The sequence below is a fragment of the Hibiscus syriacus genome, unplaced genomic scaffold, assembly GCF_006381635.1.
Source record: "Hibiscus syriacus cultivar Baekdansim isolate YM2019G1 unplaced genomic scaffold, ASM638163v2 tig00002655_pilon, whole genome shotgun sequence".
NCBI lineage: Eukaryota > Viridiplantae > Streptophyta > Magnoliopsida > Malvales > Malvaceae > Hibiscus > Hibiscus syriacus.
In genome coordinates, this window is record NW_024061938.1 from 423,711 (window position 1) to 495,799 (window position 72,089).

Sequence of the window (72,089 nt, forward strand, 5' to 3'; positions counted from 1 at the left end):
GTTCCAAGACGCCCTTTTCGGGTTTTCGTCTTGAACCCTCCTTTTATTTCTCTTTTTTTCATTTTTCTCTTTTTATTTTTCTTTCTTTTTTTCATTTTTATTTTTTCTCATTTTTTCTTTTCTTCTTTTCTTCTTTTTCTTTTTCTCATTTTTATTATTATTTTTTCATTTTTCGTTTTTTTTCTTTTATTTTTTCTTCAAGCGAAATATCTCTTAACAGCGTCGGAATTCACTGGATATGGTAATTCTGATCCGTCCATTTCAGTTATGACTAGAGCTCCCCCTGAAAAGGCCTTCTTGACAACATAAGGTCCTTCCCAATTGGGCATCCATTTTCCTATGAAATCCTTCTGAATAGGCAAAATCCTTTTAAGCACCAAATCTCCCTCATGGAATTCTCGAAGGCGAACTTTCTTACCATGTGCCCGTATCATACGTTTTTGGTACATCTGACCATGACAAATAGCTTTCAATCTCTTTTCTTCAATCAAAATTCAACTGGTCATACCTAGCTTGGACCCATTCTGCCTCATCAAGCTTTACCTCTGACAAAATCCGAAGTGAGGGAATTTCCACCTCAATAGGTAAGACAGCTTCCATCCCATAAACCAAAGAAAACGGAGTTGCCCCAGTTGAAGTCCGTACTGAAGTTCGATAAGCAAACAGAGCAAAGGGCAACTTCTCATGCCAATCCTTATAGGTCAGTCATTTTCTCTATGAGCCTTTTGATGTTCTTATTGGCCGCTTCTACTGCCCCATTCATCTTTGGGCGATAAGTGGTGGAATTATGATGCTTTATTTTGAACTGTTACAGACCGAGTCCATCATCTTATTATTTAAATTCAACGCATTATCGGAGATAATCCTCTCGGGCAAACCATATCTACAAATGATCTCCTTCTTCAAAAATTTGCATATTGTAGACTGGGTAACATTTGCGTAAGAAACCGCTTCTACCCACTTGGTGAAATAATCTATGGCTACCAGAATAAATCGATGACCATTTGAAGCTTTGGGCGAAATTTGTCCAATAACATCCATGCCCCACATTGAGAATGGCCACGGAGCTGTCATTACATGCAACGGATGAGGAGGAGTATGTATCCTATCTCCATAAATCTGACATTTGTGACATTTTCGGGCATAATTGATACAGTCTGTTTCCATAGTTGACCAATAATACCCAAATCTCATAATATGTCTAGCCATAGCATGCCCATTAGCATGGGTACCACATATTCCCTCATGCACTTCTTCAAGAATCAATTTGGCCTCTTTTGCGTCCACACATCTTAACAAGACCTGATCCAGACTTTTCTTGTATAGAGTCTCACCATCAAGCACATACCCTGATGTCATTCTTCTAATGGTTCTCTTATCATTCTCAGTGGCCTGTTCTGGATAACTCTGATATCTTATATATTGCAAGATATCATAATACCAAGGGTTTCCATCTTCTTCCTCTTCGATATTAAAACAATGGGCTGGATACTCATAAGCCTTCATTTCAATGGGCATCATATTTGAATGCTCGTTCATCTTAAACGCTGCTGCCAATGTGGCTAAGGCATCTGCCATCTGATTCTCTCTCTGGGGAGGTAATTGAAAGTTACTTCTTCAAATTCTTCAACAAGCTCCATAACCAACTTACGGTATTCTACAAGCTTGGGATCTTTTGTCTCCCATTCTCCCCTGAGTTGGTATATTACCAAAGCTGAATCACCATACACTTTAAGCATTTTTACTTTGTGTTCAACAGCAGCTCTAAGACCCAGAACACAAGCTTCATACTCGGCCATATTGTTTGTACAATCAAAATTAAGCCGACTGGTGAAAGGATAATGCTCTCCCTGGTGAGACCAAAATTGCCCCGATTCCATGTCCCAAGGCATTTGAAGCACCATCGAAGTTCAACTTCCAATATTGCTAGTGGATGCAACTGCTTCTTCTACCGAAATAGCCATTAAATCTTCATCTGGGAAATCAAAACTCAACGACTCATATTCTTCCGAAGCCCTGCTTGCAATGAATTCCGCTATAGCACTTCCTTTAATTGCCGTCTGGTTTACATACTGGATGTCAAACTCGGACAATAAGATCTGCCAACGAGCTAATTTTCCAGATAATGCAGGCACACCCATTAGATATTTCAAGGTATCAAGCTTGGATATAAGCCAAGTAATATGATACAACATATATTGCCTAAGCCTTCGGGTAGCCCATACTAAAGCAACACAACTTTTCAATGGGTGAGTATCTTGTCTCACATTCAGTGAACTTACTGAGATAATAGATAGCCCTTTCTTTCTTCTCAGTTTGGTCACGTTGCCCAGCACACATCCCATTGAATTTTCATAAACTGACAAATAAAGAATCAAGGGTTTGCCTGAGATGGGTGGCGCTAAAATTGGAGTGCTCGACAAATATCTCTTCACTGTTTCAAAAGCTCTTTGACAGTCTTCACTCCATTCTTCTGAGTTATTCTTACGAAGAAGGCGGAATATGGGATCACACTTTTTAGTCAGCTGTGAAATAAACCGAGCTATATAATTCAATCTCCCCAAAAATCCTCTTCTTTTGTGTTCGTGGGGCTGGCAAGTCTTGAATAGCTTTTACTTTATCTGGGTCTATTTCATTCCTTTTCGGCTTACTACGAAACCCAACAACTTTCCAGATGTACCCCAAAAGTACATTTATTTGGATTGAGTTTTAACTGGCATCTTCTTAGTCTTTTAAAAAGCTTTCTCAAATTCCCAATATGTTCTTCCTCTGTTAGCTTTGACAATCATATCATCGACATAAATTCTATCTCTTTATGCATCATGTCATGAAATAACGTCACATGGCCCTTTGATATGTTGCCCTGCATTCTTCAGTCCAAACGGCATACTTTATAACAAAACGTTCCCCACATGGTAACGAATGTCGTTTTTCCATATCCTCAGGGTTCATCTTAATTTGATTGTAGCCAGAGAAAACATCCATAAAGAGAACAAAGAATTTCCAGCAGTATTATCCACTAGAGTGTCTATATGTGGCAAAGGAAAATATCCTTTGGACTAGCTCGGTTGAGATCCCTGTAGTCAACACATTCGAACTTTCCCATCCTTCTTCGGTACTGGGACAATATTAGCCACCCATTCAGGATATTTGGCCACTTTAAGAAACCCGGCATCAATTGTTTCTTCACTTCCTCTTTAATCTTGAGCATCTCGGGTCTCATTCTTCTCAGTTTTTGTTGTACCGATTTACATTCAGGCTTTATTGCTAGTTTGTGAACAACCAACTCTGTATCTAAACCCGCATATCTTCGTATGACCAAGCAAACACATCTTGTATTCTGAAGCAATTCTATCAAATCATGTCGACCTCCAACTGACAGAGTGGTACCAATCTTTACTTCTCTCTTATTCTCATCCGTCCCCAAATTCAAAATCTCAGTAGGCTCTTTATGAGCGAATCTGCTTATCTTCATTCTCCACCATTTTCAGCAATTCAGAAGGTAGTTCAATCTCCCATCATCATCACAATCTTCGATCTCCCCTTGACATATAGGCTTCTCGAATCAATCTCCGGGTCAGAGTCATTGGCATTCATATTATTGATATCTGAGCTCCTGAAAAATAATGAAAGAGAAGATATATACATATACATATGGGAGGATCTTTTCCCATATAAATAAATAAAAAGAATAAATACATACATATATACAACAAAGAATGAATGAATGAAATGCATGGGAGAATGTTTGCCATTTGGAACTAACAGAATGCATCTTTTATTGAAAGCAAGAAAAACAAACAGCTTAACCCTTTACATAAAATCACCTATTGCCCCAGGGTATGAACAACAGGGAGAAATTCCAATGCATACTCTGTAACAGATTTGTAAACTACAGGCAGTTCTTCCGCGGTCTAAAATTGTTCAACACGAAGCCCGGTGGTGCAGGATAAATGCCCATAGCTCTCATTTCCTCGGATTCATCATCAGTTATAACATTAATGCCTAAATCTCCCAAGGCATTCTCAACCATCGTCTCAGTGTTCCTTGAATTCCCTTGAAACATATGCCCCCAGACATGAAAATGCTACTCAACGGCGGGAAGGTCATGGTTCCCAGCTAAGGTCTTCACCAGCCAATCTGGCCTTTCTGATTCTTGGCCCTTCTTAACTCCCCTCATCTTATCCCTCGAAGTTGGCTGATATCCCAAACTAAATCGATCTTTTTTAGTAATAGGGCATATGGGATTCACCGGTCCTTGCAACTGCGGCCTAAACCCTTTCCAACTTTTGCTCCTCTTCCAGAGTCAATTTAAGCCCCATCTTGGTACAGTTTGACAATCGAGGCTTTGGTATCTTCTTGCCTTCGGCCACAAACGTAGCATTGATAAACTCCACATCTGAAAGAACACTCGACGGCTTGCTCATCAACTTCAATACGGAGCATATAGAACAGAAGCAATAATGTCCTCTTCAGCATGAATACATACCAACCTTCCATCAATCACAAATTTCAGTCTCTGGTGTAATATGGACGGAACTGCACCGGCCTGATGAATCCAAGGCCTTCCAACAAACAATTGTACGTAGGTATAATGTCCATTACGAGAATTCCACTTCATAAGTTGCTGGACCAATATTCAGGAACATCAATCTTGCCCAACACTTCTCTTTTAGTCCCATCGAAAGCTCGAACCATACTTTGACAGGTTCTCATAAGTGTACTATCTAAGAGCTTCTTTAGAGTCACTAAAGGCATCACATTCAAAGCTGAACCATTATCAACCAAGACCCGGACAACACATGCCCTTTACATTTAACCGTAATGTGCAAAGCCTTCTGACTACCATCTCCCGAAGGATTCATCCTCAGAAAAAGATAAAAAATTATCAGCTTGTATATGGAAACTAACCGATCCAACTTTTCAATGGGCAACTCTTTCGGAACAAAGTCTGGTTCAAAACCTTAACAGAGCATTCCTATGGGCCTCTGAACTCAAAAGTAATGATAAAACAGAAATACGGGCATGCAACTTGTGTAACTGTTCCACAACACTGTATTCACTGTGTTTCAGAAACTTCAAAAGCTTCGCTCACTCGGTTACTGGTTCATTAATAACAGGCTTATCATCTTCTATCTGCACATCAACCTTTTTCCCCTTATCAACTGCAACCTTCTTCTCAGACTCTTTAGGTGGATTAAGAGAATAACACCTACCGCTTCTAGTAAAGCGTCCCACCTCATCTACTTCCTCATTCTCCTTTGTTACATCTCCCATCTGGCAATCATATCTCCAAGGCACTTGTTTATTATCCCGATATGGGAATGGATATGGAGGTGTAATAACCACTTTCGGGGCTACCTTCTCAGCAACTCGATTTTTGGGAGTAATAATTAGGGGGACAACTGGCATTGTATACCCCTTTAGACGATCCTTCTGAAGCGCAAACTTCCGCTTCCTCTTCTTCAGCAATCTCTCTAAAGAACTCAATTTCTTTACTGTCCATCATGTCTTGTACCAAAGATAAGAAATCAGGACATTGTTGAATACTGTGTCCTTCATTGTTATGATACTGACACACCTCTCCATTGTTAAACTGTTCACCCATCAAACTGGGCCTCAACAATCCTACCTTGACCATCTGGCACCACACCCAACTCATAGGTGATACCACCTCACTAAAATTCCTTACAATTCTCTTTCCCTTCTCTTCAGTAATCGCGTTAACTCCTGCCCCTGCATGGCTTGGCAACGGATTCTGAGCTATATTTGGCTGCTCACTGTCACCAAAGTTGATGACATTCCTCGTTCTCAAAGCTTGGACAACCTTCTTAAAAGCAGTACAATTCTCAATGGAATGCCCAGGGTTCCCTGCATGGTACTCACACTGAGCACTAGCATCATACCATTTGGGAAAATGAGGTTGCATTGGTGTCACGTGATACGGCGAAACCATATGTCGATCATACAAAATCTGAAATAATTCCTTATAAGTCATCGGGGATGGGGTCAAATTGAGGTCTCTCTCTCCTCTGGTCCCTCGCCCGTTGTCTATTGTCATTTTGTGTCGATGACCCTGCTGCTTGAGGACGGGAAACAGTGATGTTATTAGAATCGTACTGCCTCACATTACTGACTTCGCCTTCCTTTTTCCTCGTTGGTGGCCTCTTACTATACTCTCCTCCCCTCGAGCTTCCCACTCTTAACACCATTTCAATCATTTCTGCCGTCCTGCCGTAACTACATCAGCAAACTTCGATAAGGATTACCAAAAGAGAGAAAAAAGGAGCCTTTAAGGTGTTGACAAAAAGCATATTTGTTTCTTCCTCTTCCAATGGCGGGTGGACTTGCACTGCTACATCTCTCCATCTTTGAGCATATTGTCTAAAACTTTCGTTAGACTTCTTTTCCATTCCTTGCAACATCATCCTGTTGGGCCTAACATCCTTCACATGTTTGTATTGCTCAAGAAAGGTAGCCAAGTCTTTCCACGTTTAATATTAGCTTTACTCAGCTGGTTATACCACCGGGATTGCCGAGCCAGTTAAGCTTCCTGAAAGCAGTGTATCAACAATTGATTGTCCCCTATATATCTGGTCATCTTCCTACAAAACATGTGATATGTGCAGAGGGGCACCTGGTACCATCAAACTTTTCAAAGTCAGGAACTTAAACTTGGAGGCAAGACCAGATCGGAACTAGACTTAACTCCTTTGCGTCAAATCCATAGACACTGGTATCTTCCTTAATGCTCTGATCTCTTTCTAACCTGCTTCCATTTCTCTTCCAGCAGATTGTTTTGATCCTTCTTGGCTTCTTCATCAAGATCCGGAACTTGATGATATTGATGTTCTTCCTGATACGAACTAGATCAGGCTGTACGTTAACAGAAGCACCGACTGGATTAATGTGCACCTTCCCGACATGAACAGGGTCACTTGAACATTCTGAGATTGTTCTGGAGTTAACCCTGGATGATGAAGTGGGTCTTCAGTTACACCTTCTGGTATAGGGCTTTTCCCATGTTCTGGATTTCTTCCTTCCAACATACTCGCAACTTGGCAAACATCTCCTTTTGGGCATTCATCATATCTTCTTGCATTTTCTTGATATTATCTTGTAACTCCGACTGAGCCTTCTCAATTTGGGCAAGTTTGTCTTCCATAACTTTCCTGGTTCTGTAGATATACTTGGGATTTTCCAGTATTACTCTGTCACAGAGTCATTTTGTTATCGCTGATATTTATTAATGAATATGAAACATATGATTATGAATGATAAAATGTTATGCAAAAATTAAATGCATTAAAAATGCATATGCAAATGCAGGGTGTTGATCCTGGAACGACTCCTTAGACAACTCTTTATATTAGAACGACGTTCAATTACAAAGTTGAAACATATCACAAATAAATTTGCACCATCTCTCCTATTTCTTGTACGTGCTAGCAACTCCACGATCTTCTGGTTTTCTTCAGCCTCGGGATCCAGTTCTTCAGTCACATCAGCAGCTTCCTCAGATAGAATGACCAAATACTGAGCTATTCCCCGCGCGTGGTTTAGGTAACAAGCAATAAAATCCTCTTTGCTTAACTCTCGCCTGAGCTCGCTCCCACCGAAAACGCCACTGTATATCCCCCTCATAGGGAACTATCGATAACTCACTTGCTTGCCTCTGAAAATCTTGAACCATGGCTTCAGCTCACTCACTTGTTTTTTCAGACTTTCAACCTCTCCCTGGCTCGAGCTACCTTCCTTGTTTCGGTACCGTCGTAATGCAATCTCTAAACTTGGAATTTTCTCCTTCAACTTCTCATTCTGGCTTGACTCTCTTGTAACCGCTGCTCTAAAGAATCATTTTCCTTCGATAAAATCTTAACTCGGTGCTGCTTTGCTTGAGCTCTTCTTGACTCTCTCCGGCTACTCTTTTGAGGCTCGCCACCTCTTGCCTCAATTCGACAGACTTACTCGAGCTAGAACCTACTTGAGCTTTTACCATTCGCTGATAAGTTGACCGAAGATCGTCAAAGTCTAGCCGAAGTTGCTTCTCTACTTTTTCAATTCGATCTGCTCTACTCTTCTGAATGTCAATCTCCAATCCTTTTTGATACACTTCATCTTCTAGCTTCTGCAAAGTCATTCTCCATTGTCTTCGTTCTGCTTCGAAATCGCGCTTGGCTAACTCTAATGGAGATGGCACCACTCTCAACTGTTCCTCCACTGGCTGAATATTTTCAGGATTCACCATCGGGATTTGTCATTTACTCGACCGCTTCTCCACTGCTCGTACTTGAGATAACTCGAGATCATAAGTGAACAGATTCACACAACGAGTTTGCTTCCAAGCCTCAGCAACCCCTTTAACTTTAACCTTATACTGATCTCCTTTGATTGCAAAATCCGATCCTACCAAGTCCCACGTGGCTGGGATGAACTGCCTCGATCCATACTGTCTGGAAACTAGTAGCGGTGCATACCCAACAGAACCCCATATACCTGACAAAGGAACCCAATCTCGCTCTCCACATCGGTAAAGTATATCCGAAGAGGTATTCCACGAAGCTCGCCACAAAATATCTCCATCTCTGATATCCTTGAAGATGACCATCCATTTTTCTTCAGTAAAACCCCCAGGCCACTCCTTAGAAAGAAAATCTTTCAAAGGCGAAAACCCCTCTAGAAATACTCGTCCTGGTGCTCTTTCAACATGTTTGAAATGACTCAGAATCCACACTAGCAGCAAAGGCGCACATCCTATAAAGCGTCCTTCTCCCTCGCGCCTACAAGAACTCAAAGACCGGAACGTCTCAGCTAGAATAGCTGGAACAGGATCCACGCACTTGTCTAATCTTTCAAACAGGTCAACAACTGATACGTCTACATATCCTAACACTTTTGGAAAAATAACGCGCCCATAAATCCCTAAAGCAAACAAGTCAAGCTTCTTTCTCTTGTCAGGATGATGAGCAATTACTTCTTTCAGAGCAGCCCAAGAGATGCACTCACTCTCTCCCTTCTTCTTAATGTTTCTGATTACCCAATCTTCACTCATTCCGGTCATCAATAGTAATTTCTTCTTAAATGAAGGAGTGACTGGCAGCTTGGTATATACTCTATCCATCTGTGACCTCGAACAACGGACCAAAGCTTGATATTCCTCTATTTTTGGTGTCAGATCCACCCTACCAAATGTGAAACAGCTATAAGCCGGATTCCAGAACTGCGCCAACGCTCTAAACAGATTTCGGTCAATAGAAACATCCAGAAGATAAGGAATATCGCCGTACAACTGATAAAACATCTCCTTATCGGCTGCTTCCCATCTTCCCCATATCTCTCTTAGCTCACTCAGATCATTCTGGCGTACGTTGATGTGAGTGTAACCAAATAACTCTGACACATATCCAGGCATCACGCTGTCTCCATTGGTCAATTGGGACTGTTCCGACCACCTCAAAATATCTGCATTGTCCTCAACCTCTCTCTGAACCGTTCGTTCCATATTACTGGCCTTCTATATGGACATCGACCCCAAATCAACACCATGTAATGGATCGTGCAATGCAAAACATAAAAAAAACAAGGCAAAGATAACAAAAGATCGGTTAGTAAACATAAAGCAATTAAGTCGGGATAATAATTTATTCAAGAATCCTACCCACACATGCTGGCTACCCAATCATGCTTTTATCATATCGTACCCAACATGATATCTACCCCCATGCTTTGTTATTCACAAAAATAAATCCTAACCGCATGATATCTAATTCGCATGCTTGTTTAAAAAATAAACCTAACCGCATGATATCTAGTTCGCATGCATTTATTCGGAAAAAACGAAAATAAATGACTCAAAAAAGCTTTTCCTTGTGTACCCTCCTCACGGGATTCTTAAGGTTCGGGTTTGGTTCAACCTAAGTTCAGGCTCTACGTTCACTATATGCTGGGTTAGGTTCTAAAGTAATAGGTTCTCGAATTGTCCTTGTCGGTGCCCCCTTGGGCTGCCGAACCCTCAATCCTGGCCCATCACAGGCTTTAGGGGATCGAGTTCAATTTCGAGGGAACACACCTCCTTATGTCCATACGGAGGTGATTACCATCACGAGGACCATAAGGCGTGAGCTCCAGGAGCGATCCACTATCCCATGCGGAGGTGAAAACCACACGAGGGCATAGTCTCTCACTCCTACTTAAATAGGACGGAGCGGGGTTTTAGCTCATGTTATGACAATGCAGCTGTGCAATGTCTGAGGAAAAGCGAAAAAAAACAAACAATAAAAACACTCAAAATTTCCTAAATTCACACAATTAATCTGAAATCATTAACAAACAGATCAGTACAACTATTTAATTGTCAATCAAATTAAATTAAAGAAATCAAAATACAAACAAAACTTATTAAAAACCAAACAAGGGATCAAAAATCAAATTAAAACGAATTTGTAATTTTCAATTGCAAAGACAATTAATTAATCGACTATCGGCTTGACTCTCTAAAAAAAAGTCCCCAGCGGAGTCGCCAAGCTGTCGAAACGATTTTTTCTTAGGTGTGAGAAAAGGGTGAGATTTTAAAAAACCACATTAATTTTTAATTTATATTTTTCAATTGATTTTTAATTTAAAAACAAATGTGATTTAAAAAACCTTTCGTTTCGAAGAAATTCAAATTTCTTTTATGATCGAAAAAATACAATTCAAAGAGTCGCCACCAATATTTGATTAGGGTGTGATTGGGCACCCAAAAATGATGTCATTTTAAATAAAAATTTTAACTTTAATTAAAACAACAAATTGAGGTCTGCGTTACCAAAATCCGAGTTCGGGAGTCGGTTACGTGTGGGGAAGGATTAGCACCCCCACAACGCCCTAAATCGGTACCTAGTCGATTAATTAACGTCTTTGCAATGAACTTTACAAATTCGAGTTTATTTTGATTCTTGATCCCATAAAGTAAAAATGTAAATTTAAAACATTCAAAAACACTCAAACAAATTAAATTAAAATTACCAAGTCATTTTAGAAAGATAAAGGATGTTCGATTATTTACAAATATCGAGACCAGATCTTAAAGATATAACAACCTTTTCTCGATATATTTAAATAAATGAACATTTCTTTTTCTCTCGTTCCCAAATTTTAGGTGACGAATCAATTTTTTTGTTTCACTTTCGGGATACATTTTTACTTTAAAATCATTAAAAGCGGACCTCAAATCAGTTATGACGGCCCACTTCAACAACTTTAAATTAAAAGGGTATTACCCTTAGTCCGATTATGTAATAGGTCGAGTCATGCAAATAAGGCTATCATGCAAATTGTGAAAAAAAATATCAAGCTAAAATTAATTAAACAAAAAAAAACATACAATGTAGTATACAAAAAATTATAAATACGTAATACATATTTTAATTAAAAATCATAAACCATGCATATTAACGTATTATGTATACAAATGTGACCTAAATATAAAAACAAATCATAACATGCCAGACTATGAATTTCAAAAAAAACAATATACATATTAGAATTAGGACTACATTTAATAAATGTAAAATTCTACATACAAATTAAAACTAAGTAGGGATCTAAATGAAACATGCGTATAAATGAGGATCTACACCCGAATAATCTAACAAAATTATAACTAAAACTAAAAATCGGAAAATAACTAAATTAGGACAAACACAACAGGCCAAATTCAAAAATTAACCCTCAGGTGACTAATTTACAATAAGACACTTAAATGGGGGACTAGATCATAATTTAATCTTCATCTTCAGTGACTAAAAAATAATTTACCCAAAAGAATTAATATAAACCTAAATAAGCTAAAACCTAAATAAGCTAAAACCTAAACTATTTAACTTCACGCGGAACATGTTGCATAGCTCCCCTCTCTTCTCTCCTTCTTCGCACACTGCCCATCTATTTCTCGGCCACGCACAGCGCCGCTCTCCACAGGCCCCATGGCTGGTCATTTGGCCTCTCAATCCAACCGCTATAGAACTCTACCAGGTAAGACCCTAATCCTAACTCGAACTAAGCTAACATTTGATTTTCGTTTAACACCCATTTTCTTCCAAATTTCAGATCCGTAGCCTAAGAATGAAACTAAACCTTAAATGCTCTAAATCTAAGTTTGAATCCGGGATTCTCTCGACTCCAGCGACGTTACAACTCCAACGAAGGGACCTCAACGATTGTCTACTTCTCTACTTCGACAGTAAACTAGACTCACTCTATTTCCTTTGTTTTGAGTTTTGAATTTATATGGAAAGCTATTAAAACAAATATATAAAAAATTTGCAAATGAAAATAATCATAGAAATAAAATCTTACAGGAATTGAATTTTGAGTTTGCTTTGTATTGCTTTCGAAAAAGGTAAGGTACCCCTGTTATATTGCGTACTCTTTGAACAGCTCCGGCCAGGAATAATACTTACACACTCTTTTTATATTTGCTTTGTTATAGAAAAAAAATGAATGAAGGATTTTCTGGGCATTTGTTCTTGTGCTTTTCTGATTTTTTCCAGAAAATGGTCTCTGCCTTTTCTCTCGTTCTGGTTGCCTCTCTCTCCCTGGTGTGAAATCTTTTTCCTTTCACAAGTTGATGAGTGGTTAATGCCTCAAACAACCGACCCTCACCTCCACTTTGCTTTTTAACTCCCAATAACCATTTTTTTTAGTTTTTTAGGATTTCACGTGGACTGGGCTTGGTCATTGAATTGGGACTCCAACTACTTTGCTTCGGGTCTGCTCTGACTTAGGCCCGGATAAATTGAGCATCTACAGCATGAAATTGATCTATTCGGGTTTTGAATTGCCAGAGTCCCTCGGCATGCTCCCAACTCCCTTCGCACTCGGGTTGTCCCTTCCACAAAACGAAGTACTCATGCCTCGAGCGGTGTCCTAGTCGTCTAATAACTCTCTCCGCCTGTATATCTTGGATCTCCTTGTCATAGGAGACCGCTACTTCGACTGGCACTCGGTGTGACTTGCCTCAATCTGGATCCTCAGTATCTTGATGGTACAGTTTGAGCAGGCTAACATGGATGGCAGGATACGCTCGGATGGTTGGAGGCAACTCTAATTTGTAGGCCATGGTGCCTACCCGTTTCACGACTCGGAAAGGACCCTCGTATCTTCACACAAGCCCCTTGTGCACGTCCGCATGGCGCAAAACGTTGGCCAACTTTACAAGGACAAGGTCGCCAAGTTCAAAGTTCACGTCCCTCCGCTTTCGGTCAGCCCACTTCTTAGTCCGTTTTCCCGCCTTGTGCAAACAAGCTCGGGCTAAGTCGTGTTGCTCGTCCCACTCCTTGGCAATGTTGTGTGCTGATGGATTGGGCCCCTCATATTTGGTAACAACCGTGTTGGGTGTCAACGGTTGTTGCCCGGTCACGATCTCGAACGGACTTTGGTTTGTCGCCTCGCTCCGTTGCAAGTTGTAGGAAAATTGGGCCATATCCAACAGCTTTGGCCAGTCTCGTTGGTTGGCACTCACGTAGTGCCTCAAATAGATCTCTAACAGAGCATTCACTCGCTCAGTTTGCCCATCGGTTTGTGGATGAATTGCAGTGGAAAAGTTCAAGCTTGATCCCATCAGTTTGAACAACTCTATCCAGAATCTCCCTGTGAACCGCGTGTCACGGTCACTGATGATGGTTTTTATCATCCCCCAATACTTCACCACATGCTTGAGGAAAAGTCGAGCCGTCTCCACGGCTGGACAGACTTTAGATGCCAGTATGAACGTCGCATACTTTGAAAACCTGTCAACCACAACCATTATACTTGAAAGTCCATCAGTTTTGGGCAAACCAATTATAAAATCCATGGAAATACTTTCCCATGGGCGCTCCGGAATGGGCAATGGTTGTAGTAGTCACGCCGGTTTCTTTGCCTCGATTTTGTCTTGCTGGCACACAAGACAAGTCTTCACATAGGCCTGCATATCTTCAACCATGTGCGGCCAATAGTATTGCTCCGAAAGTAAAGCCAAAGTCCGATCAACTCCCGGATGTCCCGCCCACTTGGAATCATGGCATTCCTTCATGAGCTCCTTGCGTAACTTCCATATCGAGGCACAAAGAGACGATGGCCTCGATGGTAAAGTAATTCTCCTTCGAGCCAAAACTCCCGGGTTCGCCCCTCCTTGGCTCCCTCGATGATTCGTTCGGCCACAGGATCATGGGGTAATCCTTCTTTGATCCTCTCGAGGAGAGTACCTTCCACAGTTTCGGTGGCATACCTCCAGCTTAAGCCATCTGCAACACAGTTCACCTTCTCGGGCTTGTACTCTAAGGAAAAGTCAAACTCGGCAAGAAACTCTTGCCAACGTGCTTGCTTGGGAGAAAGCTTCTTTTGGGTGAGGAAGTAACTGTTGACAACATTGTCCGTGAACACCACAAATTTGGACCCGAGCAAGTAATGTCGCTATATGCGCAAGCAGTGTACAACTGTTGTCATCTCCTTTTCATGAACCGAGTACCTCCTCTCGGTCTCATTGAGCTTCCGGCTTTCGTATGCAACCGGATGTCCCTTTTGCATAAGGACTCCACCAATGGCAACATCGGATGTATCGGTGAAAACTACAAAAGGCTTGGTGTAGTCTGGCAGCACCAACACGGGTTCATTCACCATGGCCTCCTTGAGCTTTTCAAAAGCATCTTGGCATTTAGTGCTCCATTCCCACGCCTTGTCCTTTTTTAGTAGCTTGGTCAGAGGCGTGGCGATCTTGGAATAGCCCTTCACGAACGGTCGATAGTAGTTGGCTAATCCTAAGAATGCTCGCAATTCAGTTACCTTGGTGGGTGGCTTCCACTCATCTATTGCCCGGATCTTGTCTTTGTCCATCTGGAGCTTGCCTCCTCCAACGATATGGCCTAGGAAAGGCACTTCCTTTTGCGCAAACGAACATTTTTCCTCCTTGACATAAAGCTCGTTCTCTCGTAAGACTTGGAACACCCTTCTCAAGTGTTCAATGTGTTCTTCCAAGGTCTTACTATACACAACGATGTCATCAAGGTAAACTACAACAAAACGATCAATAAAGGGTTATAGTACCTTGTTCATTAACGTGCAAAAGGTTGCAGGAGCATTGGTGAGACCGAAGGGCATCACAAGGAACTCATATGAACCGTAGCGTATCACACAAGCAGTCTTTGGTTCATCACCTTCTGCTATCCGAACTTGGTAGTATCCGGACCGTAAATCTAACTTGGTGAACCACCTTGCACCACCAAGTTGATCGAACAAGTCGAATCAATGGGATCGGGTACTTGTTCTTTACGGTGAGCTTATTCAAAGCTCGATAGTCGATGCACATTCTAAGTGAGCCATCATGCTTCTTTTGGAATAGTACCGGTGCATCAAAGGGTGCCTTTGACGGTCGGATGTATCCAGCATCTAGGAGCTCTTTCAATTGTCTGCGAAGCTCCTCTAACTCTGGTGGGGCCATTCGGTATGGTGCTTTGGCGGGTGGCTCCGCGTTTGGCACAAGCTCGATCTTGTGGTCCACCTCTCTCTTCGGTGGCAAATGCTTTGGTAGCTCAGTTGGCATCACATCCCTAAATTCCGCCAATACTTGTCCCACTTCACTTGGGACTTCTTCAGTCATTGTGGGTTCAATTCCCACCAATGAAGCCACAAAGGTGGGTTCCTCCTTGCGCACCCCCCTTTGAGAATTGGATTGCGAACAACATCTTGGCCTCGATTCCGGGACCTCGGCTTACTAGAACAATGCATTGTTGCTTTGGATCCATGATGCACAAGCAATCGGCAAAAGGCACTGGGAAAGCATTTATTCGGTCCAAAACACTTAACCCAAGAACAAAGTCGAAGTCGTCGAGAGGGATTACCTTGATGGCTTCCTTTCCGGACCAACCTCCGACGGTTAGCTCGATTCCCTTTGCGACCCCCACAATTGGAACTTCTTCGGCATTCACGGTTTTGATGGATCCCATTGCCTTCTCCACATGAAGGCCAAGTCTCTTGGCAATTTGTTCAGACATGAACAACTCTGAGGCACCGGTGTCCACCAGTGCGCTCATCTTTTGGCCTGCGACGGTGATGTCTACGTACATCAATCCCTTCTTCTTGCGACCCTTCTTGACCTCCATGGTGCTAAGGATGAAGCCAAGCTTGAGAGTCTCACTCTCCACCCCATCATTCTCCTTGATGGCAGTAACTTTCACAAGTTGAGGACAATCTCTTTTTATATAATTTCCTCCACAACTAAAGCATGATAGTTCACCCTTCTTTTCTCAAGGATTGAAGAGCTTTTTGGGTCGATCATTCGGCTTCCTATGATTTCCAGTTGGCTTGTGAAAGCTTCCTTTGGCCTTCTCTCCCCCACTATTACCTTTGGGTTTTGGCTTGGATTGGAGAGAGTCGGTCTTCTTTACTTCAAACGGGGCAATGGCCTCGGCTGCATCTAACGTCTTGGAGAGTTCGGTCACTCCCCTCCTCTGGATCTCCATGTTGGCCTAACGCTGTAGTCCATCCATGAATGCAAAGTACCCTTCTGACTCGCCCAAGTCCGGGATTTGCATCTTGATCTCAGTGAAGATTTTGACATACTCCAAGATGGAACGGATCATGCTTTAATTGCTTCAATTTTGCTCGAGCCTCGAGCACATCATTCTTAGGATATAAATGCTCATTGAGTTCTCCCACGAACTCCTCCTACGTCCCGATTGGTTTCGCACTCTCGGAACACCTACGACGCCACCATAACATAGCAACATCGGTAAGATAATTGGAAGCAACATTTACCTTGGTGGTATCATCCTCGATACCCATGCCACGAAAGAATTGCTCCATGCCCCATATGAAATTCTCCACATCTTGGGCAGTCCGACTCCGCTTGAACTCCTTCAGCTTAGGGACATCGATCCTGGGTCTTGGTACTTGCGCCTCCCCAGTCACTCCATCCAACACCGCAGCCTTGTAGACAAGCAGCTCACTCTTGAGCTCCTTTACCTCCCGCATTATTTCGACCCTCATGGCCAAATACATGCTCTCGAGGCCTCGGGCACGCTCATCCGCTGTCTCTGCCATATTGTTGACGAGTGTCTGAGTTTCTGCACGAAGTACATCCTCCACAGTCTTTAGATTCTCCAAGCGAGATTCAACCGAGTCTTGAGTCTCTTGGACTTCATTATATCGATCTTCCAACCTGCTGACCCTTTGTTCGAACGAGGCCACCATATCCTTCGAGTTTGCTCGTTTCTTTGGTATGGCAACACAAGTAACTTCGCTTATTGGGGCCTCATTTGGGTTTTGTTGTGCCATTATCACGAAACTAGCTCTGATACCACTTGTCACGCCCTTAGAATTTTGACGCCTCCGAACGTGCGGCCTTAGTCGCCTTCTTAGTGATTGCGGCTAAGTAAGCCTGAAAATATCCCAAGCAAGGATGCTTAGAATCTCGACGGAAGCTAGACAAGAGAACTAGCACAAGAATGAAGATAAGAAAGCTTTGAGAAAATAATGCTCTTATGATTTCTCAAAGTGAATTGAGTGAGTACAAATGAGGGGAGGCCTCTATTTATAGCTAAAACTCCTCTCAATGAACGGCTAAGATCTAATTACATTGACGGTCGAGATTGACTCATACCTACCAAAAACAATGGGCATTATATACATATTTAAATGCCACCTAAGTCTTTGTGGCTTCTAGAAGGTCTAAAACACCACTTGGGCTGCTCTTCATGAGCTAACCTCGGTTGTGGGCTCGTGGTCCGTGACAATAAGCATCGATTACTGCCAAGGAACATTCACTTGATATCATCATACTCAAGGGTCTAGCCTTAAATGGCACGAAAGAACTTCATGAGCCAATCCTCTCATACTCAACAAATTGTATTTTTGTTCAACTTGATAATTAAAAGGTATAATACACAAATGGTTCCTCAACTATAGGACATTGTTTTGTTAAGTTCTCCAATTATTAAAAGTTACAAAATGGTTATTTGATTATTCATATGTTCCAAATTTCTTTTTTCGCAAAAAAAATGATATCAGTCTAAGCTAAACGTTAATATGTTAATTGAGATATGATAGTCGTTTGAGACTTTGTGATCAAATTTTATCATATCACAATCAACAGGTTAGCATTCAGCTCAGACTGCCCTCAATTTTTTTAGCAAAAATAGACGAATTTGGAACATATGAATAGTCAAGTGACTATTTTGTAATTTTTAATAGTTGGGGAACTCAACAAAGCAATGCCCTATAATCAAGGAACTATTTCATATCTTTTAATGGTCGAAGAACTCAACAAAGCAACGTCCTAAGTTCGACAGACCATTTGTGTACTTTACCCAAAATTAAAATATGTGATTATAGTGATATTTGTAATTTTGAAACATAATCAGACATTATGACCAAGTGCATAAGGAATATAGGTATTATGTCATTTGCAAAGTGTTATTCCAGGTAACGTCATTCGTAATTGAGAAACGACATTTGATGGAAACCAAACTCATCTCCTTATATCATATAAAGATAATTTCCGTTTCAGGTGGATAGCTAATTGTGCATGTATTTTACTCTTCAGATGCTACTAAATCTCCCCCCATCATTCACGAGATATCAAGTCCAACAACATCCTTCTCGATTCAAATCTCCAGCCAAAAATCGCAGAATTTGGTCCGGCAAGGACGACGATTCATAATAATGAAACCATTTCAATGGTAGTCGGATCATATGGCTCCTGATATGTTTATGATTTTGTACACAAGGAATATGTTTTCTTTGACAAGAAACCATTAACCAATGTTTTTCGTTGAAACCTGTTTTATGACCGAATATGGGTACACTCTGAAGGTAGTCGACATCTATAGCTTTGGTGTAGTTCTGTTAGAGCTTTTATCTGGGAAACTGACATTAGATCCTTCTTTCCAAGAATCAGTTGATATAGTCGAGTGGACTCGAACAAAGTTAAGAAAAATAGTTAGATGAAGTACTAGATCCGACCATAGCCAACCACAACAAGCATGTCCAAGAAGAGATGCAACTTGTCCCAAGGATTACACCAAGGGACTGAAAATTTCAAATTCTCATATAATAGGTATCTTCTTTATATTTTTTATTGATAATTTGTTTTCACCGCTTAAAATAAAATCCAGGATTGCACTTCTTTGTACTGCAAAGTTCCACAAAGATAGACCATTAGAGACATCATTACAATGCTTGGTGAAGCAAAAGCGTATGCCAAAATGGAGGTCACAATTCTAGCAAAGAGGGTCCCATCTTTAGCAACTGACATGTTATAGGGCTTCTGTAAATTTTTTAATTTCAGGCTAATATTTGGCATTATCTTTCTTTATGTAAGATTTTCTTGAAAAGCAGGCTCAGTTGCAACCACGCAGGCAACGAAGAGATAAATGTTCATATAAAATCAGAAATCCTATTGAATAAAAGTATTTTAATCTTTTACAAAATGCATAATAAACTTAAACTAGATAATATTTGATTACTCTGCCTCTATAACATCAAAGAGATTGCATATATAATAGTACGTATATGTGAATGTACTACATTATATGCATAAGTAATCTAAAGTTGGAACATTTGAGCACAAAATATTCCTCAAGACATGTTTCGTTTTGATAAGAATGTTGGGGAAACAATTACCTGAATTATTACCGAGCTTTTAATCCAGAACAGTTAAAAAAACCGGTTGAGAAGAAAAAATATGGCACCTCTTCTCAATCCGAAGAACGTTACCCCTCCGTACAACTACTTTTGTTTCCTAAGCTCAAAAGATGAAAATCGTTTTCACTTCTCGCCTTTGAGGTATGAATGTCAGAGCCGGATGTTCTCTTTCTCCTACGCCGCAATATCGAGAAAAGTAGTAGCTCCTGATGCACTCCCTTCATCAAGAAAACTGCTAGACAATGGCTGGAAAATAATAACAGATAAAAACACTCAGTGCTTTAGTTAACTTTGAAGTGTAAATTTTCATAGTCCTCATCAATATGGACTCCGATTCCATCACAAATTCTAAAAACTTTGTACGACTAAAATTAGTCCTTAACAATTAAATGTTCACAGTATACCTCGTTATAGTCGACGTGCGATAAGAAAAAAGGCTCCTTATCTCGGAGACCCCCATTTTCATTTAATATTCTTTCCAAGTCCTGCAAAAAAAAGGACCAGTGAAGTTAACAGAACTTGTGATTCCCGAAAAATGTTCGGACCAAACAAATTCAATCACAATGGCAAGCCAAACTCTCTAAGATATTCTACACTTCCCCTAAAGAGGTAAAAAAAGCACCAAACATTAAATATTTAAACATGGTTTCACAATGCAAGTCTAACAGTCTTTTGTCAATGCAATACCAGGGACAACAGAAGACCACGTTTTACTCCCACAGTTTTTTATTATAACTAACTGACTATTCCAAGTTTTCCAACCATAAAATTGCAACATAAGTAGATGACAACTTCAATAAAGCCTCAAGTCAGTTACGAGTTACGACAACACTCGTAAAGTTCAAATTTCCTTGTATAAGTTTATAAAATGAAAGTGGAGGCCATAAAAGAGAAAAGCCAAGTTCTGAAGAATTGTATTACAATTTAATTTAAACGATTTAAACCTAATCGCTTTACCTTTCCAGTCAATATTTCAAACTCAAGCAACTCTTCCACAATCTTTTCAAGAACTCGATGATTTTTCTTAAGCATATCCCTTGCCTTCTCATATGCTAAATCGTAAATCTGCAGGAATTATAAGCATCTTTTTATAGAGATTCAATAAAAAAACATCATTGCAAAATATATATTAAATCAACCTCAATTATTAGTAGCCATCTCGTCATGTACCTTTTCAACTTTAGTAGCCATCTCGAACTCATGATTGTTTCCCATGCTCAAAGCCGTAACCTAATACCAATGAAGGAAAGTCCAGTATAAAAAATCCATTCGGGCCAAAAGAAGAATTACATATTACTAAAGCAACAGCATCAGTAATCCCTTTATCACATTGATAATAATAGAGTGCACACTTGCCTTCAAAAGAATAATAAATAATAAAGTGCATGCTTAAGTATTAAAAGGGCCAACATACAGTAAGAATTAACTATATGGAAAAAAAAATTGTAATGCTATCAGAAAGGAAAACAGCAAATGTCCAAGTGTACATACACGACCACCAGAGTAGTTGCAGCATATATCAATACAACACATCATTCCAGAATTTAAAAATGAACCATGAGCAATTGTTTCAGTATTTGGATCTATAAGGAAATATAGTGTACCGCATTAGTACTGTAGTAGACTGCAGGACTATCATCAGGACCCCATCCATACTGAATCACCATCCTTGTTGCTATCTGTTGCAATTTTCATGGAAGTAACTCAAATGAAAATTGTTTCGAATTCTCCTAAGCCTTGACAAGGTTATTATACTTGCACATATGAAACAGTAAGAACAGGATTATATCAACCTCCTGAGCCTGCTTTAGTTCTGATGCAGAAAGTAAATTTTCTTCTCCAAAAGGCAGAAGCTGTTGGGCTGCAATATGTGACCCAAAGCAGAATACAAGCTTCTTTTCAAGGTAAGACCTTGACTCTGCATTGCCATACATAGACCCTTCATTTCTTGCTTTGGTAATCTTTGTACATCCAATTCCCTGAAAGATGAAGAGAGTTAATTAGTTCTCCTATATTCATCCTTCCCCAAGAACAGGTTGAATACTGACATCTTTAGGCCAGTAAATTATGCAAGAATTATAGATTCACATATTGCACATGCAAAAGCACTGCAAATTGATAAATATAAAAGTTTAAATAAAAGGATGAGCTGACAGACAATATAAAATAACTAGCCATGGCTCATATGTGATTCAGTAATTCCTTATCCATCCTTATTGAACTGAATCATCTTCATGCATGCATTTCATGCCAATAATACACACATTGCAAGTTCAAAATTTAGATTAGGATGTATACTCAGAATGTAATGCTGCTATTGATATTGTAAAAATGATAGGTAAGAACTATATTTTACTTCGGCTACAGTTAAATTCAACAGACTAAAAATCAAGCAAAAACTAACAGAAGTACCAGCAACTTTAGTTTACTCCTAATAAATAAATAAAGCGGTAACAGCCCACCTGCAGTTTTAAATTAAGCATTGAAGCACAATGGTAGCACCATAGTCATAGACTCCTTAAAGATAATAGCACTTACAAAAATACTTCAGAAATGCAATCTGGAGAATTTAGAAATGCTAACCTCCCAGGAACAAGGCTCAAGCCATAGATTATCCACAACATCAAAATTTGGTAGAAGTAGTGCTATGAGAGCACGGCCAGCAGCCCAGACAGCATGTGGGAACTTAGTCTCTCTTGTCCACTACAAACAACCACACTGACATTAAAAAACTTTCATGAAATAAGTAGGTCAATAATTACTGTATTATTGTGAGTGCACGAGTACAAAAGATTAATACAAAGATTTATAACCTCAAACAGTCAAACTACCAAAGAATGCCATTCGCCTAACACATCCACTGACCATTCATGAGAAACAAGTACTCATTTACAGTCTTGTGATTTAATTCATTGCCAAATTTCATCCAGCAAGCCCTTTATTGGCATTCTATAAAATTTAAGAATCTGAGACTAGCACCAGAAATTATTTTTCAATAAAAAAGAATCTAACAGAAAATTATTAATAGCAATGGACTTTAATACTTAAAATGATAAGAAAGTTAGTTACTGACATCAAGGGGAGGATTTAGATATTCTATTCCATTGCTTATCTGACCATATGGCTCCATTAAATCAACCACATTCTGCAGATCATCTTTGGTCAAATTTAGTCCAAGGTGATTCACCAGCATTTGGCTAATTTGCTTGACAATTTTGGTTTTCCGCATCCATTTTGGGATTATGCTGCTGAAAGTCTGCAAAAGTAGTACAAATTAAACTTAAATAATTTGGTTAAAATTATTTAATATAAAAAACATGAATTTACCACCAATTAATATGGATTAGTTCAACGTGAAATTCAAAGGAGAGATTAGTACGAGTAAACTGAACAAAAAACACTTAAGCGACTCTTCAAATATCAGGAAGAAGGAAACAGGTCCATTAATGAGATTACATTGACCTGGTATGGTATTAACACCCATAACATAAGGTCCTCGTAAGGGATTGTAAGATAACAAAAAAGGGCAACAGAAGTATTATAGATGCTTATGTACTAAAACATTTCAACTTCCTAGTTACCACAAAATAACAATAGAAGTCATTTCTTACCGCAAACCAACTACAGTAGGTCATAAGTTCATCTGTGTCAAGAAACTTGCTTCTAAATGCACTACCTTCCAAGGCAACAGGAACAAGTTTAAGTTCTATAGGCCGCAAAAGGGCAGTCTTCTCAGCAACCTAAAGAAATAGAAGGATCATGATTTAAAAGCATACTAGCAGTGTCATAGTTTAAATTTAAAAAAAACATTAACAACAATAATAAAAGCAGGAAGCAAATATATGTAGACAGGCAAAATAGAGAGATTAGCAATGATGGTTAAAAGATTCATATAATAAAAGTGGTACATAAATAAGAATAGCAATTGCTCATTTGGGTGGCAAAGGTTGAGAAGAAGTATGATAATGATATAACAGCTTAAAGCCACGCATAAACTTTTTTTTTGATAGGAATGTAGGCCTCGTTAAAAACCCCCTTCATGATTAATGGAACACTAAGTGTTTCTCAATCAGCGGAAGGAGGAAAAGAGTGCCTTAGGATTCATTAAAAACCACAATATACATAATGTTTAACAACAACACATAAACACTCCCTGTACATAATCCAACCCAAAGACTACAAAAGCAAATCACAAATGTAAAACTAGCCAATACCAGCTTTGGCTAAACTATCAGCCTCAACATTGGCTGACCTAGCAACCCATCTAATAATACCATTCAACTCCCTTAACTTAGTAACAATATCTTTTACTAAATTAGAGTATACACCGGGACAGAGCTCAAAATTCTTGACCCACTCTACTGCAAGCTTACTGTCAATTCAATCAATAAACGTTCCTTCATCTGCTGATGAAACGGCTCAAAAAAAATTAGGCCCCTCTTAACTGCCAACAACTCAATCAGCGCCGGAGGACCTGGACCAGAAGGCTCTTGAAAAGAGCCCATCACCGAGCCATCCTCATCTCTAAGAATTCCCCCAACACCACTCTTCCTCCAATCACCATTCACTGCTGCATCCACATTAAGTTTAATAAAACCCTTTGGAGGAGGAGACCAAGACACAATTTCAATGATCGAACACCTTGACTTAGAGCAATAATCCCCAATAGTAGGATCAGAGATGAGAGAGTCTTTTAGAATAGAGACATCCTTGGTATTCGTTATGAACCAGGTCGCCAGCCTACATCTTGCCATAAAAAACAGATCGATCTGATCGAGCCTACCCCCATCAAACACAATGTCATTCCTATATTTCCATATAGTCCATAGCACCACACCTGGAATATATGACCAAATTCTAGAATTAGGAACCAAATGCTCCCAAGCTATCAGAAAACTTTGAGCATTGGCCTGCAAAACCGAACTAACACCCCACAATTTCAAAAATTTCATCCACAATGCCCATGCCACAAGGCAAGTAAAAAATAAATGCAAAGAGGATTCAACCTCTTTTTTACAAAGGGGACATGACACATCTATAACAGCTGAAACTCCTCTCCTTTGTAGTTCCTGTTTTACTGGCAGTCTATGATGCACAACCTGCCACAAAAAGACCTCCACTCTGGGAGGCACCAAACCCCTCCAAATGAATTTCATCCAAAAAGAATCAGCTGACAAAACAGGACTGCAAGCTTTAACACTGGTCTTAACAGAATAGATCCCATCCCCGTTTCCTCTCCAAACCCACCCATCAGACAGATCCTTGGACAGAGGTATATTGTGAATTAAGGTCATCCCGATCGCAGAATTGAACCAGTTCCCAGTCACTCAAACTCCTTCTCAATTGAACATGCCAACACCAAACTGAGGACTTGAACTCACCAAACTCTTTTAACTTCCCATTTTTATTTACAGACAGAACAAATAATCTGGGGAAGACCTCTTTAAGAGGGGAAACAGTCGCCCAATTATCAGACCAGAAACTAATTTTGTCCCCACTGCCTACTCGAACATCTAATACACTTCGAAATTTAGCTCCGAACTGGTCATCTTTGAAATGATTATTGACTATCGATTTCCAAATCCAAGAAGAAAAAGCAGGTAGTTTTTCCTTGAACATCAACAAACTAGGGTCCAGATTATACTTACTACAAATAACCTTTTTCCACACTGACCCTCTATCATTCGCAAACCTCCAAGACCACTTTCCTAGGAGTGCTCTATTCATGTAATTAAGATCTAGAACTCCTAGACCACCCGCACTTTTTGCAGAGCATACTGTCGACCAGTTTATCCAATGGATTTTTTTAACCTCTGCCCCTCCTCCCCATAGAAAACTGGCCATAATGGAGTTTAGCTTAACAATCACGGAAGAGGGTATTTTAAACAGGGACATGAAATAGGTGGGTAATGAGCATAAAACAGCCTTTAATAACACTAATCTTCCTGCCACAGACAGAGTCCTCGCCTTCCAGCTGGCTAGCTTCTTGTTAAATTTCTGCACTATCGGATCCCACAACGCTATAGAATTTCTCTTAGCACCAAGCGGTAATCCCAAATATTCCGAAGGAAAATGTCCCACTACACAACCAATAGTATTAGCCCACTGCAACACCTCTTCCTCACTGATATTAATCCCAAATAATCTACACTTAGTGAGGTTTAATTGCAGTCCTGAAATGACTTCAAAGACCCGTAAGACCCTCTTGACATTTAGAATCTGTGTCTTCGAAGCCATACAGAAGATAATGAGATCATCTGCGAATTGCAAATGTGACAAATTAAGAGCTGTATCATCCTTGCCAACAATCAAACCACTGAACAGGCCCGAAGATACTGCTTTCCTAATCAGTAGATTAAGTAACTCACCAATGAAATTAAACAACAATGGTGACAAGGAGCACCCTTGTCTAAGACCTCTAGCCATAGGAAATTCATCCGTAGGAACCCCATTAACTAGCACTGAAACCGAGGCAGTTGACACACATTTCCGAATCCAGCCACACCATTTTAATCCGAATCCCATTCTAACCATAACTTTAAATAAAATATCCCAATCTACCGTATCGTAGGCCTTCTTGAAATCCACCTTCAACACACAACCCTTCAATCCTTTCTTCCTCCACAAATCAATACCTTCATTAGCGATGAAAGAACAATCCAAGATTTGTCTACCCTGAGTGAAGGCAAATTGTGAATCACTAACAACATCATCCATGCAACACCTCAACCTTCTCGAAAGGCACTTGGAAAGAATCTTGTACATCCCACCTACTAGGCTAATTGGTCTGAAATCATCTAAACCCCCAATATTAGAGCCCTTTGGAATTAGAGTTATGAACGAATGATTAATGTCATGCTCCCAATCCTTTCCCAAGTAAAAGTTATTGAAAAAATTCATAATATCACCTTTCAATGAAGACCAAAATTTTTTGAAAAAACCCATACTCAGCCCATCCGGACCCGGAGCTTTGTTACTATCACACGAATTCAAGGCTTCCAAAATTTCGCCTTCCGTAAACTCCTTTTCTAGCATAAGACTCTGCTCCATTGAAATTCTTGAGAAATTTAACTTAATATCCTCCACTTCCAAGGTAGTGCGGCTATTGAAAGCTTTGAAAAAATGCTCTTTGACAGCAGACTTTAACCGGACCGGGTCCCTGATAATAACCCCATCTACACAAATAGCATTTAGAGCGTTCCTCCGCCTCCTAATGGAAGCACAAGTGTGAAAAAATTTAGAATTCCGATCACCATCTTTAACCCACTTCTCTCTTGAATTTTGAAACCAGATTTGCTCCTCAATTCTGTAAAGTCTCCAAAGCTCATCCCTCAGTAACTTCAGCTCTGATGAACTATCAATAACTCCTGAAATTCGATTCTTCTGAAGAGAGTTCTCTAGGTGATGGATCTTGTCTTCAATAGCAGAAATCTGTTTACTAGGAAATTGATTCCTATTTCCAGACCAAGTCTTTATAGCAAACTTAGTGTCTCTAAGAATGCTCAGAATTCCTGCTTTTTTTCTGACCCTCTTGAACTCATTAATAGACTCTGCAACTTTCTCTTGGAAGCCGTCCTCAGTCATCAAATAACTAAACAGCCTAAACGGCCTCTTGCCCCAATTGTCTTCCCCACTCTCCAAAATAATAGCATTATGATCAGAAATGGACTTTGTCAACAGCGATTGGGTAATATCAGAAAACTTAGAAAGGAAGCTGACATTAACCAGAAACCTATCCAGCCTAATAACAGTGGGGCAATCCCGATTACTGCTCCATGTATAATTCCCCCCTATTAAAGGTAAGTCGATCATCCCCGTTTGCTGAATGAACAGAGTGAAAATATCCATTGAATTTCTATTTTGAGACCTGCCATCCTTCTCCTCCTCTGTTAAGTAAGCATTGAAATCCCCTCCCACATATAAAGGCAAACTGTACCCATTTAAAAACTGTCCCAATTATTCAAAGAAACTGGCCTTCTCTTCTTCCACAGACGAGCCATAAACATTAATGAACCCACACCTAAATTGATTGAATTTGAACTTCCCAAAAACAACAATAAACCTCCTATGGATAAACTGGTCTTCTAACTCAAAACAACTATCATCCCAACAACTAAATAAGCCTCCTGAAGAACCAACTGCTGGAGACACAACGAACCCCTGCAACTTATTCAACCCACTTCTTCTTAAAAATGAGCTTGGTAAAATCTCAAGTTTTGTCTCTTGGAGAAAAAGAAACATTGGTTTTTTCTCCGAGGATAACTTCTGAACAGCTCTCTGTTTTTCCTTTTTGCCCAGCCCCCTAACATTCCAGGACAAGATAATGAGTTTTGTCATCATATTCAATTATAAAAAATACCAAAGCAATCCCAGAATCCATCTTAGGACTTAGCTAGCCTGACTCAAACCTTTCTCCAAATCCATAATTTTTTGTAGAAAAGCATTCTTCCCTTCCTTGAAAGAAATGCCCAGCATCCTGCTTATCTCCCAAGTAGCAATCGCTTCCTCCAACAGCCCTGAGAATGTTTATGTGGATACTGTAGTCACACTAGCATGGTCTAGAGCATCCCTAGTGAGGGATCTTTTCATTCTCCTGTAAGAGCGCTTGCCTCTTTGATCAACACAAACCCCTTCAGCCAACCCAGCCGCCTCTGGACTTTTAGAATGAAAACCACTTGAGATAGGAAACCTACCCAACCTTAAACTAGAAACCCTTCCTGGCTCATCCAACCAAATTTTTCTTTCTCTGGACCTGCTATAAAATCTCTTATGACTCTTAATTAGCTTTCTCCCAACCGGGGCACTCTTCCAAGAAATATGACTAGCAGAACGAGTTGGCGAACCAGCTCTAAAACATGACAACTTTAAGCCTTCAGCAAACCCCACTTCACCATCCATACCTGTTGTATCCTTAAAACCGGCCTCAGACCATAAGCCTTGACTGCCTCTGTCTTTGTCTCCATCCCCAGAGCTGTTAGAAACATTATGAATTTGCTTTTGATTAGCATTTCCGGGCCCAATGAATTTGACTGCTGGCCCAGCCGAAACTAGTCTCAAGATAGGAGAAAAAGGCTCACTGCTCCTGTCTGAAAGGGCTTGCAAACTATCTTTATAATCCCCCTTATTTCTTAAACCCAGCCCAGCATAATCTCCCTTTTTACTACTCCCCAAATTGTGACCTTCTGACACAACTTCATTAATGTCTTTCCCTGCCAAGCTTCTTTTTGAAAACTGATTTTCTTCACCTGCTGCACCAACCCCGACAGGAAATCCCTGATCAATCCATAAGTCCACTTTCTGCCGATCTTCCACATCAAGCTGACCTGGACCTGCCATGTCTGACGAACGTATACTATCGTCTTCCTCCTCTGACGACTCTACGACTGTGACTCTATCGTCGGAAAATTTATCCGGCGAGATGCCATGAAAGAAGTTTGAAACCTGGGAAGTAGATCCCAACTTAGAAGTCACCTTATATGATCTTCCGTAGGAACCTAGAGTAAACACTTTCGGGACGTCAAAGGGACTTTCCACCCTAAGCAAAATTCTCACCATCGAGAGATCTTCCCTTGTTAGAGTCGAATTCTGGATGACCTCCACTGAACCCCACCTTCCAGCTAACTTCTGTAAGAAATTCTCTTGCCAACATAACAGAGGGACACCGAACAGCTCCACCAAACAATAAGCCATAGGCACTCCACCTTCATTCAACAGCGGTGCCAACCGATCGAACCAGAACCATAACTCCTTACTCTTATTTGACCACACATCCTTCATCAATTCCTCTGATTTGAACGTTATAACACAAGAGTTCCAAACATATCCCCAGCTCGCAATTTGAACTTCAAAACCATCACTAGCCAAACCTTTTTGAACCAACTCCAACTCAAAGGAATGTTTCACAATACCCGTTAGAGATCTTTTCACCCAACTTGAATTTTCAGTAGGAATATGCATTTCCCAAATATTCTTCTTCTTCTTCATCCCTCTTCCCCTGTCTAGTCTTTCGTAACTTTTTCCTATATGCTCCGACTCAGTCTTTTGCGAACTGCACGACACCAAGACATCTTTGTATGATCTATCATCTCTTAATCTGCTCAGAATCACAGCCTTCGAACTTGGATTAGCTTTATCAAATATAACCTTTTCCTGGACACCAACTGAAAGACGAGAAGAACCAGCAACCCTTGGTCGAACACTCTGGTACTTTGCAACTCCAACGTAAATTTTCCTCCCATCTATCCACAACCCGTTAATATTTTCAACTGCATTCCTCATCTCTGTTTCATTACCAAACTGAACGAAGGCAAAAGTGAAAGATTTATACTTTGGCCTGTTCACCACATTTGGTATGAAAATTCTCACCACCTGACCCTGATCGATAAATATGTTTCTTAGCTCACTCCTAGTGACTCTCTTACTCAGGTTGTCAACGAATACAGTCCAACTCCCGCCGGAGGAAGACTGGCCTATTCCTTTTTCTCTCTCTTCTTTCCTGACACTCTCTCTCATATTTCTCTCTTTTTTGCTTAGATTTTAAGTGAACTTTCTGTTATTTTGTTAGAAATGCCGTTTTGTTTTAGGGGATATTAGAAATGAAGAAAAAGGTGTTAGGGTTTATAACGTTTATAGATGAATATGGTTTGGATGCTAGTTTTTTCCCACGCATAAACTTGAAAATGGAACTTCAAAAGAAAGGTCAGAAACTACCTTTTTCCAGTCTACCATATCAATAAACTCCTCATCCATGGTTTCTTTTGCAGCAATCTGTAGTATCCCCTCCCTTTCTGCTTGAGTTGGCCTTTGAAGATGAAATACTCTGTCCATACGACCAGGCCGTTGTAAAGCCTCATCAATTTGCTTGATATTTCTAGTAGTAGCCATCAAAACAACCCCATCCTGTTTCTCAAACCTGCAAAAGGTTCACAGCGTGTTAGAAAAATAAAAAGACCTTACCACTTTTGTTAATAAGACTTTACTTGGTATTGAAATTACATAAACACAACCATTACAGGAGAAAAAAAGGATGAAAGATCACAAAAACAGGCAGCTCGGCAACACTGTTTGAAGGCTTCCAACAGAGGTAGGAAACCAGGCCTTCCGCCTTCCGTAAGAAAAAAAATTGTATCTCATTGCCCAATCTTTATAGAAAAACTCCATAAATTACATTCAAGGATAGATTCCTTCCACCAGCAGATACACAGGCAGAAGTAACTTAGAACCAAAATGATCAAATTATTAAAGCATTGTTTGGCTACTAGAATACCCAATCAGTTATCATGTGCAAGTCATTTATCTCATAAGCGCTTGACTAATGCATAAATAGGAATTTAGTGCCTGTGAACCATATAAACAAAAGGGAAACAGTATATTACCCATCAAGTTCCACCAGAAGTTGATTGATGAAGGCCTCATGGTCCTGCTTTTTTGTGTGGATAAATTTTCCACGAACACCAGCAAAGAGATCAAAATCCTCCACAAATATAATTACAGGTGCCTAGAAAAGGGGATTAAACAGGTCAGCAAAGATTTGACAATATAAGGTTAAAATGTGTATACAGTCCTCCCAAGGACAGCAAATTCAATATACCATACAAACACAACTGAAAAGAAATTATTCAAGAACCAAAACTAGAATAGTTATAAAAACTACAACTGTTACAGGTTTTCAATTCAAAAGAACGTTTTCAATTCAAAAGAACGTTTACATCTTTAAAGTATAAACAGAAAAGGTACAGAACTAGAAAGCTGAAAATACAATGAAAAACAAATTGCAAAAACAAAATCACATGTTGTCGGAAATATAGTTAAATGGTTTGGTCAACTAGCACAGGTCCAAGGATAAACAAGGACAAACACATTAAAAAAATTGCACGACAGTAAGAACAATTTAGATCATACAAGCATGATTATGAAAAGTAAGTTGAACATAGTGAAACATTGCCATTAGAAAATTGAACCAAGTTTAGAGGGAAAATGGAGGTAGATCCAAGGGAGATTGGAAATAAATGAACAACCAAAACATCACCATCATTCCACTTCTATAACTTACTAGTCCAGTAGAGACCTAGAATTAGAACCACTTGCCAATAAAATTTATTTAATTTCTAGCAAATCAGAAAAAACTGAAAATCAACATTAAGGCTCATAGAGGACTACCAAATCCCTTGCTGTCTGAAAAAGTTCCCTAACATTTGATGCACTTTGGCCAACCCACAGCCCAGCCTCCAACTGTTGGGCTTCAACATTGACAACTGGAACCCTTGCCTCAGCAGCTATGGCTAGTGCAAGAGACGTTTTCCCTGTTCCTCTCTCTCCAACAATAAGAACTCCCTGCATTATAACAACAGATTACCTTGACCTTGTCCATACTGAATATACAAGCTCATGTTAACAAGTTAAATGCAACTTATTTATGGTTGAATTCAAACTGTTTCAACTCACATTATCAGCCTCAGAAAAATATAAAATAGACAGATATTATATTCATGACATTGATCGCACAATATTCTTTCCAACTGATTGATGCTCTTCCATAAAATGTGACGCACTGCAAAACCCACCCAAGTATAAACAGCTCCTTTAATGACTGTGATTACCACTGCAGCGGAAGGCCCCAATAACAAATTTAGAACATGAGAACAAAAAAGGAATTTCACCCTGTTTAATGGTTGTAAGAACCTCATAACAAAAAGAACCCGGAAAGCAAAAGAGTGACCTGCAACATATCCTTCTCCCCTTCTCAGCAGAGAGGAGATGGCAACATGTCTGTAACTAGCCTAAAGGAGCAAGACCACCATTCTCATTCCAATATTTATTGCTCCTCTCTTATTTGCTCTCCCAATGTTAAAACCATCATTCTTTTTATAAACCATAGTTTCATTCTAAGCTTCAACATGAGTCAAAAAAAAGGAAACAAGAAAGTCCAACTCCAAAATGATACATAAAAAGAAAGGTAATAAAAATACAGCAGGATATGTGTCATTTTAGGAATAACATACCCTAGGTGCACGGGCACCCATTTCTTCGAATGCATCAGGGTTCTGGAGAAATGCAACTACTTCATTGATTTCCTCTCTCATAGACTCAATGCTAGCAAAGTCCTTCAAGGGAATTGGAGGATTTTTCACTCTCTGCAAGCCAAAACAAACTTTAAAATAATCTCATAGAAAACTTCAATCATTGAATATGTAAACTTTTGTGTCAGAATTGAACCTTCATTCCATCAAAAGCAGTTCTTATGGGATCAATGCCTGCCTTCTTCTTACTTTTGATCTTCCTCAGCCTATAACTGAAATAGCCTTTCTGCAAGGTAACATATAAACAATCTTAAAACTAGTAAGCTGCACCTAAAAACTCCAGTGTAGAGAAGATATATGCCTAAACTAAGCCACAACAAAGCCTCCACCAAAACACCATTGCATGAACTTGCACCCTCAAGAAAACTGTAGGTATAACAATAAAAAATTGGAATACAGTTAAAAGGCAACATTAAAAAAAAGGAAAGTAAATAATACCACTCTCCGCAGTTTTCTCATGTTTGGATCTCTACGTATGGGTCCATAACCAAGAACTCTTGGAACTTTTCTTCTAAGGAAACGGAATGCATGATACAAAATAAACCCATAGATAGTGGTTCTAATGAGAAACCAAAGAAACCAATTAAAGTCATCTGTCTTTCTGGACTTGAAATTCATTTCTGCTTCAGACTGCCATTTCAAATACCACGTGGAGGCAACAGATTGACCTATTTCTTCTGGCCATGCCATCCCCAACTGCAACCTAACCTATAACCATGGCAATGCAGAATTTTTAGAAAAATATAAGCAATGAAAGAAATTAGAAACTATTTTCTGAAACTCCATGGAGGCACTAACAGAATTCATACCGGGTAAGGAATGATAGATTCAATGAGTGGAAATACAATAACCATCATTATATCGTCATTTATATTTCTAATTTTCTCATAAACCCAATCTTTTCCATGTGATACAAATTTTGTCTTCCATAACCCAGTTAAGCATTGATGAACCAGCCTTGTTGTCAAGAGAAACTGTTGACGAAAATCCAACTCCGAGAAAGGGATATACATCAATTGAACAGCAGTTGGGATGCCGCAAGCAAGCATTTTCAGGTATAACCCATCAAATCCTCCAAAGTTCTCATATAGCATGTCAAATTCCTGGTGTCAAAAGAGAAGGGAAAAGGAAAACATTAAGCATAACAATAATGGCTCAGTGAATCATTAGAAAGGTTTTTGTGCTCATATAACCTTGATGTCAACAAAATATTCCTTATCATCCCCTTTTAGTGCAATATACATCACAGCCCAGTCATGCCTGATTCGAGCATACTCTACTAACTTCTTAGAAACTGCATAAGGAACAGCCATTGGATCCATTTCCCACCTACTTCTCTCTTCATTGTACCAAGTCTTTGCAACCACTCTATCTCGATCCAAGAGAATTCGTTCCTGCCATAAAAGAATTATATATAAGGAACAACATGGCATACTCAAAATAGCCTCATAATAGGTCTTTTCTTCAATATGTGGAAAATAAGTGTTATGATATGTGACGATTAAATATACACCTTCAGATCAATGACCTTCAAGATCTTAAGGATAAAATAATTGAACTTTTGTAACAGTAACATTGCATTCTCCCCATTTTACTTTCTAAAATGAGTGTAAAGTTAAAAAATATCTCCATAAAACGAACTTCCTGTCAAGGGAAATGCTACCTGTCTTTGAGCTACATATTGTTTGCCAAAATCAGAATCTTCCAACAGGCATCTTTTCAGGTCCGCTTTAGCTTCTTCACGCCACTTCTTCCAGCCATGGTGCAAATGTAGACTAACAGCTTTAGGAACAACAACTTCCTTATCTCCAAACATCCACTTCAATTCAACTTCTGGAAATCCTTTCACAACTTCATTCTCAGGCGTTTTTACAACAAAACGCTTTTCACTGCCAAATTTTCTCATCCTTCTTCTTACACGAGATTCCACATTCTTCTGCATCTGCCTAGAATCTTTAAGACATTGTTTTATGCGTAAAGCAAAATCCATAGAATCTTGATTAAAGAATGCCCCAAGATCTTCAGCATCCACAACACTAGGCAAAATCATCTGTTCAAAGAGCTTTCTTTGTGCCATTTTAAGTTCATCTCGAATTTCAGACCTTGAAAGATTGGTAATAGGACTTTTTGGCAGACTGCAACCACAAACCCCAATACTTTAAGTAAGGAGATGAGTTATCTAACAAAAACATTTTCAAATTGAAATTAGATTTCAAAAGGGAGAACATAGACTCGTCTACTCATGTAAATTATACAATAATTTAGAAAGACTAAAATGGTCCATATATCAAAATCACCATCAGGGCAGAGTATGCCAAAACTGTTGGAAGCTAAAATTAGAAATCATCCGCATCATCAAAGTAAAAAATGTTGGCAAGTATCGATATAATATCTCAGATATTACATATTTAAGGGGAAATTGCTATTTTCTCTTTGTAAGATAAAGAAAATAAACTTTTAGATAAACAAATAATTGCATTTAGAATAGGAAATGAGATAACTTGAAGAATGAAGGAGAACAAAAGAAACAAGATAGAGTGATCAACCATGAGAGCAGTATCATGATAGCGCATGCCATAATACAGATTACAGGACACACTAAAAATTCTATAATGTTACTCGAGCAAAATCAATTCAGATCGAACTCCAATAGATCAAGAACAACATACACAAGTATATAATAAAATATAGCAAAGTTTTACCTCTCGAATAGCTCCTTCCTCCTCATTTGGTTATTAAACCGTTGCACCAACTCCTCACACTCTCTCTCAATAAAACAAAGCTCCCTCACACCAATACTCAGTGCCGCAGTTTCTCTCCTCAAAATATCATCCTCAATCTCCTCGATTCTCTCCCATATCCCATTATATTCCTCCTCCATTTTCTCTATCCCCTCTTCCGACTTTTCCACTGTATCTGGTCCTTTCTCTTTCACCTTCCTTCCTCTCCCACCCTTCCCCTTCCTTTTCCCCTTCTCCTTCTCCTTCTCCTTCTCACTTTCCACTTTCAGAACTTCATCCACTATCTTATCAGCTCTTTTCTCTAACTCCATTTTCTCCCTCCTCAACTCCCTTAATTCCCCATACAACCCTCTCATTATCTCCCCTTGCAACTCCTCTTTCTTCAGTTTCACAGCTTTCAACAATTCTCCAACATCCTTAACATCACCATTTCCATTTCTAACCTCCTCTATTCTCCTCAACAACCCCGAAACCACCTCTAACAACCTCTTTGTATAATCCGAAAACCGGTGTTCATATTTACTCGAAGTCTCTTCCTTTTCTTCCTTTTTCCCCCTCACACTCAGTTTTTCTACCACTGCAGCCATCGCTACACCTTTAAACTCCCCATTTGGACTGAAATTTGACAACCCAATTGCAAAACAAAGCAAAGTAAAAGACAAAGTCTTAACTAAATATTGAAATGAAGAAAACCCAGATGAGGCTTTGACTTCTTTTTCCAAATCTCTCCCTCTGGGTACCATCAAGTTTTGGTTTTTTACAGGTTTGGAGCTTCTGGGGCTTCCTTGGAAGGCAAAAGCTTTAAAATTGAGCTTAATGGAGAGGGTTTTGGCGGGCTTCTTAATAAACTTATGGGTTCTGAAAAGGTACCTGGTTCTGAAATTTGGAGGGGAGAGTTGAGAGAGGCATGGTGAAGTGAAGATGGAGTCCATTGAAAGAGTGAAGATTGGCAAAGCTAAAGGGAGCCTGTTATTGATAAAATAGTGGAAATTTGGTGGCCATTTTGAAATGTTTGAGGATAATTTTGGAAAGGAAAAAAATTGGTAGCCTGCAACAACGGAGAAGAAGAGAGTTTCAGAGACGGGAGGTTTATGTAGGGATTAGAAGATGGAGATGTAAGTTTGGATTGAATCGGGTTCACATTTAATCATTAGAATAAACTACGAATTTAGAACATAAACTATTATTTTAGTCTATTTTAGTACATAAATTTTCAAAATTTTTAAAATAATACCTAAAGTTTACTTTTTATTTCATTTTAATATCATTCGTTAAAAATTTAATGTGTTTAGTACCTAAATTATCATTTTTTATCCGTTTTAGTACTTAAATTTTTTTTTCAAAACTTAAGTATGATTTAGGTATTAAATGTGTTTTGGTACCTAGACTTTCATTTTTTTCAAAACTTAATGACATGTACTAAAATGAAACAATAACTAAACTTTAGGTATGGTTTTGAAAAAAATTGAAAGTTTAAACACTAAAACGAATCAAAACTGATAATTTAGGTATTAAATGTGTAGCTTACCCTTTTGTTTATTACGTTTACGAAGGGTCAAAATATAATTTTAGTCCCTTTTTATATTTATATTTAATATTTAATAGGGTTACGTTAGGCACATACTTTGAGCAAAAAATTCTTTACGCACGATATAGTTTGAACATTTATGTTTGCATTAAGCCATTTATTTTTAATTTATTAATGTTCAGTGCATGTTCGTTTAAATTGTTAATATTGTCTTCTTGTTTGTCTGTTTGTTTTTTTTTTAATGTATTCGTGTTTAGTTCGTTTAGCATTTGTAAACAATTTCATTTATATGATTCGAGTCTCCTAAATAACCAACATTCTCTTTTTACTCTTTTATTTGCCGGTCAAAGAAAAATTGTGAAATTATGTCACTAGTCCTTGAGCTTCTTATGTAAAATCTTATGTCACTAGTCCCCTAAAAAAAACAATTGTCTCAAAACCAACTAATTACATTATCATAACCATAAATACAATGTATATAACATAGTTCAAGTTTATAAAATATGAAACTCCAAATAATACAAATCAAGTAACAAAGTACATGTTTTACAAAATAGATTTACAATTGAAACACAACATAAAGAATATGAAATGCATGTCCTCTACATAAATCAAAGAAGTGCTATGATGCGAAAATCTGTCTAAATGATAATGCTCTTCGAACTGTTTATAGATACTTGCGATTGAATGCTAAGTTACAAGCTCAATGCCACACAAATAACTCAACTATACTATATGTATTCATAACACAAGCATCTGTACAGGTAAAGTTATGGAGGCATTACTATCAATGTCATGCATATTCACTGTCACAATAATACAACAACATCAAGGATGATGAGGTACGAGTGACATTTGCATAAAACACTCATTCATAAGTAGATATCGTGATTTAGTTTGGAGTCACATGTGTATCACATAACTCACACTCCTCTAACTCACTAACATAGGTACTTTGGGTAAGATTTGTGTCACATTTGCATAGGGAATATACATCTAGTGACCCCCAAGTGACCAGTACCCCTAGAGTATTTTGTTCATCATTTTTCATTTTAAGCTGAAAATACTCCTATTTTAGAACATTAATCATTTTTAATAGACATTTTTCATCCACAAATGGATCTTTTGTCCCAAAATAAAATATTATGGGCCAAAGTGCTAAAAAAATAATATGGACAAAAGTGAGTATTTAGTCAAATGTTAGGAGCATTTTTTGACATTATGTCTAACCTGAATTATGAATAATTTAAATTTTTTTTTGTGGTGGATGTAATTACTTTGCTCTGGCAGTTATGAAAAATTTATAATGCGTTTAATGAATTCGTAGATAAATTTTTATATAGTGAAACTTATTCCTGAAGGATTTAAAATGTCACAAACTATATTATTTAAGGATATAAAGATTAATACACTCGTCAATGTGTTTTCATAAAGACATATGAATCAAAATATGTTGTAATTATTATTTATATATCCATAATTTAAAGATTGTAAAAACTCATCTTTAAATTAGAACTTTTGAAGAGTTTCCAAAGCATCCTCAATGAAGGTATTTTAGACAAAAATCTTGAAATCAAGTTTTGTTTTAACTTATAGATCGAATATTTAAGTATAAATAGAGACATTTTATATTTAAAAGAAGGGTAAAGAAACTTTGGGTCAAAAAATGTCATATCTTAGGGGCCGTTTGTTTACTGTTGAATGGAATCATTCAGCGCTGAATGTTGAACCGTTCAGCATTCAGCGTATTTGATTCTCACCTCTGAATGAAGAATATGCTAAATGAAACAACAAAACACTGTTGAATGATTCAATACTAAAGTACATTCTTAATCATTAAGCACCCGGTATTTTACCATAATACTTATTTTTTCACATGTTGTCTTATTAAACAATTATATCTTATAATATAATAAATCAATATGAAGGTAAAAATTAAAAAAATTCATAATTCATATTGTACATTCAGAACCATTATTCAAACAACATGTCACATTCAGAGTCAATTCATACAGAGCCTTTGAATCATTCAGGCCATTGAATCATTCAGCGCTTAATCATTTTATTTTATCAAACAACCCCTTAGTCAGTCTAAAAGCATCATATCTTAGTCAGTTTATAAATATTATTTGAGTGTTATAAGATTATTATATTTCGATCTTCAAACATTATTTCATGTTTATATAAATTATGTATAATTGATATACATGAGACAAGTTGATAATGTGTTTGGCTAAAATTATTGATACAACACATTCAGAAGATATACGATTTGCTTTCATATGATAAGATGTCAACTGTTTCGTACGAAGGTAATGTATAATGTATAGCTCAATTGAAAAGAAGAAACATCAAAAGAAATATATTTCCCTTAAATTTCATCTCACATTATCTTAAAAGAAAAATAAAACACAAATATTCAATGAATCCAGTTAATTGTAATTTGAAAGATTTATTCAGCAAAACATTATCGAAATTATAATATGAAGATTGTATTCAATATCGAATTGTAAAAGTTTAAATATCTTATGTGATATTATTATGGGAGGAGTGAATACACGGTTTTTGTCCGTTGAATTTTCTTGATAATGGTTTTTAATGAGACAACATATTACGCGTATTAAATAGATGTATGCTATTTTTTCTTTGTTAAGATTCTTTTTCATTTTAACCAGATTTTCACAAGCACATTATCTTTATAAATGTAGGAAGAGAATTATAAATATTTATTTATATAAATATATATTACGATTAAAATAATATGTATTAAATATAATTTTAATATACGTTATTATTAGTACTTTAATATCTATTAAAATAAAAATTTTATACATTCATTATACATATAAATATAAAGTTTTAAAAAAATATTATATAAAGTTTAAATTAAAATAATAATACAATATTTTCTCTTTATTCTCGTATCTCTTGTTCTTCCCTGGTTCTTTCTTTTTATTTCATAATAATCTCAAAACTATATTTTGTCTAATTTTTTCATTTTTAATTGCGTGTTCTAAAGAAGAAATCCGAATTGGATTTCCGCTTCAATAGCGGTTCTTCTTTCCCTCCGGTGAGTCAACTCGTTCTCTTACCTCCGATCCCAATTCACTGGTCCTTTAGGCAGTGGCTCAGCAGAGTCCTTCTGGTCGAAGTTAAATAGAGCTTTAACTTAAAATCGCGTCTTCATTTCGACTATTTCTAGTCTTAGTTCTTCGTTTCTATAAATTTTATTATTTTAGGGTTTTCAAGTGACTTAGCATTATGTTAATGGAGTTGTTTCAGGGATTCAAAGGAGTTCTTATTTAAAAATGAGGAAATTTTGGAAACATGGGTTCTTTTTGGAGTTTTTTTTCTTCTCTTTTACTGCTCTTAGAAGTGGAAATTGTGTTATAAATTTGATTACCTTTTTTTTAATCAGGGAATTGCTTAGTTCAAAATGACAACTAACCTAGTATCTGTTAGTTGCGGCCACCTTTTTGTGTTTATATTATCATTTGTTTTTTGTTGGTTGATGATTTGCTTTCTGTGATTTTTTCCTAGTTAGGGATTTGTTATTGCGTAACTGTATTTGTATGGAGCAAATTTTTAGTTAGAAAAATATTAGGATCTGATTCAAAAAATCCAAACATAAATGTAGAAGTTTTTAGTTCTGGTTTCCTGGGTGTTTTTAATGCGTTCTTTGACATAGACACCATGACAGAAATCACTTGCTAGTAATTTTGAGGTTAGTCTAGGAAAATAAAGGAAACTACTTGCAAATAATCAAGAATGCTTGCTATCTCTGCTTCCTTTTTGTTGTATGGTGTGACTACGTGATTTTCTTGGTTGATTAATTGATCCTTTGCTTGGTTTGCTGATATGTTTAGTTTACATCTTTAGAGCTGCTGCTTCGGAGGGTTATTCCCTTTCTTGATGCAAGTTCAATAAAAATGGAGGAAAAATACAATGAAGTGGAAGATGTTGACAGAGCCTCCAGTGATTCTTTTTTTGTTGACTCAGATGATGGTGAACCATCAACATCTGGACAAGATGATGGATTGCGTTTTGAGGCAAGTCAATATTGAAAAATCCTTTTAGCAAAATGGCTTTTCTAACTCTTGAAATTCCTTTTTTCCCCTGGGTATAAATGAGGAAGTAGGGAGTATTGAAGAAGGGAATTGGACCTTGGACCACAACCTTAGAATAATGTCTTTCCTAAAGTAACCACATGCAATTTTATTTTGTTATTTATATCTGGCTGAGACTGATGCTGAAAAGCTTTTTGGATTCACCTGAGCATTTGGCTCCTTGGTGAATTCAATTTTTGACATAGAGCTGGATTTGAATCCTCTCATCCCCGAACTATAAAAGAAAAAAGCTTTATGGCTTGCTATATGGAGAAAAAGTTGGGATTAACTAATCAAAGCCTAAACACCTTCCGTTCCTCCTTTACTCCTTGGACCACAAAATAATCTAATGGCATGCCTTGTCCCCTTACCTATTATACCATGTCCTAGGATATTCTTCTTTCCTGGTTTGGTACCAAGGAATTTGGCAATTGATTTTATCTAGTCTTGTTTTCCATTCATTGATATAATTTCTGTCAAAAGTCACATATATTCATAATGAAAATATCTTACGAAGATTTACCTTTCAATGCTTAAAATTTGTGTTTTAATGAAATTTGTTGTAAACTAGTCTGTATAGATTCAGCAGTTCTCCCAATGAATTTTCTGGTAACCTTTTTTGTTAGGTGGAGGAGATTAAAGATATTGATGGCAGTTCCGATAATCCGGTCATTGCAGATGCCATAGAAAATTAGAAAGAGCTGATTCTATCTGAAGATCAAAGGAAAATTTTTAGAAAGGTTAGTGTTGTTTGATGCAATTATTCTTTGTTCCCAGACTCAACTGCATGGAAATGTATATTTCGTTTCTTATATATGTCTGATAATATTCTGTCATGTTTTGCAGTTGATACATACTTTTTTCTCTCCCTAAATGTTACCTTTTGCTTGAACCTTTTTTCCTTGAATTGATTATCTGGTCTTTTTGGGAGATACATCTTGGGTAATGCTAATCTTGGTAGTGACTACTGATAGAATTTGTTCAGGGTCATGGGCATTCCATATTGTAATACATGATGATATGTTTTCTTCTACAGTATTCTGCTTGTCAATGTTCTAACTCCTACAGCACATCTAACCTTGCATTAACATCTAAGATTATTGACAGGTCAAAGAGGAAGATGATGTAAATACTGACGGGAAGTTTCAGCTGCATTTGAAACAGAAGAGACATCGAAGGAGATCAAAACAGGTTTTACAGTTAATTACATTTTATTGTTTTTCTTTTTAGCACATATGAAATAAGAAGAGGAGTTTGAGGGTGGGCTGAGTCAGAAACATCGTCAGTGTCATTTTAGCTTGCAAAATTATAGATTGGTGTTACTCACAGTGTGCAAAATTGCAGATTAGTGTTCTCCATAGCGTGCAATCTGGCACGTTTCAAGGTCTGGTCTGCTTACTGCTTTCACTAACTAGGCAATTAATTTTACTGATTCTGTCAGTAAATGAGGTTGAAACAAACTTCAACTAATTTTTAAGTCAATGATTATTGATATTTTGTGGTTTCTTCGATTTTATGTCTTTGGGACACATTTATGAAATCATTTGTAGCTTTCTTTGATCAATCATTAGGGTTTCATTTGTTTAACTTTTATGTTTAAATTGTCTTGCTTCTTCTATTTCAGATAAAACAAGGAGTATGAATGATTCTCTGCACGAGAAAAATGATTATGGGTTTATTCAAAAGGTATGTGAATATCTATTTATTTATGTGCCTTTTGTGAAACTACTTTATATAATGGCTTGTGTCTATATTGATTTTTCTTGTCACACTGATGCTTGAATGTTTCTTGTCACTAGGGTTGGTGGACAGACCTTCTTCACCAAAATATTTATAAGGAACTTGATTACAGCGGCAAAATGGTTTTGCTGCTTGACATCATAACCATGTGTTCAGATGTGGGTGACAAGGCACTGGTTTTTAGTCAGAGCATTCCAACTTTAGATCTGATAGAACTATATCTTTCACGATTACCGAGACGTGGAAAAAAGGGGAAGTTATGGAAAAAGGGGAAAGACTGGTATAGGTGAGTGTATTTCACTGGAAACTTTTAGGAAGTTGTTAAAATTGTTTAGTATTCTCCCCGTGTAACACTGTATCTCTCTTTTAATTCACTTAGCTTCTTGATGAAAGTGTGTTTGCATATGCCGGCTTTTTTTAACAAATGGCTTTTGCCACTAAACATTTTTGTATTATTTTGTAAGCATCTCCCGAAATGTACCTGATTTTGCTGGGAAGCTGGTTTATTTTTCATATATAACATATTGTGATCTAGGTTTCATAAATTTGATTGTTGTAAGAAATATTGAAAACAAAGATGTCTGAAGCTCTCTTTTGTTTGATACGTGTGCCATACAGACTGAATGGAAAAACAGAAAGTTCCGAAAGACAAAAGTTGGTTGAGAGGTTTAATGAGCCGACGAACAAAAGAGTCAAGTGTACTTTGATCTCTACGAGAGCTGGCTGTCTTGGGATTAATCTATATGCTGCAAACCGTGTAATTATTGTTGATGGTTCTTGGAATCCTACATATGATCTTCAAGCTATATTCCGGGCCTGGAGGTGGGTTTAAGTCCATTAGTTCTGTTAATTTTGCCTCGCATGTTTTAGCTGCATTAAATGTTTGTTATTATAGGTATGGCCAGAGAAAGCTGTTGTTTGCTTATCGATTGATGGCACGTGGGACTATGGAAGAAAAAATTTATAAGATTCAGGTAAGGGGAACAATTTTGCCCTTCATTAGTTTTTGTTTCTTGAATAGCCTTTTAACTAGAAAAATGGTGCAAATAGGTGACAAAAGGTCTTGCTGCAAGGGTGGTCGATAGACAACAATTACATAGGACTATATCTAAGGAGGAGATGTTACATCTGTTTGAATTTGGTGAGGAAGAGAATTTCGATACTTTGATGGAACTTAGTGAAGAGAATGGAAACCAGAATATGCCTAATCAAGGTGGAAAGTCACTGAACCAGAAGATCTCGCTCTCTCATGGAAGCTGTTCCTCTGACAAAGTAATGGAAAGTTTACTTGTCAAACATCATCCAAGGTACTCTCAATCTGTTCTCATCTATTGGTTTCAGCTTTTATAAGCAAGGAATAGGTATTCTCCATTCTTTCTGTTACCGGTTATGCTCTGTTTCCTTTACAAAAAAAATAAAATTAGAAATTTCTTTGTCTGATTCTGCTGTTTGAGTGCTATGTTATACAAAATAAAGAAATTTCTTTGCCACGATCATATAAGTTTGACATTAGTCCCTTTTTATAATCGGAGTAACTTAGATATTGATGATGTTTTTAGGTGGATTGCCAATTTCCATGAACATGAGACCCTTTTGCAAGAGAATGAAGATGAAAAGCTCTCGAAAGAAGAGCAAGATATGGCTTGGGAAGTCTATCGAAAAACCTTAGAATGGGAAGAGGTGCAGCGAGTATCCCTTGATGAATCTGCAGCAGCTGCAGATCGCAGGCCTGTTGTTCCCAATGTGCCCCCTCCTAAACCAGAGCCCGTGAAGAATCACCTAACAAAACCCCAGGGCATTTTCAGGAGTCGGATTGTGCAACGGAAATGTACTAATCTTGCCCACATGCTCACTCTCAAAAGCTAGGGCACAAAATTCGGTTGTAGTACTGTATGCGGTGAGTGCGCCCGGGAGATAAGCTGGGAGAATGTAAATAGGGACAACAAAATATCAAGGTAGCAAAGAGAGAATGATCAACTTATTCTCCATAATATCGAGTTTCCAATGTAATTTGTTGTGATTGTACATGACAGCTTATGAGGTCAGTTCAATCCCCCTTTTTTAACACACTACCATTCTTTTTGGGGTCTGGGTGATGTTTGGATGGTATCCATGTTCTGATTTGAAGATCATAGAGGTGACCTTTTTGAAAATTTTGAAGGGGCTCATAGGTTGTAGGCAATGAAAATTTGAACTGGCTGGCATTTGCCCTCTGTTAGTCTTTGTATCTCTTTCAATGAAATGAGTACGTCACAGTTTTATGTGGCTTGTGGTGCAATATATCTCTGCTATTTTACTGTTTTTATATAGCAAAAGTGGTCCAGGCCTTAAATAGGGGAAAATTACACCAAGTTTTTGGACTATGCCAGTGTTTGTGCCAGGCCTAAGAATACAACGAAACCATTACCCAGTATGATTTGTACACTCGAAAGCAATGTTTCAATTTAATGCAATGATGGTATATGTGGTGAAGCTAACATCTTTCATCTCCTAGCCAATTATCCTTCTCCTTCGGTCCAGTCGGCCCTTCTTCGCCGTAAACCTCCGTTGGAAACATGTCAAAGATGTTCTCCACCGAAAACCGAACAAACAACGGGAGGAGGCTAATTATCTTATCCAGTTCAGACCTCGAATCGTATACTATGGTTGGACCCCATTCTCTCATGTACTGCAACCAACATGGTTCTGTAACTACCCCATCTCCAATGTACTCAGCTGCAACAATCTGATACCTAGTGCTTGAATCCACAAAATATTTGCTTCGAGCAGCATCGTTTGTAATTCCTATTCCGAGTTTAACTACCCCTTGAAGATAAGTCCCGGGATGCGGAAAACTAGCATGACCATGTTTGGATGAGTAAATGATTGGCTTATTACCTTCAATAAATTCCAAGTTGAACGCATCAACCCACTCACCACCACTATGCTGTGAGAAGTATACCTTCCATAGTTCTCCGGTGAAGTTGCTAATCCGAAGAGTGAAGTGTTCCCAGTCGCCTACATGTTGCCCGATTTTGTTCATTTGTATACTCATTAACCCGATCTTAAGGTTGGCCGGTCCGTTGAAGGGGCAAAATATCCACATGACAATATCAGTAAATGTTCCACCCAATGCTGGTTTTACATGAACATAGAGCTCTGCACTTTCCAAGTTTCCATTTCTAACATTGTTTCTTGCATTATCATCCCTTGGTAAATCTATCCAAAATGCACCATCGTTTCCCCCTCCACTAGGCAAGTTAGAACCCGAATAATCAATACGTTCACCTTTAAGCTTGCCTTCTTCGTACAATAGTGCCCCGTTTTTGAAAAACCATTGCACGGAAGACGGCATACAATCTTCATCGGGATGAAAGAAAACTGTTGCACCGTAGTGCTTGATGAGTGCATGGATTTGGTTCAAATTCGGCATTGCATGTAATGAAGGTTCAAGATTCTTCAAGCACGCAATTTCCAACTCTTGATCTTCGGAAACAAAGTATGTGCAGCAGAAGAATGTCCCAACGGAAACACCTCTGCAGAACATTCCCCTTTTGCAAGGTCTTGTGGTCCAAACCTGAAACGTGTTTGCATCAGTGGCAAGCAAGGTGTCCATAATTTCACAAGTCTCGGTAAGATCTTCTCGGACACACCTAATTTCTTCCACACAAGGCTCACTTGGGGTGTCGGTAACCACAATTCCCATCGCTTTGTATCCCAAAGGCGGGTTCGGCAGCCAGAAGAAACCAAAACCATTACCATAATCTGTACTCCAAACCAACGAGTAGTTAACAGGCTTTCTTAGTGCAGGGAAGTCTGTATCAGAGTCATAGTCACAATAAACTTCCGGACTCGAGGGTTCCCTCTCCCGAGCGGCAAGGACATACCCTCTCAACGGCTGGTCATTTGCCTGACAATAATAACCAAGACAGAAGAATCCATCCGGAATCCCCACAGGTTTATAAAATGTGACACCTTTCTCTTTACCTCCCAACAAGCTGCAGCTCCATACACTCTCGAATTTCGTAATTGTAATCGCTTCCAATTCTCCTAGGTTAATTTTTCCTGTAGCAAATCCTTGACCTGAGAATAGTGGCAAGTACATCATTATCAAAGTGAGTTAAACATATCAAGCCATGATGTTAGAAAGCACAAGCTGCACAACTACCATAGAATTATCACTCTCTGAAGCAAAGGGGGTGGGAATAGGATGCCCCACACCTCAACAAAAGCTTAAACAAATAAAAAAAGAAAACTAAAATTCAATTAAAACATAAGTAGAATAAGATACTAGTCTCTTTTATGCAAGAAAAATCTATGTCAAGCATTGAAAATTCTACCTTTCAAAGTTTTGGAGGACAAAATTCATTACAAGTTTAATACTTTCAAGAAACCTATATATTTTTTTAACAATAAAAAGTATTGACTAACTTCTTGCTTAAACTATTGTCTTAGTTAATTAATTAATTAAAAAAATTCCTTATGGACTTTCTTTCTGAGAGTGGGAGCCCTAAGAAAACAGAGGACTTTATTAATGGGAGATGTAAGTATATCCTAACATCATTGATAAAACCCTATTTATAGAAAGAAAAATATATATTATTTTTCAATTCAATATAAATAATAATGGTAGTTAAGTAACAAAATTTTATTTATTAATATTAATTAAAAAATTTATTTAGATTAGTTAATTAATAGATCCAAAATCAATGGTTAAACATTATATAGGATCATAATTGAAAAGAAAAGATATGGTATATGTAATATATAGGGTGGAAGTTAATCTGATGTTAGACAAAAAGGAAAAATTTCATTCAAATTTTTTTTTTATGAAAACAAAGATTAAAGAAGGTTGAGAGTTTAGAGGCAAATGAGTTTTCCAAAGTTCCAAATTCAATGCATCTGTGAGCCATTAATTTACAAACTCCAAAGCAAATAATGGGGTGGTTTCCTCCATAAATTCTATTTTATGTAATTTTAAGAGAAAGAAAGCAAAATCCTCCATAGGCATAGTCCTTCGAGCAGTTAAATTATGTTTTATTTCCATAGATTTTTATATAAATCATCATATGAAAGAGAACAACTTTCATAGAAGAAAAAGGAACCCATATCTCAAGTTATCATGATAACAATCTCAATCTAATTTTCTAGGAAATTAAGAAGAAATCAAGCAAGCAACCCCAAGTGGAAAAGGATAAGAAAAAGGAAGATATTTGAGTTTAAATAGAAAAAAGGGCAAAGGCATACATACCTAGAGGCCATTGTGGGATTGGAGAAGGCAAAGAGTAAGGCCGAGGCTGAAGGGAAGGAAACTCAACATCAATATGTTGATGCCAACAGAAACATTCACAACCCAACATCTTAGCTCCTCAAAAACTCAGAAACCCACAAATTTATCTTCAATTCCTTCTTTTTTTTCGTACATATAAAGAAACCCCAAGAGGAAGAGATGTAAGAGAAAAGGGAGAGAAAAGTTTAAAGCAATTCCTCTCTTTCTCTTTCTGTGGAAGGAACATACAAAAAAGACAGGTTTTTTCTTGGACGACAAATAATTAAATAGAAAGTTTAAATGTCAAGTTTTGTTTTTGAAAGAGGTAAGGAAGTTTGGGTTTTGAGGGACGGTGATGAATTCAAGCCTGGGTTTTGTTCAACAGAGTTATGTTGAACTGCACGATGCAATTATTGTACTCTACTATTATATTCGCATGCCTTTCATGTGCATGTTTTGATTTTTTTTTTTATATCTAATTTGTTTGATCTGGGGGATTTTACTTCGGTTTTTTATTTAAATATCATTCAATAAGAAAAATACTTTTTGAATTAAAACTTGTTTTAAATTATTTCAACATTAATAATTATTTTTTTGTACTTATTCCGTCCGACTAAATATGTTTTTTTTATTTTTATAATTATCCTATTCAAACTATTTTATTAGAAAAATAAACAAACAACAACATTTATATTTTTGCATGTCCTACTATTTACATCTATCAAAATAAATTTATCAAATCTATTATAATTTTTAGGGATAATTTTATCATTTTTCCTGATAAAGTACATTTCCTAAAACTATGTATATAATCAATATAAGACATAAATTATGAGACGAATGGAGAATAAGATTATCACGCGTTACCTAAATGAGTCTTTGAATAAGCATCTTGCAGGTAGCATCTTCATTTTGAAATACACATCCTACAGACAATATCTTTGTCTATGTTATGATACAGACGTTGTAAAGAATTTTAAAAGAACATGCAAAAGATTGGAAAAGAATGAGTCATATATATATATATATATATATAATATTCGCAGTATGTGTCAAAAACACATGTTTGAACAAGTTGTGACAAACAACGACAATGGCACGTGTATGAATCATAGTTTTCAAAAACGCGCCTAGGCGTGGTTAAGACGACATGCTCAGGTGGGTGCAGTGCAAAACGCCTTTGGAGAGATAAGCTCTATGTAAAACGAGAAATCCTCCTAGGCACGCTTTAGGGGCTTTTTTGCGTAAGCACTAAGTCCACTTCTACCTTCTTAGGGACAAGAGATAAAGTTTACCTACTCTTCCATCGTTTGCCTCTTTCCACCGCTTGCGTCTATTGAAAATTCAAAGTACTGATTAGAGAAGAACCGTAAACAGAAGCTTACATATTCCAGAGGCTATAGAAGAGGGAGATAATGGTATATAAAATGACCTTTGAGATGATACAATGAATATTATCTACAATTGTTGCCAAAGCAATTAACGATAGAGTCAAAGTATATTAAATGACTTTTGGGATGATATAATAAAGATCATTTGTAGTTGTTACCAAGACAATTAATGGTAGAGTCAGCAACACATTATCTAAGTCAAACATATATGATTTGAGCCGGATGTAAAAGAGCTAAATGAATGGTTATCGCATGTAACACCTCGATTTTCGGGTTAGTAATTTTGGATTGATCCGAGTGTGTTTTAGATGAACCAATAATCCATTAAGAAGCGTTGGCCCAGGTTGGGCTTGCTTTGGATTTGGATTGAGCCCAAATGGTTATAAAAAGGATATTTTTGGTTTGAGATCAAAAAATAAGGGATCAAAAGTGTAATTATATCATTCAAGAAAAAGAGGCTGATTTTTTTAGATTTCTTATAGCTTTGGGCGTGGGTTTTGGGTGAAAGGTGAACACTTGGACCATTATTTTCTCTTTCCTTCTTTCTTCTTCATTTTCTTCTTCATTTTCTTCATTTTCTTCTTCTTCATTTTTTTCTTCCATCTTTTTCAAGATTCAAGGAGGAGGTAAGGACTTCTTCTATGTTCATTTTTGTTATTAATTCGTTTTTATGCCTTCCCCAACTTTTTTTGGTAATTCAAAAGTTTTGGTTTCATGTTATGGAAAGAGTAATGTATTTCTAATCCTTTGTGGTGTTATGATTTCCATGTTGAACCGTGTTTTATAATATTTTGATATAACAAATTAAGGCAAAATGTTTTTGGACTTGATTGAATTTGTTCAAAATTTTCAAAATTAATTCGAAGTCCATTAAACTAAAATTTGAACACAAAACAGTTTTCTGGGTACGTAGTATCGATACTGTTCTTACAGTTCGATACTACATGAATAATATCGATATTGTTCATGTGGTATCGATAAAGTAGTATTGATTCTCTCTTGGTAGCATTGATGATACCAGTTGTTTTCTAAATTGTTCAAATTTCATAATGCAAAATTAGTACTGTTATTCAAGGGATATCGATACTATTTTACATAGTGGTATTGATACCATGATCCCTAGAATCGATATTGCTCTAGTCCAACGGTCTTTAATGGCTAGTTTATTTAAATATTACAAAGGAAGTATTGATACTCATTAAAGGAGTACTGATACTCCATGTTCTAGACAATTTTACTTTTGCAGAAAATTCATCCCAAACGGCTATAAACAGCCACAAACTCATTCCAACATATAAAAATAAGTTAAGAACACTTGAAGAAGGTTACAACACCTATACAAGCAAGAGACATTAGAGAAAAGCTTTTCACTCTTTATTTTACCTTTTTTTCTTGTACATATGTGTTTGAGCTTATTGCAAATCTTTCAATTGTTTTTTCTTGTGAGCTCAATTCTTATAAACACCTATCTTTGTGAGGTTTTCTTGTTTACATCTTTCAACCTTTGCAAAAGGGGATTGATTCTAGTTTAATCATTGAAAAATTAAAATTTTTGTAAAGATTTCTCTTGGGCATTGAGTGATTGAAGACAATGTCTATATGTACGTGTTAAATCAAAAAAATATTTTAATAATAATATTTCAATAAAAAATCTTTTATCTTAAATATTGATTGTAATTTTAACTATCTATATTTTATTTTAATATTCTAATTTACTCTCAATTTAAAGGAATTGTACTTTCACCCTCTCTTCTCTCTTTTATTTTATTTTAGGTTTTGTGTTCAAGAAAAAAATAAATTTTCATCTTTATATTTTATTACCTTCAAATTTTCAATTATTTTAATTTTCTTTCCACATCACCAAATAATTTTTGGCTCTTTTCTCTTTCCTTCTTATTCAATCCTTTATTTGATATTTTTTTTCTTTTCCTTCTTATTCAATCTTTTTTCTATTCCTATTTCAAACTTTATAAAATTTCTTTATCTATAATTGTTTTTGTTAAAGTCTTTTAGAAATATTTGTACTATATTTAAAAAATTCATTTTAGTACATCTACTATAAAATTGAATATTTGTATCCTTAAATTATATTTAAAAGTTTATTCTAGTCCTTTTATTATAAAAAGGACATTTTAGCCCTTGTACCTTTAACAAGTGAATATTTTAGTTCAAAATTTTAAAGTTGTTGTTAGCTAGCTTAAATATCTTGACTTAAACACCATTTAAGTCCATAAAAATTTTGAAATTGAGCATATTGACCTATCTTGAAAAAATGAGAGTAATTTATTTAGTGTACATTTCGAAAGCCAGTAAATAAAAAACGTCCAATAATGGTATTGTCCCTTTTCATCAGTACTTGACAGTGGCGGATGCACTAAGCCCCGTAGGGGTCAAGTGCATCCCGTTATTTTGAAAAAGTGGTTAAATTTAATTTAATGTGTTAAGGAAAAAAGAAAAATATTACAATTTTTGCATACCCATTATTTTTAAGAAAATAAAATTAAAATTTTGGATCTCCTTCTTAAATTTCTAGATCCGCCCCTGGTACATGACATGTGTCTAATTGTGAATAGATAATTTTTTCTAAATAATTTTTTTAAATATAACAAAATTTTCAAATTTTGATTTTTTTTTAAAAATTGATGAAATTATAATTTTGTTTCATCCTTTTCAAGTAAACCCTTACTCTCACTCTATATCTAAAAATTATAATTAAATTCTTATTTATTTTTATTAACGATTTATTATTTTTATAAATTTTTGCATGAAATTTCTTAAACACTTGTAAAATCTAAATATGTGTTTAAATTCTAAACAATTTTGAATTTAGATTTCATAAATGTTTAAAATTTTTATGTAAAAATTCATATATATATATATATATATATATTGAGAGATATTAGTTTGGTTGAGTTCAAAATTGAGAGGGGCCTAAAGAGTGTTTAAATAAAAAATTAAGTCAAATACTAATAACTATTTTATTTTAGACCAAAAATATATATTTTTTCAAGTATACAAAAATTAAAATGATTTTTAAAATATAATATACAAACTAAAATACTTTTTATAGTAAATAAATTAAAATAAACTTTATAGATATATTATAAAAAAATCTAATAGACTTTACTCAAATGATTTTTCAAAACTTTATTTCTAAGTAATGACTGAACCAACTTTATTTGATTTTTATGAAATTCAAATAAATTTATATAGATATTTTATCTCTTCGGCCACGAAACATCACTCGTTTTATGATAAGCACATGTATGAAATTACTTCATGAAAAGTACATAATATGTATATATCATTTAAAACTTCACCTTCAATTTATTTAATTAATCACTAGTATTTGATCTATTGATTAACTAATCTAGATTCGGCATTACAGAGGCGAGAGCAATCCTCCCAATCCAATTTGCTCAATTCGCAAACGCTATTAATTGAACCCTTGACCTTGCTTAAATAATCTATTGTCTCGTCCAATTAGACCAACTGATTATTGGTTCACTTTCAATCTTTTTTATTTGTATGATAAATACAATCTTTTCCTCTTCTATTTTATGTGACACGCCGTAAGAATTTAAAAGCATGGTAAAGTACACAAATGGTCCCCGGTAATAGGATATCACTCGACTATTTATTATATTTCAAACTCGTTTTTTTTCGTAGAAAAATTAACAATTGTTTATGTTATAAAATAAATAAAATATGCTTTTGATAAACCTTGAGGACTATTTTTGACATTATGCCTATAATTTACATAATCTCCATCACTAATCATTTTGTTTATGCTTTTGTTTTCAATCATCCACTCATTTATTTTGTTCAATTCCCCATTTGTTTAACAATACATATATGAGAATTCATAATTAGATCAGTTCAACAAAATCTTACACAAACTCGTACCATAGATAGAAGATACCCAAAATTGATTACAATATAAAAACAATAAAATAAAGGGAAAGGAAAAATATTTATTTATTTGCACAACATATTGTAAAAAATAGAAAAAATAAGTATTAACCATGATAAGATTGATTAACAAAAGAAGTGGAAGAGATGCAAATACAAGTAATAATTTGCATGGAAAAAAAGGAGTTTTGATCTTTTACAACTATCTCATACATGCAACAACAAAAAAAGAAAATCATAGCATTAAATTGTAGTCGTAACATAATGTAGTGACTTTATCGTAACGATTTTTAAAGTTACTATGACATTAGAAAATGCATCTGTAACATAAAAACATAATTACTTTTAGAAGATAGATCACGTTGTAATGTTCGTAATAAAATCACGACACCGTATCCACAACAGCAATTTAACACGATGATTCAAACAATGGATTCGCTATAATTATCATCCGCATCGCTTAAGTGACAAACTTTGTTATTTTTGCCGATGCCTTGAGATTCAGGTTCTCCACAAGTGATCGAAATCTCAATCCCCAAAGCATTACTAAAGCATGAGAACAACTTGGTGTTTGCCTTTCCTCTCTTCCCTCTCTTCGATTTACGGGATCCTCTGGCCGCCGACGCCGGTGGCATTTTCGACCCCCACCTCTCTATCTTCATCTCTAGTTCTTCTTGTTCCCTCTCTTTCCTCGTCCATTCGCTTATTTTTGGATTTTCTTTCGTCTGAACTTTAGTATGTACCGGTGGCTTGTACAACCCTTTTGCGATGGCGGCGGCCACGACCGAAACTGATGGCCCGACGTCGGTGCCACAGTCAGAGCCACCGTTCACCATGCTGCCACCGTTCACCATGCTGCCACCGTTCACCATGCTACCACCGTTGATGACGGAACCCTTTGCAGGCCTTTCGACTGAGTTATCTTCCATTTTTAACTCGGTTCTGTCGCTCAGCGAACGGATCATTTTGGGGATTACATTAAACTTGTACCCGTGACTTTCTGTATTATTATCGGTTGTTTTGGGTTTAGGTTGTTGTAAGAGAGGCAAGCTCCGCATGGTACTATCAACAAGAGCAACCTCCACGTTTATAATCCCTTGTGGACGCCCCGAGGGGCGGCGTATTTGAAGCGTGACGGATCTCGCGGCTGAGTTGCTGTCGGCTTGATCGTCGGTGACGGACCGGAGATGGAAAATATCGTTGATGTTAACATTAACACAACCAACCAAGGCGTCTTTAACCCACGCAGCCGCGTAAATCTCGATAACAATCTTGGAGTCATCGGAGCTAAGGAACTTGTCATCGACTCGGAACGAGAACTTGTCGTTCCAAACTGGATTTGTTCCGCCGGTTTGGTCAATACCGGTGGTGAGTTTCCGGTCGGGTTGGACCCAAACAATAGCGTAGGTCTTCATGTTCTTGTAGACCTCAAAGAGGTCATCGGCGGAAAGGATTGTGACCTCGAGAACCCTGGAATGAGCCATTGTGGTAGCACCGGACCGGGCCGCGGCGGGGCGTGAGTCACTCACAATAATCAATACAGGTGATGCATGCACAAGCTTGTGATTGAAGGCCGGGGGAAATAAATATTGGGACGAAGTATGGGGCGAAATGGTAGGGGAATTTGTTAGGTGCCATGGATTTTAGACCATCACCTTTTTTTGAACATGGCTTGGTTGTTTTCTTGTCCAAAAGTTTATAGTTTCGAATTCTCTATAAACAGGATTAATAAGGTTTTTCCATCGAATTAATCAAGTGATTTTAGTGATAAAAGGAAAAATTATTTTTCTTAAAGATTTCGGGTTCAAGCTGATATATCTATAAAGTGTGTGTGCGTTGATCAGATACTACCTTATAATCACCTCATACAAGGTTATGGGTTCAAGCAACTATGTTTGTAGGATGTGTATGCGTAATTAATGTCAATTGATTAAGAAAATTCTGAACATATACTACCTTATAATTAGCTCATACTATTAAAGAAAGGTTTTTAGTCTAGGTTTAACTTTGGTTTAATTTTACATTTCGTTATGAATAATTGATTTTTGTTATATATATTTTTAGGTCAATTATTTTTTAAAAATTATTAGATGATTACAAGGTAGTACTTGTTTAAACTTTTTAATTAATTTACTACATTCTTTGCAGACGTAACTTCTCGAATCCGAATCTTCTAAAAGAAATAATATTCTCTTCATCGCTAAATTTATTCAATAAATTCTCAAGTCAACTATTTAATGATAAGGTTTAATAATATAAGCCAAATAGTTATAAAAATATTTATAATAAATTAGAACTTTATGAAAATTTATATAAAATAAAATAAATCAAAATTCCAATAGGTTACAAATCAATATACAAATAATGGTCCTATGAATATATATATATATATCCTTTAAAGTAAATACTAATTGTATTATGAAAAAAAAATGCTAAAAGTCATGTTGCAATGAACATTATGTCTATTGGTCGGTTAGTAAAATAAATGAACTTTCACGATAGACGATTTAAGAGTTGATGCATGTTTATCCTATACCACTATCGATCGTAGATTCTATCTCTACATAGAGTCAATGTTTTGATTAAATCATTAATTTCATTTATATGAAAGATTGTTGAAAAATATAAATTTTAAGAAACTATGAGGGATATTTTCATTGGGTAAAAATGAATAAATATGGAGATTTAAATCATAAAATTATGGTTTTATACTATATTTACGAAACATTTACAATAATATATCATATACTAAAAATAGCTGAATGATGAATGAGAAATTAATGCTAAAAGTAAACCACTTGTAAACTATACTAAAGAAGAATAGAAAGCTTATATCCCAACAGAGTTGAATGTCAATCAAATAGCAACCAGCAAAACTATTTTTAAAATGATGGAACTTATTCAAAATTATATTCTTTTCAAAGTTTTATTTCCTTTTCTCTCGTTCTTAAACTCTACCAAACAATAAAGAGACCAAAAAAAATATTTTCATTGTTTTCTTTATTCCTTTAATTTTTTATCCTTTGTTAACATAAAAATGATGAATTTGGAACATATAAATAACCGGATGATCATTTTGAAACTTTTAATAGTTGGGGACTCAACAAAATAACACTCTATAGTAAGGACCATTTATGTACTTTACCCATTTCTATTTATTTTTCATTCCTTTAATTCCCCCCCTAAAAGCATACCTTTACAAAATTAAAATTATAAACCAATGTTTGAAATAGTATATTAACGAAAGCAATATATGAACAAATTATTGCAGACAATGTTAGCAAACGTTTCAGGTATTCTGTCATGTAAGAAATGCAAATTTCTCCACAAATTTCCTTAAATTTCAATAGCTAATAATTCTTGGTGTTGAAATTATCAAAACAAGTTTGATAATTTGTCCATAAATTTACTTAAATTTCAAAAATGTTATTTCCATTTAAAATAAGTTTGATAAAATAGTTCTCTCATTCAAGGTAGGATTTCATCTCAAAATGGCTACCCATCGAGCCTGAGGCTGTTCCCTTGTCTGATTTTGTATTTGCATTTCCGATGACTTTCGATTTCATTATAGCCATAAATAGGACCCCAAAATTAAATATAAATGTGTGCATGTGGAACTATTTGTTAAACGTGTAGGTTCATCCTCCAGTAATAGATAATAAAATCGATTCAGCGCCGGTTTAGGGTCCCATGTTTAGGGTCACCTACATAAACACCATCCCTCAACCACTTCCTACACAGTTTAATACCTATTCTATCCCATGTCCTTTTTGCATTTCCTTACACAGTTTAATTCCCATTTTGTCATCAATGTCATGGGGTCATTTTTGCAATTAACTTTTTTTTGGTAAATTATCTTTTTAGTCTTTTTTAACTTTTATCAATTTAGTCAATTTTATTCCTTAACCTTTTGATTGACCTTTAAATTTTAAATTTTTGTTTTTTATTTAAATATAATAGAATTGTAACAAAACATTTAAACTAACATGATTGAATATAAATTGTTAATTGACTAATAATCAATGTTTATCGTTAATGGAACAAGTCTTATATATCTAAAGTGATGACATAATATATGTCATGTCATCATTTATGTACAAATGACATGTGGCAAGAAATGTGTCATGTCATCACTTATGTATATGTGACATGTATAACATCATCACTTTATATTTGTCACGTCAATGGCAAGCGTCCGTTAGTCAGATAATAATTTACATCCATTCATGTGTCGTTTTGCCCTAAAATGAAACGTTGGGAGCTAAAGTGTTATAAAAAGATAAGGACCAAAGTGACTATTTAGTCAAATGTTAGATACACTTTTTATCATTATGACTAAAAAAATTAAGGGAAAAATAATGCAATAAAATTATGGACTGAAATGATTAAATTGATAAAATTAAGGGATAGAAAAGATATTCCGACTATTTTAAAGAATAAAAATGGAAAAAAGGAAAATGTTTTTTATATGCAAGAAAACCGGTGGATTGAAAGCAACAACTGTATACATTTAGTATTTGTATAAATATATGCAAACAAGTCAAATAAAATAAAGAAGAAAAGAAATTAAAGGGCATCATATAACACAAATTTGTCTCCATCTCCCTTTTTCTATATATACAACTATGGGTTCCTTATCAACTCAGAGTGGCCGTAAACAAATGGCACCAAAAGATTCTAACACCATTGTTCCGGCAACCAAATACCATTCCTCGAGACGAATCCCTTCTTCATCGTCATCGTCATCTTCACTCGGATCTTTGTTTTTTCAAAGAGATTCGCCACTCCGGTTTTCGGGTGTACCGTTCTCCTGGGAGCATTCTCCAGGGGTCCCTAAGAAGCTACAAAGTCACAAGAAAAAAGAGTCCACGAAGTTGCTGCCATTACCTCCCCCGGCAACTCCACCGACCTCGAAAAAAGCATATGAGAGTTTCCACAGGGATCCATTTTTCGTGGCGATGATCGAATGTTGCAAGGACAATGACAATGGGGAATCATCGAGCAATATGTGGACCGGAATCAAGGTGACAAGGAGCATCAGTGACAGGTTCGGATTCATTAATATCTACTCCACCTGTAAAAGAACTTGTGCCGTCTCGGAATCGCTGATCTATCTTCCGAGGCCTAGCGGAACACCCAACTACAACCTAATTACTCCTCGATCTCGTCGAATGTAAGTTGTGCAAATCGAGTTATCACATTTCTGGGATTGTGATGTTTGTTTCCTAGTGAATATTAATTCATTGTGTTTGTTGTATGTTCATGTGATATATGTTTTTTTTTTAAAGAATAAGAGTGAAAATTACACTACACCATGTGAGAGAGCTAAGATCCATTGGCTCAGCCACCATAGAAAATGACTGTTTTGGTCCTTTGGATACTACCGGGTCTCATTTTCTGTGAATATTATTTACATTGCCAAAGTTGAGCAGTGTTTTGGGATATTGGGATGTGATGGTTGTTGGTTTAGCAATTGTATTTGATATATTGATCGATTATTTTAAACTAAATTTTATAAAAATTTATTATGGGATGACTCTCTAAACCTGATTTATTCAATTCAGAAACATAAGGAACTTTTTTATTACTATTAGGCTTAATGTAAAAAAAGTGCCTAAACAATACATTTTTCCTAAAATGTCACGTTTTGGTCAATCTAGGTGTCTAGCATTACAAATGTTATCACTTTAAGTGATTTGTTCGTAACGGACGTTAAATTTCACCGTTAGATGAAAATGTCACGTTTTGGTAATTTTGAATTTTAAATTTTTTTAAAAAAAACTGAAAAATATTATTACATTTTAAAAAACCCTAATTTTTCTAAAATTACAAAAAGCCTTAAATCCTTAAAAATACCTAAAATAAACCCTAAAATCCATAATCCTAATCTTACATCCTCCCTTGTCGACCATGATCGGCAACACCAATGCCTCCCTTTCCATCTCCCTTGCTAGCCGTTATCGTATGTGCTGTCGTGGTTGTTGTCGAAGTTGTCAGGTCTCCTTAATTGGGGATTTGCTGGGTTTGATTCATTGATTGAGGGTTCATCAAGTGGTTGGGTCATCGATGGAGGTTCGACTGACGACAATGGCAACAAAGGGTGGCGACCAGTGTGGGTTAGGGGTTGAAATTAGGTTTTTTTTTAAAGTTTTGAGTTTTTAAATATTTTTGAAAATTTTGGGTTTTTTTTAATAAAAATACTTTTAAGTTTTTTTTTGTTTTTTGTTTTTAATTTTTTAAAATTATCAAAACTCAACACGTGTCGTTTAACGGAGTTTTTTAACGCCTGTTACAGCTAAGACACCTAAAGTGGTAACGTTCATAATGTTAAGCACTTGAATTGACCGAAAAAAGTTTAGATATCATTTTGAGAAATGTGATATAATTTAGGCACTTATTTTTATATTAAATCTTATTGTTACTATAATTTTGTTTGTGTTAGTAAATTAAATCCATTAGTGAGTTAGACCAGTCTATTGTTTTATTAATAATTTAGACTATAAATATTACTAATATGTTGTAATGGACTTATAACGAATAGGTTTGTAACTCAATTTTTCAAGGGTAAATTATACTATTTGTCGTAACCGGTTTTCGTCCGGGCACGAAATATTTATTTTGGCGGGGAATTTGATGTTAATAAATAATTTTTGAAAATAATTTAAGAGTCGCCATCGGCCTTTTGGGTCAGGTAGGTCGAATACCTAAAAATTATTTTTTTAAAAGAGTTTTAAAGAAAACACTAATAAAAAAAATGAACTGATCTGCGTTTTATAACCAAAAAATTCGTTCTTTTTAATAAAAAGGGATTCGTGGTCGGTTACGTTTAGGGAAGGATTAGCACCCCTACAACGCCCAAAATTGGTACTTTTTAATTATAAATTGTCTCTATTATTTAAATTTAAAAATTAAAAAAAATATATTTAATTCTTATTATTTTCAAAATTATATAAAAAATATTTATTTATTTAAAAATATCCAAAAAGAACTTCTAGGTGCTTTAAGACAGCTCTTTTCTTTGATATTGATAAATAATATTATTTAATTTTTAATTTTAAAATATCAGAATAGGACATCCAGTTGTATTAAGACTGTCCTTTTCTTCTTTTTATTAAGATAAATATTTAAAAATTACTATTTATTATATATATATTTATGAATATATAAAAATATTTATTCATAAAAATAAAAATACTATTAAAACAATATATTTAAAAAACAATAAAATAAAAGAAAACATATAAAATAAATGACTAAATTACAGTAAAAATAAAATAAAAAATCTAATTCATAATTAATCAAAATTATAAGGATTAAATATGTTATTTTCTTATTTAATAATTTAGTGACTAAAATAAAACTATCTAAAATTCGGATATTATAATAAAATAAATTAAAAATATAAACTAAGGATTAAAATATTATTTATCAAAATTAAAGGACTAAATATGAAATTTATCTTAAATATATTATTAATACGGTTAATGGCTAAAATATAAATAAATAAAATGTAGAGACCAAATTAAAAGAATCAAAAATTTGATTCAATGACTAAAAGGTAAAGATTACAAACTAGAGGGATGACGGACGAGGTTAATCTTTTTATTAATTACGGACAGATCCCTCCCCAAAACGGCGTCGTTTGGGGAGGGCTATTTAAGCCCATTCATAGCTGGCCCGAAGGGCCAGCAGCTCATTCCTTTCTTCTTCTTCTTCTCTCAAAAACGAGAGAAGAAGCTCTCTCTTCCTTCTCTCTAGCTTCCCTCATCGGAGGGAAGCTGGTTATCGGTCGGCCACCGTGGGCCGCCGTTAGCCACCGTCAAAACCACCGCCGGCCACCATATCCGGTGGCCGGAAATTACAAATCCCACCCCAAATTAAAGCCTGTTTTTCCCTAAAGCTAGATCCGTAGGTTTTTTAGCCTAAAATACTACTGAAATGCGTAGATCTAAAGTTTATACCTTCGACCTTTGACTTTCCGATGGCTCCAAAAAGGCTCTGATGATCAACGGTTCCCTCGGTAAGTTTCTTTTCTTCCTTTTTCCTTTTGTTTTTGCTCTGTTGTGGTGGACTGGGATCGTTGGTAGCTGTTGTTTTCTCTGTTTTTTTTCGGTTCTATTTCTCTCTTCCTTTTTTTTTTTGTTTCTGTGTCTCGTTCTGTCTCTGTTTTTTGTCTCGCAGGTGGGTGGTGGCTTTTATAGCCACCACCGGTGCGGTCATCGGACCGGTCCGAAGAGAGGGCTTTGGTGAGTCACCGGACTACCAGTGGTGACTCACCCCGTAGCCTTGGCGTGGACGGCCGTCGTTGATCTTCTGGAGCCTTCATTCGGGACGTGGCAGCGGCGGAGGCGTCGGCAGTGGGCCATTGGACCACTTGGCAGTGAGGCGGCGGCTGGGATCTGGAACCATCAGAGGCGGCTGGGTGTGGCTAGGGTTTAGAAACCCTAGCTGAAACCTTACTAATTGTTTAGGGTTTCTGGTTGGCTGGACCGGTTCTAGTTGGCTTGTAACTGGGCCGGTCCATTTGTAATTATTTATTAAATAATAATAATATATAATATATAATATTAATAATAATAAATACTAATAATAATAATAATAATAATAATAATGATAATAATGCTAATAATAATAATAATAATACTAATAATAATAATAATAATAATAATAATAAAATGGATAAAAAATTAATATCTTCAGCTGCCCCTCTTTGCTCATTATTGTGTTAACAAGAATAGGGCAAAGATGAAAAGATAATAAAATTTTTTATCCATTTGACTTTACTTTGATTATAATGGAGATATTGAGTAAATTCTTCTCTCTCTCCAAATAAGTTCTTCTTATTATGAACTCTCTGCTGGGGATGATGATGACCTCCTTTTTGTGATAGAGTCATTCAAAAGGTTGAATAAGCTCTTGATGAGTTCTTCTCATTATGAACTTTCTCTTCCTTCTTCAGATGAGTTCTTCTCATTATGAACTTTACCTGGCAATGTTGATCCATCAAATGATGAATTCAAGCAAAAGGTTGAACAAATTCTTCTCATTATGAACTTCTTCTTCCTTCTTCAGATGAGTTCTTCTCATTATGAACTTTCTCTGGAAAAGATGATTCACCAAATGATGGATTCAGGTAAAAGTTTGAACAAATTCTTCTCATTATGAATTTCTTCTTCCTTCTTCAGATGAGTTCTTCTCATTATGAACCTTCTCTGGAAATGTTGATCCATCAAATGATGAATTTAAACAAAAAGTTGAACAAGTTCTTCTCATTATGAACTTCTTCTTCTTTCTTCAGATGAGTTCTTCTCATTATGAACTTTCTCTGGAAATGAATGATCCATCAAGTGATGGATTCAGGTAAAAGGTTGAACAAATTCTTCTCATTATGAACTTCTTCTTCCTTCTTCAGATGAGTTCTTCTCATTATGAACTTTCTCTGGAAAAGCTGATCCATCAAATGACGGATTCAAGTAAAAGGTTGAACAAATTCTTCTCATTATGAACTTCTTCTTCCTTCTTCAGATGAGTTCTTCTCATTATGAACCTTCTCTGGAACTGTTGATCCATCAAATGATGAATTTAAACAAAAAGTTGAACAAGTTCTTCTCATTATGAACTTCTTCTTCTTTTTTCAGATGAGTTCTTCTCATTATGAACTTTCTCTGGTAATGAATGATCCATCAAGTGGATTTGAAATCTTTGCTAAAATTTTTGAAATTCCTGTTAAAAATTCAACATAGATGAAAATGAATGAAAATGCATCTATTTTTGCAAATGCCTAAATACGATGCATGAATGTTGAGTTATTTGATTTCAGATTGGTGAATTGAGTCTGTCTTCTTCACATCAAAGAATCTATCATTTTTGACAAATGTAGATGTAGATATAATGTCACAAAACCTCTTGAGAATAAAACTCAATAGTATATGCTATTGAAAAGCTTGCATTCAAACAACATGTTGATTCTGATAACAACTCATCTGATTATGAAGTAACCTTTCAGGATGATTTCACAGATATCAATAGTTCTTCTAATACCGAGAAATCCTGAATTCTGATTCTGATAAAATGTTATTCTTGACAAAAATGTGATTCTCAGAAGTTGAAACTTCAAATAGCTTTCTTCCGGAAAAAGGTGGGAAGCCATCATGTGATAATCCCAGTTACAAGCAAAGGCGAAACTCGTGCTATGATTTTTGGGAAAGGAATAAGCAAAAGAAGCTTAAAAAGAAACTTCTTAATGAAGACGATCATGCAGTTCATCTTTCAATTCCAATGATCGGTTCTGGGGTTCCTACCGAATTAAATCAAATAACTCAAAGAACACTTCCAGAAGATGCTATTGAGTCTCCTTATTTCTACTATGAGCAAATTCATCTTCCAAATTCAATGATTGGTTCTGCCAAATCAGATCAGATAACTCAAAGAACACTTCCAGAAGATGCTATGAGCACATTCATTTGTTCCATTTAATGTTTGGACTGGGATATCACAGTACTTATTCGATGTAAAGCCAGAATTTGTAGATTCGAAGCATTTTCATGCTGTCACACTGAAAATAGGCTATATTCATAATCTGCCAATTAAGAACAGATTTTCTCTTTATTCTGCTTCCTCCATGTGCTGATGCTTTTCCATTGACAAAGAAATGATGGCCTTCATGTGATCCAAGAACAAAGTTGAACTGTTTATAAACGTGTACAGGAAGTACCAATTTGACAAAAGGATCTGTAAGACTCTTGAAGCTTATGACAATGAGCCACCTTCGAGTGTCCAGAAGTGTGTTCTTGATGAGTGCTGAAAATGGAATCTAGTATGGGTTGAAAGGAATAAAGTTGCTCCACTTGAACCTGATGAGGTGGAAATGCTTCTAGGTTTCCCTAAAAAACTATACATGAGGAGCTGCTAGAGACATGTTCTCTAGTGATATCAATGTTGTCTCTTTTCTCTAAAATCAGTGATGCAAAGATCGCCTTCTACTGTCTTAGTATATCTTTGAAAACTGAGGTGCAAGAACTGAATGGTGATCGGTTGGAGCAATTGATGAGTAGATTTGGCGGATTCGACCTTGTTGTCGGTAGCATCCCGTGTAACAATCTTACCGGAAGCATAAACATCATCATGATTAACTAGAAGATTTTTGTTGGTGCATTTTCTTGTAATGACTGCTACGACAGCTGTCTCTTCTGCTGCTCCAAAATACACACTGCCATATCTCACTCTTCCTTAACTATGGAAAGGTTTAGTTGATGGTAAAACTGGTTATCTCAACTTTTGGAATCCTGTACAGCATACAAGTGTAGAATCTGTTCCAATATCTTATTATGTGCCCTAAGTCCTCAAATTCAAATTCAGCAATCTTCTGAAGGACATAATGGGTATCATCTTAACAAAGAAAGTGATCGGCATAGAAGAAGTAGCAATGATGTATCAAGACTTGAGCCAGCATCACAGTATAACCAGAGTGCAGGTAGTGACTTGCTTATGGTTCTATAATGTAATCTTCTAGAGAACATGAATTGATGGTTGGAGAAAATAATCTGTCTGGTGATCCTTATTGCCCTCAGTATGAGATAAACGATCTTTCTTGATGAGCTGCTAATAATGTCATAGGAGAGTGTCACAAGTTCAATTCTCCAGACTTTCTGGCTTCTTGGACCACTTGCCTTCAAAAATGTGAAGTGCTTCATTATTCTGGCTTCGTTCATTCTTTTTCTACAACAGAGGTAGAATAAGCAACAATTGCTTTAAGGACCTTCCTCATTTGAGACTGTACTGTTTGAAAATGTTTTTTCTCCTTTCTTTATTGAAGAATGAAAGAATTTTGCAAAGTATTACCCCTTTCAGGTTCACAATATAATCGAATCATAAACAAGGAGTTTAATGAATATCAAATAAATCAACTACACTTTTAAATCATTCAAAAATCATAGTCCTATGGCAAGTGTCAAAATTATTGACTGATTTGAGGTGTAGGTTGATTTTGGTAAAGTAGGTTCTTTCAAGTTGGTTCAGTATGTCGCTTCGGGCTTCCACTAACTTGAAGAAATGGTTGTTATGCTCATCTTGTAGAGATGCTTCTCGTTTCCAGAATCTCAGGAACGTTTTTGAGATGTGTGGTGCTTTATTAAGAGCTTAAGATCGTCTCTTATGTCGTTGTTGCACCATTCAATATTCGAGCCGCCTTTTCAGGTTTTCAACTCGAATCCTCCTTTGGTTTCAAGATGTTATTTAAAAATTTATATCTTGAACCCACCTTTATCATTTTTCATATCATGCATTAAAGATTTTAAAAACTAATTTTTGCAAATAAAAATCAATCTTGGAATGCGGAATGAATTCTAAAGATATCATCTTTTACTTAGAAACCCATGTATGATTAGAATGGACTTTTCAGGTACGTAACGTAGGCCATGGCTTATGGTTATGAAAAAAAGGATAAAAAGGCCCAAATAAGTGTTTAAGGGTCATCAAACCAAGGATCAATTCATTCTGATGCCATCAATCTTGTTTTGTTTGACTTGGATCTGCCTTGCTGGGGAATTTTCCATCAACTGGATCCCTCAAGACTGCCAAATTTTGGATTCATTTCCATTTTCTCATATCTCCAGCATTTCTTGCTCTTCTTGTTTGTACTTGATCAACCTTGTAACTTGAGGCTCAATAAATCACCCATCTTGATTCAATTTTCCTTTTTCTTTTTTTTTTCTTTTTTTTTCTTCTTTCTTTGCTGGATGAGTATAATACTTCAATTGCTTTGAGCACCTCCTTTTCCTTTTGCATTTTGGAGGTTTTCCATTATTCTTGATTGGATTGATCTTCAAGCACTCTGTATTTGACATACTTTGTAGTTCAAAACTTTCATGACTTCATGGAAACTTGTCTTCGTAATAAAACTATATTGACAATCTTTATTCTTGTGAGCCAATATCCTTTACCTTGCCCCCCAATGTAGAGGGTGATCCTTGGTTAGGGTTGAATTAGAAGAAAAATTATTCAGGCACAAATGGGGACAACAAATGATAGATATATATATATATATATATTAAAGGATAAATGAAACAATGCCGTTCATCATCTCATACACAGAAACCTTTGTAAAAAGAGGTATCCACAGGGGGATGAATATTCAAGATTAACTTTATTTACATGAAAAAATGTAATTAATGCATGATATATTTATTTCAATCAATCATTTTCCCCTTCTTCTTTGAGTATGCCCTAATCAATCGAAATTATCATCAATGAGTTGGTCCATGATGCCTCGTCTCTTCTTGCAGTAAAATTCACGAATAGTTGAAAGTTTGGTTCTTTTGATGTCTTTTGGTTTATGATGGTTTTGTATTTGGAAGGACAAATGTGTGACTTATAAAGTCATGTATATGGTGGAAGATAGTATCATCAATCAATCGACTCTACCCGAGAAGGTAAACATCTAGAGTTTGTGTCTCAAAAACATGTAGAGACATTTCTTCAGAGTCTCAGATACATATAGTGTCAGGATTTGGTTTTGGTAAAGGTCGAGTAATTGGTGTTGGATGGGATATGGAAGATATAATTTTATCACTTGCCAATAGATCTATAACTCTTGCAAATTTAAAAGAATATTTAATCTACTTGATACTCAATAATCTCAAGATTAAAACTTGATTCTTTGCTCATAACCATAAAAGCAACACAATTTATTTTTTTGCACAAAAGGCGGAGAAAGAAACAAAAAAACAAGTTCAAACAAGATGCTGAAAGTAGAAAGGTACTACAGTGGTAGATAACACTTCCACTTATTTAGTTTGCCATGCCTCATTATTCCTCTAATGTTGGGTATGTAATAGGATCAGGATTCTCATCCTTATTTGCCCCCCATTTCTTGATTATTTCTTATGTCAAAACCCCTTTGTCAACAAGCATCTCAATTTCTTTTAACAGTGGCCTACAATTGCCTGTAGAATGCCCGGATACCCCCAAGTGAAAATTACAAACTCTATCTTGATCATAGCTATGAGCAGAAGGATTTGATGTCACTTTAGTTGGTCTTGGTGTGATGTGCTGACCCTTAACCAAATGAGGGTATAAGTCTGAAATAGAAGTTTGGAACAATTCTAAAGTTTTTCTTGATCGCATGACTTTCTTTGGTCGATCCGAATAGTTACTTACTCTTTTTCTTTTGCAGTTGCGGGGATTCTGGATGCGACATACATTCACATTATCAGCTTTCGCTTTTTGATCTGTTGGGCTCTTGTATGTGACTTTTGAGTTTTCTTCATTGATTACATTCTCAATTAAATCTCCACTTGTCACAAAATTCTCGAATTCATTCGTCGGATTTGCCTGCATTAACTCACAGAAAGGAGTGGGAATAGAATCCCGAAACATACGTGATATTTCTTCTTCTAACATGGGAGGTTGAACTTGTGCTGCTATTCCTCTCCATCTTAGGGCATATTCTTGAAATCTTTCATTGGTTTTCTTCTTTATTCTTCGAAGATCCATACGTGTTGGAGCTAAGCCTTTAACATACCGATATTGTCTCAAAAATGCATCAGCTAGATCTACCCATTTCTTGATCTGTTCTTGGGCCAACTGATTATACCAGACTACTGTTGGGCCAACAAGACTATCATGGAAAGAGTGAATTAACAGGTCATCAGAATTTAAATATCCTTCCATTTTTCTGCAAAACATTCTCAAATGGATTAAGGGACAACTGGTGTCATCATATTTCTCAAAATCAGGCATTTTGAATTTATGGGGAATAATCAAATCTGGAACTAAGCTAAGCTCTCTTGCTTCTAATTCTTTGTGGTAGGCACTAACATCTTTCATGTTTCTGATTGCTTTCTCTGTCCTTTTGACTTTATCCTCATATTGTGAATAATTAATGAGGCTATTCTTTGGGTTTGAGTGGGATGCCCTAGGGTATGTTATCTTTCTCGACTCTTCAATCTGATAGCACGATTTCTCTATAACAGTTGTATCTTCTTTATCAGATTCCATTCCCTGGATAATTTGATCTGATCCATCTGGTACTGAATCTGAAACTTCTTTCCTTGTATCCCGAAGTAACCCTGTCAATGGTTCTGGCCAATGGTTTTGTATTCCTTCATAAGATTGCTCCATTGTTTTCATGATGATGGTACAGTAAAATAAATGAATGATCTTGGTTTTTACTGTTACAGAAACCTTTCATGAATTATCTATATGTTTTTATAATTAAAGTACATGACAGTAATTAAATAAAAATATGAAAAATGCATAAATGGAAGAATAAGAATGCAAAATGTGCAATTCATAGATATAAAAATACAAAATGAAAATGCACAGATACAAAATGCAAATGCATGTATGAAAAGGTGTTACTTAAGAGTGATCATCTTAGAACAGATTTCATTGAACACAAAAGCTTCAGTACATCAAACAAAACTTTTACATGTAGGGGACAACTTTTAGTCCTAACTTCTCCAAAGCCAAATTAGTCTATCAACTTAAGGGACATATTGCTTGTCTGGACTGCAACCTCTTCCATGACATTCTCTTTCATTTTCTGTGTCACTTCTCGGAGTTGCTCATTTTCCTTTGTAAGAGATCTTTTCTGTCCAAGAAGTTCTTGAACAAGATCTTCATATATGTTGCAGTTTTTTTTCAGCTTGGTGACCCCTGCTATCCATTCTTCTGGGGTACTTCCTAGGCCAGCATTTTGAAAGGTTTGACTGATCTTCTGAAAATCTCCATGCATGGTTTTCATTTCTGTGCTCAATTTCTCATTTTGGTCGTTCAAATCCTTCAAATAACATGCTTGAGCTTCATAAAAATCTCCACTTCTCTGAATATCCCGACTGATATTCTTACCATAGACTGCTTTTGGTATCAATCTGGCAGAATCTTTATGGATTACTTTTGGTATTAATATAACCGGTTCTCTGTGTGCAGAACTTCCCTCGATCCTCGTAGTTTCTTCAGGATGTCTTTCCTTGGCCGCGTCATATTTTGTTCGATCATAAAACTTTTTGTCCATTTATGATTTCTTTCCAATTTGATGAACAGTCTTTCAAGTCAACACCTTTTGGTTATGCCATGATCATGCAATGCAAACAAAAGAAATCAATATAAACAGATTAGAGTAATATAACATGCATGAAAAAAATAAGAAAAAATAGAATAGTTAGTACCAACTATAAAAATCTATCTATCAATGTATAAATCTTAACCTCATGCTTTCTAGTTCCATGCTTTGTTTGGAAAAATTAACCTAACTGCATGATTTCTAGTTCGCATGCATTTATTCAGGAAAAAGAAACAAATTAAAAGCTAAAGTTTATTTCTCCTTTGTGTATACCTACTGACAAAATTTCGGCATGGTTTCAGATCGGGAGAGTTTCTAAGGTTCTTTATATGCAGGGTTTCAGATCTAGGAGTAAAGGTACTCGAATTGTCCATGTTAGTGCCCCCTTAGGCTGCTAACCCTCAACCCTAGTCCATCACAGACTAAAGTGGATCGAGTTCAATTCGAGGGGATACATTTCTCTATATCTGACACGGAGAATAAATTCTCACGAAGACATAGAGCATACGAACCCCGGAAGTTACTTGCTAGGTCTAACACGGAGAATAAATTCTCACGAAGACGTCGCTTTCACCCCCACTTAAAAGGGACAACTCAATTATAGAGCTTTATGTTATGCAATGCAAGTGTTGTGTGTGAGGAGAAATGCTCAAAACTATGACAAAATAAATAATGAAATAAAATAATTGCAAATAAAATAAAACATATAAATATTATGAAAATAATAAGTAAATATAAAAATTTTGAAAAGAATAAATTAAAAATTAAATATATAAATTTTAAATTTTTAATTAATAGAGACAATTTATTAATTGATTTTTTTTTAAAAGTTTGACTCATCCCCAGCAGAGTCGCCAAGCTGTCGTAACCGGTTTTCGTCCGGGCACGAAATATTTATTTTGGCGGGGAATTTGATGTTAATAAATAATTTTTGAAAATAATTTAAGAGTCGCCATCGGCCTTTTGGGTCAGGTAGGTCGAATACCTAAAAATTATTTTTTTAAAAGAGTTTTAAAGAAAACACTAATAAAAAAAATGAACTGATCTGCGTTTTATAACCAAAAAATTCGTTCTTTTTAATAAAAAGGGATTCGTGGTCGGTTACGTTTAGGGAAGGATTAGCACCCCTACAACGCCCAAAATTGGTACTTTTTAATTATAAATTGTCTCTATTATTTAAATTTAAAAATTAAAAAAAATATATTTAATTCTTATTATTTTCAAAATTATATAAAAAATATTTATTTATTTAAAAATATCCAAAAAGAACTTCTAGGTGCTTTAAGACAGCTCTTTTCTTTGATATTGATAAATAATATTATTTAATTTTTAATTTTAAAATATCAGAATAGGACATCCAGTTGTATTAAGACTGTCCTTTTCTTCTTTTTATTAAGATAAATATTTAAAAATTACTATTTATTATATATATATTTATGAATATATAAAAATATTTATTCATAAAAATAAAAATACTATTAAAACAATATATTTAAAAACAATAAAATAAAAGAAAACATATAAAATAAATGACTAAATTACAGTAAAAATAAAATAAAAAATCTAATTCATAATTAATCAAAATTATAAGGATTAAATATGTTATTTTCTTATTTAATAATTTAGTGACTAAAATAAAACTATCTAAAATTCGGATATTATAATAAAATAAATTAAAAATATAAACTAAGGATTAAAATATTATTTATCAAAATTAAAGGACTAAATATGAAATTTATCTTAAATATATTATTAATACGGTTAATGGCTAAAATATAAATAAATAAAATGTAGAGACCAAATTAAAAGAATCAAAAATTTGATTCAATGACTAAAAGGTAAAGATTACAAACTAGAGGGATGACGGACGAGGTTAATCTTTTTATTAATTACGGACAGATCCCTCCCCAAAACGGCGTCGTTTGGGGAGGGCTATTTAAGCCCATTCATAGCTGGCCCGAAGGGCCAGCAGCTCATTCCTTTCTTCTTCTTCTTCTCTCAAAAACGAGAGAAGAAGCTCTCTCTTCCTTCTCTCTAGCTTCCCTCATCGGAGGGAAGCTGGTTATCGGTCGGCCACCGTGGGCCGCCGTTAGCCACCGTCAAAACCACCGCCGGCCACCATATCCGGTGGCCGGAAATTACAAATCCCACCCCAAATTAAAGCCTGTTTTTCCCTAAAGCTAGATCCGTAGGTTTTTTAGCCTAAAATACTACTGAAATGCGTAGATCTAAAGTTTATACCTTCGACCTTTGACTTTCCGATGGCTCCAAAAAGGCTCTGATGATCAACGGTTCCCTCGGTAAGTTTCTTTTCTTCCTTTTTCCTTTTGTTTTTGCTCTGTTGTGGTGGACTGGGATCGTTGGTAGCTGTTGTTTTCTCTGTTTTTTTTCGGTTCTATTTCTCTCTTCCTTTTTTTTTTTTTTGTTTCTGTGTCTCGTTCTGTCTCTGTTTTTTGTCTCGCAGGTGGGTGGTGGCTTTTATAGCCACCACCGGTGCGGTCATCGGACCGGTCCGAAGAGAGGGCTTTGGTGAGTCACCGGACTACCAGTGGTGACTCACCCCGTAGCCTTGGCGTGGACGGCCGTCGTTGATCTTCTGGAGCCTTCATTCGGGACGTG

At 36.2% G+C, this 72,089-nt stretch overlaps 5 protein-coding genes and 1 long non-coding RNA gene across 7 annotated transcripts; 3 read left to right on the plus strand and 3 right to left on the minus strand.

Moving 5' to 3' along the window:
- Positions 1 to 19,595: 19,595 nt before the first annotated feature.
- Positions 19,596 to 36,562, minus strand: LOC120148363 (probable inactive ATP-dependent zinc metalloprotease FTSHI 5, chloroplastic). Of its 2 annotated transcripts, XM_039161514.1 has the most exons (19): positions 35,444 to 36,562; positions 34,405 to 34,876; positions 33,935 to 34,135; positions 33,551 to 33,844; positions 33,180 to 33,449; positions 32,878 to 32,967; positions 32,664 to 32,795; positions 31,822 to 31,995; positions 31,038 to 31,159; positions 30,373 to 30,574; positions 23,274 to 23,402; positions 22,736 to 22,918; positions 22,246 to 22,365; positions 21,456 to 21,641; positions 21,267 to 21,341; positions 20,833 to 20,892; positions 20,620 to 20,727; positions 20,067 to 20,147; positions 19,596 to 19,908 (listed from the first exon to the last, which is right to left on the minus strand). In XM_039161514.1, exons 1-19 carry the CDS (start codon positions 36,412 to 36,414, stop codon positions 19,837 to 19,839), a joined length of 3,942 nt encoding a protein of 1,313 aa, XP_039017445.1. In that variant the 5' UTR covers positions 36,415 to 36,562; the 3' UTR covers positions 19,596 to 19,836. The 2 variants fall into 2 exon arrangements, 1 of the variants encoding a protein (XP_039017445.1); XR_005518364.1 differs by lacking the exons at positions 19,596 to 19,908; positions 20,067 to 20,147; positions 20,620 to 20,727; positions 20,833 to 20,892; positions 21,267 to 21,341 and having other exon boundaries at positions 21,494 to 21,641; positions 22,780 to 22,918.
- Positions 36,563 to 41,084: 4,522 nt separating this feature from the next.
- On the plus strand, positions 41,085 to 42,307 carry LOC120148405. The gene is made up of 2 exons (XR_005518365.1): positions 41,085 to 41,856; positions 42,224 to 42,307. It is a non-coding gene; the product is annotated as an uncharacterized LOC120148405 (long non-coding RNA).
- A 338-nt stretch (positions 42,308 to 42,645) lies between these two features.
- On the plus strand, positions 42,646 to 44,923 carry LOC120148387 (protein CHROMATIN REMODELING 20-like). The gene is made up of 6 exons (XM_039161527.1): positions 42,646 to 42,802; positions 42,916 to 43,142; positions 43,475 to 43,678; positions 43,752 to 43,830; positions 43,907 to 44,163; positions 44,416 to 44,923. Exons 1-6 carry the CDS (start codon positions 42,755 to 42,757, stop codon positions 44,720 to 44,722), a joined length of 1,122 nt encoding a protein of 373 aa, XP_039017458.1. The 5' UTR covers positions 42,646 to 42,754; the 3' UTR covers positions 44,723 to 44,923.
- A 311-nt stretch (positions 44,924 to 45,234) lies between these two features.
- Positions 45,235 to 48,453, minus strand: LOC120148377. Its single transcript, XM_039161522.1, has 2 exons — positions 48,087 to 48,453; positions 45,235 to 46,918 (listed from the first exon to the last, which is right to left on the minus strand). The coding sequence occupies exons 1-2, from the start codon at positions 48,193 to 48,195 to the stop codon at positions 45,330 to 45,332; spliced, it is 1,698 nt and encodes a 565-aa protein (XP_039017453.1). The 5' UTR covers positions 48,196 to 48,453; the 3' UTR covers positions 45,235 to 45,329.
- Positions 48,454 to 53,807: 5,354 nt separating this feature from the next.
- Positions 53,808 to 54,942, minus strand: LOC120148395 (BON1-associated protein 2-like). The gene has a single exon (XM_039161532.1). It carries the CDS (start codon positions 54,889 to 54,891, stop codon positions 53,830 to 53,832), a length of 1,062 nt encoding a protein of 353 aa, XP_039017463.1. The 5' UTR covers positions 54,892 to 54,942; the 3' UTR covers positions 53,808 to 53,829.
- A 3,090-nt stretch (positions 54,943 to 58,032) lies between these two features.
- Positions 58,033 to 58,584, plus strand: LOC120147969. Its single transcript, XM_039161187.1, has one exon. The coding sequence runs from the start codon at positions 58,033 to 58,035 to the stop codon at positions 58,582 to 58,584; it is 552 nt and encodes a 183-aa protein (XP_039017118.1).
- The last annotated feature ends 13,505 nt before the right edge of the window (positions 58,585 to 72,089 follow it).

Coding starts and splice junctions, on each gene's coding strand:
- LOC120148363 (XM_039161514.1), bottom strand. CDS start 36,414: ATGGACTCCATCTTCACTTCACCATGCCTCTCTCAACTCTCCCCTCCA. Junction 32,796..32,877: donor CTGCTTTTGATGGAATGAAG/GTTCAATTCTGA, acceptor TTTGGCTTGCAG/AGAGTGAAAAATCCTCCAAT. Junction 20,148..20,619: donor TTGAAATATTGACTGGAAAG/GTAAAGCGATTA, acceptor TTTTTTTTGCAG/GACTTGGAAAGAATATTAAA.
- LOC120148387 (XM_039161527.1), top strand. CDS start 42,755: ATGAATGATTCTCTGCACGAGAAAAATGATTATGGGTTTATTCAAAAG. Junction 42,803..42,915: donor ATTATGGGTTTATTCAAAAG/GTATGTGAATAT, acceptor TCTTGTCACTAG/GGTTGGTGGACAGACCTTCT. Junction 43,679..43,751: donor GCTATATTCCGGGCCTGGAG/GTGGGTTTAAGT, acceptor TTGTTATTATAG/GTATGGCCAGAGAAAGCTGT.
- LOC120148377 (XM_039161522.1), bottom strand. CDS start 48,195: ATGTTGGGTTGTGAATGTTTCTGTTGGCATCAACATATTGATGTTGAG. Junction 46,919..48,086: donor AATCCCACAATGGCCTCTAG/GTATGTATGCCT, acceptor CACTATTCTCAG/GTCAAGGATTTGCTACAGGA.
- LOC120148395 (XM_039161532.1), bottom strand. CDS start 54,891: ATGGCTCATTCCAGGGTTCTCGAGGTCACAATCCTTTCCGCCGATGAC.
- LOC120147969 (XM_039161187.1), top strand. CDS start 58,033: ATGGGTTCCTTATCAACTCAGAGTGGCCGTAAACAAATGGCACCAAAA.